General features: G+C 46.0%; 2 protein-coding genes and 1 pseudogene across 2 annotated transcripts; 1 reads left to right on the top strand and 2 right to left on the bottom strand.

Moving 5' to 3' along the window:
- Positions 1-31,127: 31,127 nt before the first annotated feature.
- LOC133923411 (thaumatin-like protein 1b) lies at positions 31,128-32,616 on the top strand. The gene is made up of 2 exons (XM_062368722.1): positions 31,128-31,439; positions 31,700-32,616. Exons 1-2 carry the CDS (start codon positions 31,352-31,354, stop codon positions 32,416-32,418), a joined length of 807 nt encoding a protein of 268 aa, XP_062224706.1. The 5' UTR covers positions 31,128-31,351; the 3' UTR covers positions 32,419-32,616.
- Positions 32,617-34,206: 1,590 nt separating this feature from the next.
- On the bottom strand, positions 34,207-40,509 carry LOC133923782 (pullulanase 1, chloroplastic-like; annotated as a pseudogene).
- A 12,204-nt stretch (positions 40,510-52,713) lies between these two features.
- On the bottom strand, positions 52,714-55,291 carry LOC133923890 (phospholipid-transporting ATPase 1-like). The gene is made up of 5 exons (XM_062369179.1): positions 55,147-55,291; positions 54,823-54,894; positions 53,281-53,471; positions 53,138-53,204; positions 52,714-53,046 (listed from the first exon to the last, which is right to left on the bottom strand). Exons 3-5 carry the CDS (start codon positions 53,436-53,438, stop codon positions 52,927-52,929), a joined length of 345 nt encoding a protein of 114 aa, XP_062225163.1. The 5' UTR covers positions 53,439-53,471; positions 54,823-54,894; positions 55,147-55,291; the 3' UTR covers positions 52,714-52,926.
- Positions 55,292-72,089: the final 16,798 nt, after the last annotated feature.

The following is a 72,089-nucleotide window of genomic DNA, read 5'->3' as shown; positions in this document are numbered from 1 at the left end:
AGAGAGGAGGCTCAAGCTTGGAGAAGAAGTGGAGAAGAAGGAGAACCAAATGTGTTGATCGTAAGAAAGATCTGTCCCCTAGCTTAATATCCAAGGGTCTATATTAATAGTGCCATTCAAGGTGTAAATGTACAAGGATGCCCTAATAGAGATAGCGATGCAAACTATCCCTGTACCACAGGGACCTGTGGCCGGTCGAATCTCACAGCATGGGTCCAGGTAGGGTACATTTCCCCCTAGTCAGACGATATTATCAACTATGGCAATACAGTGGTGCAAGTGGCCTTAAGGCGTGGTACTCAGCTAGTCGCTTATTGCGGTGCCGCACTATCCAAGGTGTCAGTCCGGCCACCACCAATGAGGGAATGTAATGATGGCTTCCACTTGCATCAGTATTAAATGTCGGTCACTTCCTTGCAAGCAAAGGATGGCTGGCAGGCCCCCCTCTGGTTGATCTTTCCCCAAGGCCTGATGACTCACCCCGCAGGCTTCAGGGAGCATGCCCAGACCCCGGAGGATTGGGGCTCCAAAGAGTTCCAGAGCCTGGAGATCCGAAAGGCCTCTGGGAACCCATGGTCCATAGGAGTAGGCTAGCAGGGCCTGGGGCATCGGGGGTCCTTAATGATGACCTCAAATAGCCTCGATGTCGTAGAGGTATGAAACCCTATGGCTGGTCGAAGGCAATAGCCTTGATGTTGTAGAGTTACTAAACCCTTCGGCAGGTCAAAGGCGATAGCTTAGATGCCGTAGAGGAACGATATCCTCTGGCAAGTCCTTGGTGATAGCCTTGATGCCGTAGAGACACTAAAATCTCTGACATGTTGAAGGCATAGCCCCAATGTCACAGAGGTATGAAACCATCTGGTAACTTGAAGGAGCTGGCCGAGTACCAAAGAGGTCGCACTCAACGCCACTAAGCTCCACTGAAACAATTGCACCCTCCAGCCGCTAGCGGCCACATGATGCAAGGGGAGTCAGAGATTTGAAGGACTTGGCCCAAACCCTGCACAAATTGTGGAATGTCACTAAAACCTGTCAAAAATTCATTATTTACAAAAACGATTACAGGAACAATGCAGCCAGGCTCCGGAAGGTCTCACCTACGGAGCTCAGCGGCCGCCAAAGTTGAGGGGTCATGGACCGCCTCCCTGAGCCTTGCATCAGCTTCACCACCGGTAGAATGTCTCCGTATTCTGGATGATCTCACCTCCGGAGCCTAGCGGCCACCAGAGATGAGGGGGTTGCAGACCACCTCCCTCCGGATGGCCTCACCTTCGGAGCCTAGCAGCCACCAAAGCTGAGGGGGGTCATGGACTTCCTCCCTCAGCCTCGCCATCGGCTTCACCTCCAGCAAACTCCTGCCGGGCTTCGGATGGTCTCACCTCTAGAGCATAGCGTCTACCAGAGCTGAGGGGTCACAGACCACCTCCCTCCAAATGGTCTCACCTCCAGAGCCTAGCAACCGCTAGAGCTGAGGGGGTCATGGATCGCCTTCATTGGCCTCACCATCAGCTTCACCTTTGGCAAAATGCTGCTGGGCTTCGGATGGTCTCACCTCTGGAGCCTAGTGGTCGCTGGAGCTGAGGGGGTCATAGACTGCCTCCCTTCGAATGGTCTCACCTCTGGAGCCTAGCGGCCGCTAGAGCTGATGGGGTTGCGGACCGCCTCCCTCAGGATCATCATTGGCTTCACCTCCGACAAAATGCCGTCGGGCTCCGGATGGTCTCACCTCCAGAGCATAGCGGCCGCCGGAGCTGAGAGGGTCATGGACCGCCTCCCTTAGCCTCGCCTTTGGCTTCACCTCCGGCAAAAAGCCATCGAGCTTCAGATGGTCTCACCTCCAGAGCCTAGCAGCCGCTGGAGCTGAGGGAGTCATGGACTACCTCCCTCAGCCTCTCCATTAGCTTCACCTCTGGCAAACTACCGTCGGGATTCGGATGGTCTCACCTCTAGAGCCTAGTGGCCGCCAAAGCTGATGGGGTCGCGGACTGCATCCCTCAGCCTTTCCATCGGCTTCACCTCTGGTAGAATGCCACTAGGCTCTAGATGGTCTCACCTCCAGAGCCTAGCGACTGCAGGAGCTAAGGGGGTTGCGGACAACCTCCCTCATCCTCACCATCAGCTTCACCTCTAGCAAACTGCCACCAAACTCTGGATGGTATCACCTCCAGAGCCTAGCGTTCATCGTAGCTGAGGGGGTTGCGGACCACGGATCGCCTCCCTTAGCCTAGCCATCGACTTCACCTCCGAAAAACTTCCGTCGATCTCTGGATGGTCTCACCTCCGAAGCCTAGTGGCCGCTGGAGCTGAGGAGGTCACGAACCACCTCCCTCAGCCTCACCATCGACTTCACCTCTGGTAAACTACCGCCGGGCTTCAGATTGTCTCACCTCCAGAGCCTAGTGGACACCGGAGCTTAGGGGATCGCGGACCGCTTCCCTTAGCCTCGCCATCAGCTTCACCTCTGGCATACTGCCGCCAGGATCTCAATGGTCTCACCTCCAGAGCCTAGTGATTGCTGGAGCTAAGGGGCCTTAGCCTCTCCATCGACATCACATCCTCCAACTATCGCCAGGCTCCGGATAGATTGCTTTGAGTTAGAAATCTGGAACAAATTTTGAGAAGAGTCTGTACCGACATCGCATAAAAGAAATGTTATATCATGCTAACGTAGCTGCAACAGGAGCTAAGGGAGTAGCGGACTACCTCCCTCAGCCTTAATCGGTGGCTTCGCCTATATCCACCACCGCTAGGCTCCAAAATTATCTCGCCTCCATCAAAGAATTCGTCTCTCGGCCCAACTGTTGACCACAGCTCCTCCACTAAGGGCATCAGTGTCCTAACCCTCTGAACTTCAATGGCACCTGCCTCGGTCGTGTTAAGGCCTAAAAACTGTGTGGAGCTTCGTCGCTCTAATCACACCTAAGACACTAAAAGCATACCTTCAATCACACTCTCCGGCTGCCAACAACCGCAATATGCTAGGGGGCTGGGGAAGGTGAAGCACTGGGGCTTAGGTGCACACAAAAAACATGTCTGGATACATGCTCGAAGGATTTCCATACACTTCGGCCGTAGAAAAAACACTAAGCGGGTCCAAGGATTTAGTTATATTAATAAAATTACATCCGAAAGATGCTTACATGCCTTCCTGAGTACCTAGTATCCTGACTACTTGGGACAAAAAAACACTAACAAAGGATGGGGAAGAAAACTACAAGCCCTAACAGCGGCGCATGAAGCGGTGTATGCACTTCATCTGCGGCCTACCGTTGCAGAAGTTGATGCGGTAGCCAACCCTTGAGCTGTCTGAAGATGAGGAAGAGTGGGAAGGATCCTCCATGGCCTTCTCCCCCTTCTCCTTGGCCTCCTCCTTCTCCACCTTGGCTACCTCCTTCTTCGTTGCTACCTTCTCCTCCTCATCGATCTCCTTCTCTAGGAGATCCCAGTCAACCTCCTCTTCATCGTTGGAGATATCAATAATCTCGACTAGAGCGACCGCTCAGACTGGAGATCGAGATAGAGCGGCGGAGGATGGTCCTCTCTGGAAGAATGGAAACATGATGATCACCAGCTCCCACCCTACAAGTAGGAACACGAGACGGCTCAGCCGCGGAGGCGCCACTACAAGCGGAACCGGCACCTGCATCAAAGGTGACCCCTCCCCTGTCGAACCAGTCGAGATCATTGACATCTCTGATGATGAGGAGGAAGAGGACGCCATAATCAAGCCAAGGAGAATCGCTCACTTACACAGCAGTGAAGGATCAACTGGGTGAACCCCAGCTTCTATAGCCGGGCCAGTCGCTAACGGGTGCTGGCAAGAGGAAGTAGAATTGCCACGGGCGTCGCTTCACAACCCTCCCAGATATTACTCAGGAGGCCCGTGGCCACATCCCGGTCAACTGCGCACCACATGGTAACCTCCTGCGGTAATACCCTAGTTTTTTGCATATACATCGCGTCGCAGTCGTGTCGCATTTATGGCTCAAGCCCCTTTCACGCGTGCAAGGGCAGTTGGTGCAAGACCCCAGGAAAATCGGCACATTACCCCGTTAGACGCACTACCGTTATCGCGCGTCGTTGAGTACTTGTGCTAAAAAATGAGGAGAATATCTTGCCTCCACACATGATCTCCACTATGACGGTTCAAGTGGCGAAAAAGACTCGCCATCAGAGGAGCTGAAGGGCTTGCTTGGGCCGCTGTAGGGCTCCAGACGACCCCCGATGCCTACATCGACTATGCCTCCGGCCTCAACATGGGTTTTGGAGCGCGTTGCCTCCGTCAGAACCTCGATGGCCTTTAGCTCCATGGCTACTACACCTCCGGCCTTAGCATAGGCTCCAGAGCACGTAGAACCTGGAAAACCTCCACGGCCTTCAGACATCGACTTCACCTCCAGTGACCGAGCTCCGGACGACCTCGCCCCTATCGAACCTCACCGCAGCAGGCCACTGAGAGAGTCATAGACTCCCTCCCTCAGCGTCTCCGTCAGCCACACCACCTTAAGGGTCCAATGACGATCACACCTCTAGCCACCACCGTCGGGCTCTGGACTGCATCATCCCCGTCAAGCCCCAGAGGAACCACACAATTTCCTTTGGATTACACCGTCTCCATCAAGCTTCGTCACCGTCACTTACGATCACCATTGAGAGGCTCTCCAATGGCGAGAGTCTGTTTTAGGATATCTTGGCTATGAGGCTGGGCTGGAGATAATTCCTTCTACATCCACTCACCCCTTCGTACCTCGGGGCCAGCAGATGAGGGAGTACTGTTGGGGGAAATACCCCAGCCCATAGGCATTACTAGGGGGTCACCATCAAGCGTTTCACTAGAGCCCCAGGGCTCTGGAATCTATACAAAGACTAAGGCTTCCGATGGCCGTGAAGCTCCTTAGGACATTGCCTCTCGAGACAGGCGAAGCAACTAGCCTCCGGAGAGAATACTAGCAAAAGGAGAACACCCACTGCAATTGGTCTGATACTAAGTGACCGGCAGTTAATGCCGGTGCAAGTGGTGGCCACCTTGACATTCGGAACAGCATGGCGCCGTAATAGACGACCGACTGAGTACCGCGCCCTTAGGGCCACTTGTGCCACTGTATTGCCATAGTAGATAATATCTTCTATCTAGGGGTAAAAGTATTCGACCTAGACCCATGTTGTGTGATTTGACCGGATGTAGGTCCGTGTGGTAGAACGATAACTTTTATCACTATCTCTATAAGGGCATACTTGTATACTTACGCCCGATATGGTACTATAAATACAGACCTGTGGCCATCGGGCCTGGGGACTGATCTTTCATGATCAACACATTTGGTTTTCCTTCCTCTCCACTTCTTTTCTAAGCTTGAGACACCCTTGTGGGTGAGCTCTCGCCGCACTTTGTTCGTGGAAGACATTTTCTTTCACCAACAGTGGCGAGGTGGCGGTAGCGTCGCCAGAGCCGCAGGTAAATGAGTCGGCGGTGGGCGGGGACGCAAATAACAGAGTGGTTAGGATGCAGCGGTTGGTGGTGGCAGATTTGGTGGCTGGAGCCGCCGGAGATGATTAAAGCAAGGCGGTGCTAGATTTGAAGAAGTAGAGAAAGGAGCAGCTCAACCAAAGGTTGAAAAAAGGTTCTGCAGTGTTGGGTTTGGGTCCAATGGCTAGGATCAGTCAGCTGAGATTTTTTAGATTTGAATCAAACTTTTGTAGAGGTAGTCCATGTTCCATTTGTCGCGATATCCGTCGGGTGTCGTTACAGCCTTTCTCCATTTTGTTTTAGATAAGTTTCTGGATGTTACACCCTTAATTGTAAAATGTGAAATTATTATTTTTGGATGTTACAATTTTTTTTGTTTGTTGCACTTGTTGAGAAAAAAAAATGTTGCACATACTGAGACGTGCTGTTTTTTTTTTGGGTAGGGCCTGCAATAAATTGTTGCGCATATCTGATTTGTTACGCTTGTTGTTTTGATTTGTTACGGTATGTCTTTTAATTTGTTGCAGTAGGTCTTTGGATGTGTTTCTATTATTGTTTTGATTTGCTACGGCATGTCTTTCGGTTTGCTGCAGTAGGTCTTTCGATTAGGGGTGGCAGTGGCGGATCTGTAGTAAAGCCACTGGGTCACCAGACCCCAGTGCCTTTCCTTCCAGCAGGAGTGAGCCACAGCAGTCAACCACTCGTGACCCCAGTAAACGTGACTCTGTGCCCCCCAGTCCAGCTGTGTACGCGAGACAACGAGAAGGCCGGACGGCCAGGACAACCCAAAGCTAGAAACTCATGTATTTGGACTGGTTGTTTGTTAGCTCAAATCCACTAATCCAGCCCAAATACATGGACCATGGGTCCACCGTCCATGCCCACAAGTCACAAATATTATCCTTTGGCCTTGCCCTTGCCGACCTCACTTGCCCTTTGGTCTTCTCATTTTCTTGACAACACGAAGTTGCAAAGCACGCATCGCTGCCGTCGGCCTGCCGCTAAGCAAACTGCAAATAGCGATTGCAAGGGACTGCAATGATTTCTTCTCCAATTTGAAGATTCGTTCCGATCACATTGAGCCATCGAAGTCTGCATTAGTCTTGGTGACCTGGTATGTGGTATGCGTGATTTTTTTTCCTGAGCTCCATAGATAATTAGGTTTAGGGATTTATGGAAATTAATGGATTATGATTGAATGATTGTGAGCATATTGTGTGCCATGTGCAGTGAGCATAATGGAACGATTTTTGAAAAGAAAAACACCATCAACAGCATGCAATGATGAAGGGAATTCATGTAGCGATGGAGATGGTGCATCAAACGTCAATGCTACTGCTGGTGCTCGACCTTCTCAGTCCTGGATTATGTTACCAAAAGAGGTAAATCTAGATGAACTTCCCTATGATCCAGCTGATAGGAAGAGAATAATACAATACCCAAGCATGAAGCTACAAGATGAGATAAGATGAAGGTATTTAATTAGAGGTCCATACAGACCACACCTTGATTTTAAGTACCCACAAAAGCAAATAGCAGGCAAGTTACGGTGGTTCAATCCTGAATGGTTCAAACAATATGATTGGTTGGAATATAATGACAAGGTGGATAAATCTTTTTGTTTATTCTGCTACTTCTTTAGAGATTGTATTGAGGGGCAGAGAGGAAACGATGCATTTGTAATAGAAGGCTTTTCTGGGTGCAACAAGAAGGATAGACTAGATTATCATGCTGGTGGGTGTACTAGTTTTCATAATACGGCAGTGAAAAGATGCAATAATTTGTTGAGACGAGAACAATCAATTGTTGCCGCTCTCTACAAGCAAACTGATATCGCCAAAGAGGAGCATCTTACTCGATTGAGTACTTTAATAAATGCTACCAGATATTTTCTACATCAAGGATTAGCTTTCCGTGGCCATGATGAGACAGAAGAGTCTAATAACAGAGGGAATTTTCTTGAGTTGGTAAAGCTTTTGGCAGTGCAAAACGAAAAAAAATAAAGAAGGTAGTGCTAAGAAATGCTCTTGGAAATTGACAAATGGTGGCTCCATCCATTCGAAAGGACATTGCTCAGTGTTTTGCACATGTGACAATGATCTCATTTATTATTCATATTTTACAAAAATAATTAAAACTAATCTTTATTGTTTTCTATTAATTGTACAGGTCATAGTGAATTTTATCATTGAAGAAATTGGTGGTGATGTCTTCTGTTTGTTAGTTGATGAGTCCGCTGATATTCCGTGGCTGTGGTTTTGAGGTACGTCGACAAGTGCGGAATACTAAAAGAAAGACTTATTGGCATTGTTCATGTGAAAGAAACTTCTACTTCATGTCTCATATTTGGAATTGATTATTTATTTACTAAATATGGCTTGAGCTTGAAACAAATAAGAGGCCAAAGGTATGATGGAGCAAGCAACATGAGAGGTGAGTTCAATGGTTTGAGAGCTTTAACCATGAGAGAAAATAACTCAGCATATAATATCCATTGTTTTGCTCATTAACTTCAACTAGTCATAGTTGCAGTAGCTAAAAAGAATGATGATATTAGTGACTTCTTTGACATGATATCACTTCTTCTTAATGTTGTTGGAGCATCTTGCAAACGAAAAGATATGATACGAGAAAGTCAACAAGAGAGGGTAAAGAAAGGCATTAGTAGTGGACAAATTTGTAGTGGAACAGGTTTAAATCAAGAGCAATCTCTTCAAAGAGCTGGAGACACTCGGTGGTGTTCTCACTATAAAACTCTCAAGAGTATTAACAGTTTGTTTCCTATTGTTATTGAAGTGCTCCAATATGTTGAAACAGATGGTCCAAATGATGGAAAGAGATGGCAAGCCCGTGGTCTCCTAGATTACCTCAAGGATTTCAATTTCGCTTTTCATTTGCACTTGATGTTGCTAATATTGGGCCATGCAAATGCTCTCTCACTTTGTTTACAAAGGAAAGACCAGGATATACTAGAGGCTATGTCAGAGGTAAAGTCAACTAAGCAGAAACTTTAACAAAGACCATCTCCAACCATATTCCCTTCATTTCGTTCCCTTCCTGATTCCCTTCCCCGTTCCTATTCCCTTTATTTTCTCTAATCTCCAACAGCTTCCCTTCGAGGGGAATCGCGAAGGGAAAGGAGAGAGAATCCCATCCTAAAGGGAATAACCTTGAGAATCCCTTCGTGACGGGAACCGTGAAGGAAAACCGTTGGAACGCTGAAGGGAACGGAAATCCCTTCACGACGGGATTTTCGTCTCCGAAGGGAAACCGTTGGGCGTAGTCTTGCATATGATGATTGGGAGTCTTTATTGGAGGGTGTATACTCTTTTTGTGAAGAGCATAATATCTCAAAGTTGGATATGGGAGAACAATATATTGACCGTCATAAGCCAAGGCAAAAAAACAAATCGGACTAATTATTAACATTATAAATGGGATTGCTTGAACCCTGTTATTGATTTGCAACTTAGTGAGTTCAATGATCGTTTCACTTAAGCAACTTCTAATTTTCTTACACATATGGCAGCTTTCAGTCCCAAGGATTGTTTTGATGCTTTCGAATTCGAGAGCTTGATGAAATTGGCTAAATGTTATCCAGATGATTTTAGTGAAGTTCAATTGAAGGATCTTGCTCACGAGCTTCATATTTATATAGACAATGTACAAGCAGATGAAAGATTTGCAAAACTGAACACTATTATTGAACTGGCTAAGTTGATGTTGATACAAATAAATATCTTGTTTTTCCATTGGTTTATCAACTTCTGAAGCTTGTACTTGTTTTGCCGGTTGCCATTGCATCAGTAGAAAGGTGTTTCTCAGCTATGAAAATTATGAAGACTATACTACGGAATCACATTGGTGACCAATTTATGGATGATGCTATTATTTGCTTTGTGGAGCCAACCCTTCTTGCAAGTATTCCAAATAACACCGTGATCGGTCTCTTTCAAAAGCTCAAAGATTGTAAAGAACGATTATGAGGTAACACACTAGTAAGTAGAACATTTTTAAAGTTTGATGTTGTTGTATGTTTTTGCTAGTCCTACATGTCAACTATAAAATATTGTGTTGATCATTATTTCCAATTTACTTCAAATTTCCTCTTATGTATGCACGGTGACCCCATGGACCTATTTTTCTGAATCCGCCCTCGAGGGGTGGGCACATAGGACTGTAGATCTGTTATTTGTGTTGCAACAGTCGGATTTTGGATGATGTCGTGGGAAACAAAACATAATGTTGCAGTAAGAGCTTTTCGATTTGCATCAGAGGGTAGCGAGAAGCCGAGAACTCCAATCGGATCAGACATCCAGACTGCTAGTATTGCACATAATTTTAACACATGCCAAGGTTAATTTTATTAGCCAAAGAATTTCAGATTTGTGTTTCTCTCTGATACAGATTTCATTTCGATTTGGCATGGAGGGGATTCCAGTTGTTCTTTAATTGGGTTTGTGGTCTAACACTACAGTAACTTAGCCAATTCAGCAAATGTGAAGTTTTATGCTCATCTAAAAAAACAGAGAAAGAGGGTATTTATGTCCTTACCCAACAATGGAATGATAGCATCCTATGTGAAAAAAAGAAATATAAGATCTTTCAGTCGATAGAACTTTGCATGGAACCGTAGAGCTGCATATACATCCGGTTCACCTAAAAACAAGCTGATGAAAAAAGACGAGCACTTCATATGTAGGAACCCTTTTAAATTATGACACCTGATAAAGAAAGAAATCAGTTGATTTGTCGTGTGCTCCATGTCATGAGATTGAGTGGTTCACAAAATATTTTTTGGTTGTCCTATTGGTTCATTTTATTAGCTTGGGAAAATCATACACCCTAGGGAGTAGGGACAATATTATTGGCCGGTTCTTGTAGTGTCATCCTCAATCGTACGTATGTCACCTCCCAACTTTTTTTAAGTACAATATGCACACACTACACCTAAACCTACACCTACTAGGAAAAACACCATTGGTGCGCACCTAAGTTCGCTCAAAACTCTAACGCGGACGGGTGGGGCATTGCCAGTGTGCCACTTCCCAACTGTGAGTGTTCTTTGATACAAATGTTGACACGAGATGGAAAAGTTGAGAGATGACAAGCTGGGACAGAACTAAGGAGGATCTTTCATATGTCACCATCGAATGCTATGCAACACTGCCCGTTGGTCTCACCCTTTTTCCGCCGCTGCCAAGCACCTTTTTCAGCTCGTGTCGGATGGCCAGATGCGTTTAGAATGTCAAAAAGGTATTTAATCAGTAAAGCTGGAGTTCATCGAGATTCTAATTATACCGCGTTGACATTGCAATTAGCCAAGCACATTTTGGGAAAAAAATAGTCACATACACTAAAATTGTGATGAAGGACCTGTTTAAAACACGCATGAATTCCTTGGATCCTTGGATTTCCCATGTTCCAAGCATGACCTAACTCAGTTTTATAGAAATTTAAGGAAAAATTTTAGATATTTTTAATATAATACTTTATTATTAACCCCATACTTCGAGCTTGTGGTGCTTTCCATGTGGAACAAACGTAGTAATAAGGTAGTCGCTCTAGGGACCCTGAGTCACGCCAGACAGGCAAGCATGGCATAGCCTGATACATAGCGTGACTTGGCCCCTTTTTCTTCATCCTCCCTCTCATTTCTCCTTTTCCCAGGCTGAGCCTCATGCTCTCACAGTCAATCCCTCTAGGATCCAAAGAAACCAACATAAAAATGAATGTATGGTTATAATACTATAAAAATCACACATATTAGACATCTTATCTCTCATGTTTCTATCTGAGATAACTTATCTCAGACGATCTGTGTTAGAAGCCGTCTGGCCTGCCTAGAGCCGTCTAAGATAAGCAAGTATTCTACTCGGTTCCAACAAAGAGTCATTTGAAATAATATCATAGATGAATCGAGGGCTAAGCTTATCCCACAAGGTTCCACTCTACTTCACCCATCTGAAATAAATGCGCTTCGTCTCCTTCTCAGACTCCATTATTTCATTGGCCAGCCACCCTCTCTCCTCCAATAAAAACCCCATCGGTATTCCCCATTTCTCCTCGCCCTTTGCCTCCGCCCGCTCCGATCGCCATGGACACGCCTCCTCTGCTGCCGCCAGTCATCACTCCGCCCTCTCCTCCGCATGTGCACCAAGCGTGGTCGCCAATTAGTTGGCCTTCATCGGATGAGGAAGAGGAGGAGGCAATGGCGATCTCCTTCAAGGAGACCATCTCCGACCTCTCTCCTTCGATGAGGAAGAGACCGGCAGTGACAACAACAACGACCTCTGGTGGGATGACACTGCCACCACCGGGCTCCTAGGAGGAGATGATGAGGAGGAAGAGTAAGAGGAAGAGGAGGGCCATGTCGTCGAGGAGGAGGAGGAGGTCAGCAGTAGAGCTGTCAAAAAAGCTCAAAGCTCGCAAGCTACTCGAGTTTGACTCGTTATAGGCTCGATTCGAGCTTGGCTCCATCTCAAAATGAGCCAAACTAGAGCTTGGGCCAAGGCTTGTGAGCCTCACAAGATCGAACTCGATAAGGATCGAGTTAATGAATATTACAATTTTTCTCATGTATCTCCAAGGCCCAAGGAGACGTTGCAAGGACGGGAAGATTGGGGTCATCCTCAAGCCTATCTAAATGACAACGTCATAACAAACAACCAAGACGACAAGACCTACTCGAGGTTTCTCCTGTTATCGAGCTTAGACGAGCTGAACTCGAGCTTGACTCGAGCCCACCCCCAAGCTCAGTCACCATCGTAGGCTCATTCGAGCTCGGCTCGATCTTTTATCGAGCTCGAGCCTGACAGGGCAAGCTCACTTGAGCTCGGCTCGTTGACAGTCCTAGTCGGCAGTGACGATGATGAGGTGGTTGGCGCTGACACCGACTTCGATGATGATGACAACGATAGTGGTGCCATCAGCATCTTTATCGCCATAAACCACACTACCACCCTCAGCAGCCCGGCAACGAAAAAGCATAAGCATAGTGTTAGTATGGAGGTCATGTATGCATGCTAGTTTAAATTTAACAATTTGGATTTAACATCCTTTTACAATCCGGATGGGGTTTTATGTATAATCCGTGTCTTCTTCTGCACTAATAATCTTCCTTTTATGTGAAAAGATCAGTTACCCTTAGTTGCCCATTGACGAAAAGGCATAGATAGGCTGTGTTGGTGTTAGTAACTGATTTTTCTTTTATGTAAATTAATAAAAGATTAATTAACTTCTTAACATTTTCTTGTGTTTAAATTCTCATCCATATGTTTATGCTTTTATGAATTTAAAGACAAGAACAAATTGCCTTTGCATTGCTATTTGACCACTCTTCCTGTGCGAGACAGAATGCTCAGTTTCAATTGTCTCTCTGGTAACCACTCTTAAATATGTTAAATACACAGAATTGATAAAAAACTACAATTAAGGTTAAAATAAATATATGATTTCAATTGCTAAGTGAGTGTACGATTTACATTTATCGTTTACAGGTTAAAAGTAACATATCCTGGGTTCCTGGAATGAAGCACACACTAGGTCGTTGGTGGTAGTGTTGGGTCATTGACATGAGGTTGTTAGTTGAAGTCCCTGGTGGTGAGAACATGCTGAGATGATGCTTGGTGACCTAGGGATCGTAAATTTTTATGATTTTTTCATCTTTTTTAGACTCTGGAATCAAGCATGACATATGGTTTAGAATCTATTATTGCTGACGGACCCAGCTTAGAATCGTCTGATATAACAATTTATCTTAGATAATTTTTTACCCATTTGAGATAACCGTTATCACTATGCTATAACTTTGACAGCTCGCGTGTCTGTGTGTGGTACTGTTAGTCTAGGTGCATAACTAAGGTAGTTATTCTTTCAAAAAAAACTAAGGTATATTTTTCCACAATTTCTGCCCCTAAAAACACTGTAAAGTTTTTGGCCTAAAAATGCGTTGAAACTCTTGATGTCGCATGCAAACCCAAGTTTTAGCCGGAAGTAAAAAAAGAAAAAGAAAAAGGAGCCAAATTTGTGTACTGGGATTGTGACCGAAGGTGACATCAATCAATACGAGTTTCTTCTGGCAGGTCATTTGCAAAGAATCGAAGAGTTTCATACGCTAACCTTTCCAGGCTGCGTACGTCCTCCTTATCCCCTTTATCAGTTCACCTGCCATTTGACTCCTGCAGAGACAAGTTTCAGAAATCTAGTTTTGTCATTTTTTTTATACGACCGTCTAATTTTATTGAATTAATTTTGTTGACAGGGCCATAAGCACAGCTGGGACGGCCCAATGCGGTTTGGGAGGTTTGGGAGGAAAGGTATTATGTGAGTTTTTTTTATATTTTTTCAATTAAAAATTTAAATAAATATATTCCTCGTGGAAAAAATTACAAAACTAGATACCTGCAGCCCCCTGAGAGGGCTGCAACCTCTGAGAGGACGGTTAGGCCTGCTAACCGCCCCCTGGGAGAGCGGAGCTAACCGCCCCCTCAGAGGGCGGCAAAGGGATGCCCGCCCGAGCCCGCACCTTACCGCCCCCTCAGAGGGCGGGTACGGCTCCTTGCCACCCTCTCAGGGGGGCGGTAAGGGGGGCTGCCTGCCCGCGCCCGCCGGCCTTCACCCTTACTCCTTCCTCTATAAAAGGCCCTAAAAATAGGTAAAATTCACATTTTATTCCGAAAAAAGAAAAAACTCTGAAGATGGAGGAAAGGAGAGGAGAGGAGAGGAAGAGAGCCTGGCGAAGCCCTGCTGCATTTGATCCGCAGATTTGAAGGTCACTTTCCAGTAAGTTCTTCTATACTTTTATTGTTGTTAATTAGTACAGTAGTAGTATATGATATAGCTTTTAGACATGTATGACCTAGGGTTTAGAAAATACTATATTTAGTAGAAAATTATCAATTTTACTTAGGACATGGTAGGATAGCAGTGAAATATAGATTATTATTTGTAGTATGTTAGTTTTGAATATGTAAATTTTATATAGTAATAATTGTAGGGTTATATTGTGTGACATAGGAGCTAGAACTGTATGATAATAGGCGGATCTAGCATGTAGCGTTTAGAAAATGGTAGCATACTGTGAATATTAATTCTGACATGGTAGAATAGCTATTAAATATAGATTGTAGAGAGTAATATTGTAGGTAAGTTTGGGTAGGGCTATTATTGAAAACCTATTGTTATGTATGAATTAGTGTCGGTAAATTTTTTTCTCCGATACTGAGAAATATAGTTCGTCGGTCTTAACATTGGTTATATTTGCGGATGTTTCCAGGGATGGCAGATAAATTAATTTTTCAGATATATTATGGTGAGGGTGAAATTAGGTACGGTCCTAACAGTGTAGATCTGTCTGGATTTCACCATGTCATGAAGGGTCTTAGTAGAGCTAATGAGAGGACCATTGTGGGTGTGTGCAAATAGCTCATGCAGTTTTTCCAACATCCGTAGCAACATGAGCTGAAGCTGAAAGCTGTTCTCATCCGTGCTAGTCATGGATACTTTGGGGAGCTTGTTCCGATCGAAGTCACATCAACTTGGAGGCAGTATATAGATATATCTTGTGAACGTGACCTGCCTCTGGTTTTGTTAGCTGAGACATACCTAAAAGATCAAACGGAGGTGAACTCTGCGGAAGCAGTAGCGGGACCAAGTGAGGCAGTGGAAGATGAATCAGACCAGGTTAATGTCGGGACCAGGGCAGATGTTGGAGATATTCCAGAGATGCAACCGATGGGTGTAGCCGATGAAGGGGAGCATATCCCTAGCATCATTGAAGAGATGGAGTTGGAGGATCAAGAGTTGGAGGAAGGCCTTGCCGATGGGGATTCATCTGACGAGGAGGGTAATGCTCTAGTGCCTGCAGAGTGGAGAGATCATGAATTTTCAAAGATGGTGGTTAGCGAGGTTGATCGGACACCGTGGTAGTAACATGAGAACAACGTGTCTCAGGGTGCTATGTACCCTACAAAAGAGGCAGTTATTGATGTAGTTAAATTCTGGTGGTTGTCTCTTCGGAGGCAGTTCAAGGTTGTTAAATCCAGTAAAAGAGAGTATGATGTGAAGTGTTTGGTGCCTCAATATCCTTGGCGGGTGCACGCATTCAGAGGGAAATGGGTAGACTACTGGCAATGCTCAATAGTCAAGGAACATAATTGTCACATTGAGGACATAGAGTTCGCCCATCGGAACCTATCATCTGCTTTTATTGCTAATGTTATGTACGAGGAGATTGTGGACAACCTAAGGTATGAGCCATGATCAATAATCCGTGCTATTGAGCAAATGTTCCAGTACACAATAAACTATGCGAAGGCATGGAGGGCGAAACAGAAGGCTATTGAGATGAGGTTCGGAACATATGAAGATTCATATCATAGTGTACCTCGGCAATTAGCCACAATTTGTGGAAGGAACCCAGACAGCTACTATGATATCAAGTATTACCCCTTGACTGATGCGGAGTACAGCGGGAAACGAGTATTGCAGCGTGCTTTCTTTGCATTCGCTGCAACCATCAAAGTATTTCGGTATTGTCGACCCATCATATGCCTGGATGGAACATTCCTGACTGGGAAGTACAAAGGACATATATTGTCTGCAATTGGGGTCGACGGTAACAACCAAGTCCTGCCACTGGGGTTTGCTTTCGCAGAGAGTGAGAACAGGGACAGCTGGTATTGGTTCCTTGAGCGGGTGAAACATGCTATTGTTCTTGATAGACCAGATGTGTGTCTAATTCATGATAGACATGCAGTGTTGTTGCAGGCTTTGCTTGATATGCAACATGGTAGTGTTCAACGGTGTTGGAGGGTTAACTCCTGTCGCAGGGATCCTGAGGGACCCTTTTTTAGAGATTCGGCCGGGGGGATGATCCTGAATATGTTCGCCGGAGGAATAAATGGGTATAAATGCGATGGCCGGTGGGGTGGAATGATCTAGTGTGGAACGAAGTAAATGCACTGAGGTTTAGACAGGTTCGGGCCGCACGGAGGCATAACACCCTACTCCTGTATGGATACTATAAATGCCTTGGGAATGTCCCTCAAGGATGTTGCTGGTTACAAGAATGTTTGTCTATCCTAGAGCCTGGGGCTCCTTGTTCTTCGGTCTGTGTGTATCTGTTGGCTTTGGGTGCTCTTGGGCTTCTCTTCTCTTCTCTACCCACTTCCTCTGGGATTTTCCTACTTCTGAGAGATTGTCTAACTTGTCGAGCTTGTTCAGCTTATTCTGATATTCTTAGCCTGTCCGAGCTTGTCTTTGTCCGTCCTGCCAGCCGCTTTAAATACCCGCGAGTCCCAAGGCACCATAAATGGAAAGGGCGTCATCATAGCATCTGCGCGAAGTGACCTGGGGGTGGAAAATGCGCCCCACGCTCGGTCATCCGTCACCATAAATGCACTGGCAACGGGCGCCATGGAGAGGGCCCACCGGGCAGCCGCAGAGCGGCTTGGCGTGCCCGCCCCGTCTTGTTCTCCTGCCATAGCAGCGCGGCAGACGGAACTCCTCAGCCCTCATGATGTTATCCCGAGACGTGCCAGATGGCACAGGATGGGACCCGTGCATTTAATGACCCCACGCCCTTTTGCCAGAATGTGGCAGGAACTGACACCGAGCGTGGCGGGAGTAGTTGGAGGTGACAGGCCACACGTGCTCTTAAACGCGGCCTCAAGCCTTTGACTGGCTGACACCTCATCAGTGAGCCCCTGTGGGGGCTACTTGTCAGGGGGCTTCCTGGGTCGTCGGGGAACCGAGTGCTCAGGGGTCACTGTTCACCTCCCCGAGCACTCTCTCCCGAGAATGCCCTTCCTTGGTCCTCGGGGAACTGAGTGCTCAGGGGCTACTGTTCACCTCCCTGAGCACTCTCTCCCGGGCACGCTTGTACGGATCCTCGGGGGAACGAGTGCTCGGGGGCCGCTGCACGCAGCCCCGAGCACTCTCTCCCGGAACTTCCTTCAGTGGGTCCTCGAGATACTCGGGTGCCCAGGGGGCCACCGCTTGTGGCCCCGGGCACACTTCTCCCGGTACTTGGCTTTCCTGGTCGTCGGGGGACTTGGGTACTCGGGGGTCACCGTATACCTCCTCGAGCACTTTCTTCCCGACACTTAGACTTCGCAGATCATCGGGGAACTTGGGTACTCGGGGACCACTGACTGTGGCCCCGAGCGCCCTCTCCCAGGACTTAATCTTTTTTGCCTCGCGGAGGAGACCCCGCGGAATGGCGCCACGTGGCGGATTGCTGGCCTGGCCTCAGGATTCGGGGACCCCCGGTTCCTGATTCACCATATGGGTGCGAACTTCTACAGACTATTTAAAAACAAAGAGTTGATGAAGCTTTTCAAAAAGTTGTGCAGTCAAAACCAGCAACGGAAGTTCAATGGCCTATGGGCAAGACTGGACGAACTAACTCTAAAACAGACAGCGAAGGCTGCACCAACTGGTGATGAACCGATAGCTCTTGGACCTCTCATAACAGATACTCCGCAGATAGTAAGGAGGTCAAGGTCAGCTATTAGGAGCTTTTCACAGTGGACTCTTACGTATTCAAACGCGTGTAATCTTTATGGTCCACTTAGCATGTCATAACTGCATTTCTTATTCCAATGTGATGGCATGCTAGTTGCATTTCTTAATCCGACATGACCACACGCTACATTCTATCGTCCTCACCAATGTATGAACCGTTCACGACAGACCTACAAAAGTATATCTTACAAAGCTACTTATACATGAAGTGACTGCTTGCTTACTCTGTTGGGAGTGTAACTTTAATCACGAAGTGACTACACTACTGAACTTTAACCATGACATGACAACACATGTCTCCTTGCGCATGCTTTAGACAAGAAGTGACAACTCCAGGTAGCTTTTACCACACAATAAATGACAACATAGGTACCAATAAACATGGAATCTCTGTCCATCATCAATGACACAACTTTCCCATTCTTCAAGATGGAATCCAATGCTCCTGCCCACCCTCTGAGTCCTTCCACTCACTCCTTTCTTCAAGAGCTAATCGAATGCTCCTGCCTTCCCCCACCATAAATAGCCGAACCTCCATACGTTGATGCACCACTCATTCTCAGATCTCTCAAGTGCAATGTCTTCCTCAGCTCCACCAAGCCCACCAAAGAAACATTGGGGGATTTTCATCCCTCAAGGTATCGAACCACCGATGTGCTTCTGTGGTGACCGTTGCAGGCTCCGCGAGTCACAGGACATCTCATACACCTATGGGTTGCGCTTCTTCATGTGTGCCAACTACGAATATGACAAGCCTCAACATGGAACATATGAGTATCCACAGGTATAGCAACAAATATCAGCCACATCTTTGCCGATTTCGCACCCCGTTTTACTAACCGCTCATCTTGTTCTATTTCTTCAGTCCCCTCCACTGCTCTGTGATTTTATTCAATGGCTCGACAATTAGCAAAATGAGGAACAGAAGTAGTGGGTCGACATGGACATGAGGTGGAGGAGGGAAGCTTACACACGTTGGGAGTATGAGCAACAGCAAGAGGAACTTCGCCTAAAGCGGGAGGAAGAAGAACGCATGAGGAAGGAGGCACACGACCATACCGTGGCTCAAGATTGGGAGGCTGAGAGGGCAAGGAAGCGAGAGAGAGCCCACCGTGCTAAGATGGCAAGTCCCCAATGCCCTCCAAAAAAGAAAATATCCTAGATGCACTCAATATAGAGTATCTAATGTAACCCAACATACTTCCACTACCTAAGGCATGTTATGATTAGGAGCGGCGCACTAATAAATAGGTCTTAGTGCGAACTGTACATGCCACCTTCTTTTCCTTGTCGTGTCGTCGTGGTTACAGTCTCATGTAATGTTTTCCACCGTATGTTTAATATTATGTTTGTCACTGTTGGTAGATGAACACCGAAAGCGGGGATCCTCAGGGACCCCCTTTGAGATTCGGCCGGAGGGCTGATTCTAGATTTACCTCGTACATGGGTTTAATGCGAATGTATGAGATCTAGGCGGCTCGGGCAGATCGTGATCTTCTTCTCTTTCGTCGCCACCGGCCTGGTGCCGCCATTCTCGATGTTTCTTCTGCAAGTGCTGGACACCGTCGGCGTCCAGCTGGCCCATCTGAGTCCAAACTCAGTGGTCATCCTGGCGGTCTTCGCTCACCTCTGCGAGATGTTCGTGGGGGTGCCACTGTCGGTCGCACTCTTTCGCCATTTCTTCATCCTTCGAGCGACGGGGAAGAAGAAGGGGTCGAACTAGGTAGAGGTCGTGGGCTGCTACAACTTCTGCCTGCGGGAGGGACTCGGCGATGCCTACATCCCGCAGGTGTTGCGCGGCAAGTGGGACGACTGGCGTCGGGACTGGGTTTATGTCGACGTCAGTCCCCACAACCGCCTCTTACTGCCCCGATCGCCGGCGGAGCCCAACAAGCCGATCTGGGAAGCTGCCCCCGCGGAGGATGCTCGCCTGCGCCCGGTGTTGAACCGCATTGAAGACCTACGCCAGGCGGGGCTTACCTCGCTCATGGTGGTTGCTAACTTCTGGTGCCGCTGTCTGGCCCCCCTGAGGGAACGCGCCCGCTTCGCCTGGATGTACACCGGGCCTCGCGAGTTGACGAGGACCTGCATAGGCGAGGACGGGGACCTCGGTGAGGGGGCCCTGGCGACACTGCTAAAGGTGGTGACCGGAGACGATGACCTCGCCCGGGCGGTCCTGCCACGCGAAGAGCTAGCGCTTTGCGCAGACACGGGTCGGGCGGCTCTGCAATAGTCGATGCCGGCCTTTGACGCCTAGGGGCTGGTTGACCGCTCGGGGCGCCGAGACCCCAGCCGCCTGGGGCGCTGAGACCCCGGGACTCTGCACATCCCCAGGGCGGACGATAATGGAGGGTGAGGCACCGTCGCCGACTCGGGGTGATAAGGGGAAGCATCCCTGAGCGTATATCCCTCAACCGTCCTCATCCTCGTCACCGTCACCTCCGCGATCACGGTCGGTGGCAGGCGGCCGAAGTGGCCAGTGTTCGGGAGCAGACTCCGGGGCGGAGGCTGGGACTAGCTCATGGCAACCCGGGGGCCAGAGCTCGGCCGACGGCGCGACGGCTGGCGGCCAAACTGGCCAGTCTCCTGGGGCAGGCTCCGGGGCGGCCACTGGGACCAGCCCTCAATGGCCTGAGGGCCGGAGCCCTCCCCCGAAAAGGAGGAGGCCAGAGCCCGTGCCTGAGCCCAGGCCACAGGACCCAGAGTTTCGGATCCCGCAGTCCTGATGGTGGTACCACGGGCCCAAAACCACGTAAGCCCCTTTTTCTTTCTCGAGCACATTTTGCCCGGATTTTGGCTGGAGGTTAACCTATTTTCTTTTAGGTCGTCCCAGGACTCTATAGGAGGCCAGAAGTCCTCAGAGCAGCTGAGGCCATCCCCTGTCCCTGAGCCGAGCGCCCCGGCGGGCTCCGAGTCGAGGGCCCCAGCCAGCTCTGAGTCAAGGGCCCCGGTCGGTCCTATCCCGAGCCCTCCGAGGGAGGAGCAACCGGCCGTAGGGGAGGTTGTTGCGACAAGGGTGGCACCAGCGCGGCCACCATCGGGGTCCCTGAGCGCCTTTGCTGAGAGGACTCACAGGGAACCCAGCCCCCAGCCATCCCCTGGCCAGGCCCCGGAACCCCTCCCTGAGGTGCTGGGAAGCACCCGGGAGGTCATCAGGCGGCTCGAGGCGGCCGTTGCGGCAGAGCGGGCTGAGCTCGAAAAAGAGCGCGTCGCCCTAGTCGACGAGAGGGGCCGGCTGGAGGAGGTTCGCAAGCTACTGGAGACCCGCGTGGCCTCGGCTCGCTTGGCACTGGAGGAGGCCCGCGACGAAGCCGTTGCCATGCAGGAGAAAGCCGACCGCTTGGAGCGGCTCGTGGCGGAGCGTGACCAAGCATCGAGGAGGTGCGCCGGCGAGCTGGCTGCTCGCGAGGATCAACTTGACCGGCGTGAGCGGCAAATTGCCTCACAGGAGGAGGCAGCCAGCAAGAGGGAGGAAGCCGTGTGGTCTGCACAGGGGGACCTCTGCCGCCAGAATGACGATCTTGAGCGCGGCTGTGCCGATGTCCTCCGCTGGGAGGAGCAGGTTGCACTGCGTGAGACTGATGTTGACTTGGCATCGTCAGCGCTGGCTGCCCGGGAGGAGCAGGTCGCACGATGTGAGGCGAGTGCTGATTTGGCGTCATCAGCACTTGTCGCCCGGGAGGAGCATGTCGCCATCCAGGAGGCCGACCTAGCCGCCTGAGAGCAGGCCATCAAGGTCCGGGCCGAGCAACTGGAGAAGTCCCGGATCGAGGTGGCTGCCTGACTCGAGGAGGCACGGGCAGCGAAGGGTGTCCCTGCCATCACCGCCGACAGTAGCAGTCTCAAGGCTCAGCTGAAGAACACCGAGGAGGAGCTTGATGCCGTCCTTCAAGAGCGTACGAATGTGAAGCTGATGATGTAGGACATCCTTCGGCGGGCGCGGGACTCCGTGGAGGCAGCCAGGCTCGGGCTTGTGTTTGTGGGGTGACCAGGGGCTGGAAACGAAAACAATAGGCCACCTCGCCCTGGTGTTCTCAGAGATTGCCCGGCGCCTCAACGCTCTCCCTGCCGCTGTCCAGGAGCTGGCGACCCGGGAAGGGCGTGCGCTGGCCCAAAGTGTGGCCGAGCATGTTCTCGCCTGCTATCGCAGCTGACACACTGCCTTCCCGCTGGAGCCAGCTCGGCAGGGAGTGATTGAGGCAGAGGAAGCCGCCGCCCGGGCGGCCGTCCGCGACATCGCCACAGAGGTGGCGGAATCTTTTGTGCAGGAGCCGGACCCGAGCAGTGACAGCAGCAGCGAAGCGTGCCTTCCTCAGCCTGTAAAAAGTTAGGGTTTTTGTTCTTGTTTGAATGTTGTAAATATGGGAGTGATTCCCTTCTTAATGGTTCCTTTCAATGTAACAGAAGCCATCCTTGGAATCGAACTTCGTTCTGTACTTGTTCTTTATGTTGTTTGTTTTTCCTTGATGTCCCGAGAGTCGCTGGCCGGGCCGAGCCCGGCAGTCTTACTCAGAGAGGTTAGGTTGCCCCGGCCACTCATGTTCGAGCAGCGGGACCACCCCAGCGTCCAGCCCCTGAGCCCTCGCGAGTGCGCGGCTGCCGAGTCAAAGAGACACAGACACAAACTTCTTTGTTCGGGAGGCGAATCCACCTGGCACGGTAAATGCCACGACCAGTGAATGCTTTTCGCCCTGCGACCTCTCAAAAAAATGGACCAGAGATGCGTGTGGGCAGAAATGCAACCTAGAGTTCCAACGGTTTGGTGGTGTCTGGGGTAGGACTGACCAGGCCGAGCACCGACAGCCCGCCCCTAGGGTCTAGGCGGTCCCGACCACTCATGTTTGAGCTGTAGGATTACCCGAGAACCCCAGAGGCTCGGTAGTGCTCGGGGTACTACCAAGCCGGCCGGGCACCACGGCCACCATAAAGGACCTAGGTTAGCCATCGCCGCATGTACGGTACACCGATTACTGTTTGTTTTTGTCATTCCGAAAAAGTGAACACGAGGGCGGGGTTTTGCGCGCAAGGAGACTGCCTTGCCGAACAGATTAGCATACGAGAGCCCCGAGGATAACTCGGGAACAATAGTTTATTGCGTATGTATGAAAGGAAATTCATATGACTTTAGTAACTCACCGAGTAGTTGTCAACCTTCCGGCCGACTAGTCCAGGAAAGGGTAGATGCCCTAAGCTCGGGGCGCCCGGGAACATGGGTTCCCTCGTGCAAAGCACCTAAGCCCCCAGGGCATCCTTTTAGCACCCGAGCATTGGAAACCCGGTAATGGAACCAGGGCCTAGGCGGTCCCGACCACTCATGTCTGAGCGGTAGGATTACCCGAGGACCCCAGATGCTCGAGAAGCGCCCTGGGCACTGAGGCCCTTGTGGTCGGGCCGCTTGGTTCTCGAGCATTTATCTGTAAGCTTGGAAAATAGGCAAAGATTCTTTGCTTGGTGCGCTCTGTCAGTGAGGTACTTATTATAGACTGCTCTCATTTTTGACCTGAGACTTCTCAAATGCCTGGACCGGCGAAGTGTACAGGCAGGGACATGACCAAGAGGTCCAATGGTTCGATGGTGCCTGGGGTAGGACTGACCAGGCTGAGCACTGATAACCCGCCCCTGGGGTCTAGGCGGTCCTGACTACTCATGTTCGAGCGGTGGGATTACCCGAGAACCCTGGAGACTCGGTAGTGCTCAAGGTACTGCCATGCAGCCGGGCACCACAGCCTACCACAACAGACTTAAGTTAGCAATCACTGCTCGTGGTGCATACCGACCAGGATCCCTTTTTATCGGCGGGAAAAATGAGATAGCGTGTTTTTCTCACACAAATCAAGCATCTCACCAAGCAGATTAAACATATGGACTCCAGAGGAAAAAAACTCGGAATAAGAGTGATATGAGCATATATTGATGATTTATATAGAAGTGATGAAAATAAATAGCAAGTGCTAACTTACATGGTTGGTGGAAGCCCCCGGCCAATTTGGACAGGGGGGAAGGCCCTTGTCCTGATTGGCCTGAGCACAGACAGCCCACCTATGGATAAAACTTGCGTAAATGCTCGATGTTCCACGTGTTTGGGAGAGGTTGCCCGTCCTTTGTGGCCAGCTGAAACGAGCCTTGCCGCGGGGCACCGGCCACGATGAAGGGGCCTTCCCACATGGGGGAGAGTTTATTCTTTCCTTCGCGTGTCTGGGCGCGTCGGAGAACTAGATCCCCAACCTCGAGTGACCGGGCGCGGACATGGCGCTGATGGTAGTGCCTCAGGTTCTACTGATATCTGGCAGCTCGGACGGCGGCTCGTCGTCGACGCTCCTCCAGGTGCTCGACGTCATCGCGTCTTCGTTGTTCCTGTTTGCCTTCTGAGTAAGCATTCACCCGAGGGGAGCCGAGTGTGAGCCCAGAGGGGAGGACCGTCTCGGTGCCGTAGACGAGGAAGAAAGGCGTCTCCCCGGTGGCCCAGCTTGGCGTGGTCTGGTTGGCCCATAAAACAGCAGGCAGCTCATCGATCCACCATTTCCCATGCTTTTCTAGCACGTTGTAGGTCCGGGTTTTGAGCCCCTTCAGTATCTTGGCATTTGCGTGCTCGACTTGCCCGTTGCTCCGAGGATTAGCGACAGAGGCGAAGCAAAGCTTGATCCCAAGGTCCTCGTATTCCCTGAATAGGGCACTTGTGAACTGGATGCCATTATCGTTGATGATCCTGTTCGGGACGCCGAAGCGACTTGTGATACCATGGATGAATTGGATCACCGTGTTCTTGGTAACCTTGACGACTGGGACCGCCTCTGGCCACTTGGTGAATTTGTCGATGGCGACGTAGATGTACTCATAGCCTTCCCCCAGACTGCGAAGGGCCAAGACAGGGGGATAGTATGAAGATCCTGAGCTGGCTGGTGAATTTGCTTTGTGTAGAACTGGCACGCCCTGCAGCGCCGAACCAGCTCGGAAGCGTCCTGGAGGGCTGTTGGCCACTAGAAGCCTTGCTGAAAGGCCTTCCCAACCAGCGTGCGGAATGATGCATGGCCACCACACTCGCTCTCGTGGATCTCAGTGCGGAGCTCACTGCCTTCTGCCCGGGTGATGCATTTCAGGAGGACACCGTCCGTGCCGCGCCGGTAGAGATCCCCATCTACTATGGCATAGCGTTTGGACTACCGTGCAATCCTCTCTGCAGAGGCATCATCCCCGGGAAGGATGTTTTCTTTCAAGTACCCTCGAATCTCATCGATCCACGAGGATTCTTGAGAACTACTGGCAGCGCTGTGCGCTCACCGAGCGGCGGCACCCTGACGGGACCTCCCACTGAGGGTGCGGCCTGAGTTCCTCCAACTAGGCTCGAGGGTTCCCCTTCATCCTGGTCGGCAGGCAAGATGGATGGCCGTGTGAGCCTTTCTTCAAAGGTTTCGACCGGGACGAGCGCCCAGGCGGAGGCCAGGCGGGAGAGGTCATCTGCCAGAGCGTTGTTGCGGTGAGGTATATACCGCAGCTCCAGGACGTCGAAGTGCCACTCCAGCCTCCTGACTTCCGCCACGTACGCCACCGTCTGCGGGTCTGCGCACTGGTACTCCTTTGATACTTGGTTGACTACCAGCTGGTAATCACCCTTGACAAGCAATCGCCGGATCCCGAGACCCACCGCTTCTCGGAGGCCAGTGATGAGGCCGTTGTATTCTGCCATATTGTTTGTAGCTCAGAAATGCAGCTGCAAGACATACTAGAGTACTTCACCCGTTGGAGAGGTGAGCACCACTCCAGCCCCTGCGCCTTTCAGCATGAGGGAGCCGTCAAAGTGCATGACCCAGTACCCGGGCACGTCTTGCCCGAGGTATGCGGACAATTCTTCATTGTCAATCTCGGGGACCAGCGTCCACTCTCCCACGAAGTCAACTCCCTGGTCGGGAGGGGCCCCGAGAACTGTAGGCTGCTCGGGGATGACCGTGAGCTCAGACCCAGCACCTTGCCCCGAGCACTCGTCATGCTCCACCACCAGTACCATGCTCACGACCTGAGGAGTGGCCGAGACGTAGAGCAATAAAGGTTCGCCCTCGGAGGAGGCCACCAGTACGGGCGGTGAGGTGAGATACTTCTTCAAGTCTTGGAACGCCTGCTCGGCCTCCGGTGTCCAGTCAAAACGACCGATTTTCTTCAACAATTTGAAGAGCGGGAGCCCTCGCTCCCCGAGCTTGGAGATGAAGCGCCCCAAGGCCGCCATGCACCCAGCGAGGCACTGGACCTCTTTGAGCCGAGCTGGGGGACGCATCTGCTCGATGGCCCGGATCTTCTTGGGATTGGCCTCAATTACCCGACTGGAAACCAAGAAACCGAGGAGCTTGCCCGCGGGTACACTGAAGACACACTTCTTGGGGTTGAGCTTCAGGCAGGTGGTGCGGAGACTATCGAAAGTCTCGACCAAATCTTCCAGCAGGGTGGCCTGATCTCGGGACTTGACCATGAGGTCGTCGATATAAGCTTCGACGTTGCCACCAACCTACGTGTTAAGGGTAATGCGCACAGCCCACTGGAATGAGGATCCAGCATTGCGCAAACCAAAAGGCATTGACACATAGCAATAAGGCCCCACCGGGGAAATAAAAGATGTTTTTTCTTCGTCTTGCTTGGCCATGCGAATTTGGTGATAACCTGAATTTGCATCTAGAAAACACCAAAGATCACACCCCGCGGTGGAATCGACTATCTGGTCTATGCGGGGTAAAGGAAAAGGATCTTTTGGACAAGCCTTGTTAAGGTCGGTGTAGTCGACACACATCCACAGCTTGCCGTTAGCCTTCGGGACGACGACTGGGTTTGCTAGCCACTCCGGGTGAAGGACCTCTCGGATGAAGCTGGTGTCGAGGAGCTTGCTGACTTGCTCTCGGATGAACTCCTGGCGCTCGAGCGCCTACCGGTGGATCTTCTGCCTCACCGGCCGTGCGTCTAGGCGCACAGCAAGGTGGTGCTTGATCACCTCCCTAGGGATCCCGGGCATATCTGACGGCTGCCATGCAAACACGTCAACGTTAGCCCGGAGGAACGCGACGAGCTCGCTTTCCTATTTGTCACCCAGGTCACCACCGATTCGGATGACCTGGGATGAGTCTTCGCTCACCACGACCTCCTTCGTGGGGATGGAGGCGTCAGCGGCGAGTCGGGGTTTGGATGAAGAGGGTCCCGGGCCCCTTGGGTATCCTTCGACCTCAGCCTGAGCAGAGACCAAGGCTGAGTATAACTGCTCGGCGTAGGAGACGGCGCTGCCGGTCTCGGTGGGCACAGAGATGGGGCCGGCAGGGCACGGCATCTTGACCATGAGGTAGGCGTAGTGTGTCACCACCATGAACCGGGCAAGCGCTGGGCGCCCGAGGATTGCGTTGTAGGGGAGAGGGACTTCCGTGACATCGAAGACGACGTTCTCCATCCGGAAGTTGTCCCGGCTCCCGAAGGTGACGGGCAGCTCGACTTGCCTGAGGGGTAGTGTGTGTCCCGGCGTTACCCCATAAAAGGGGAAGGACAGCTTTAGGCGCCTTGAAGGCACCTGCAGCTTCTTGAATGCCTCCTGGTACAGAAGATTCAGGCCTGCGCCCCCGTCGATCAGCACTCGGCTGACCTTCACATTGCAGATGGTGGGGGACACTGCCAGAGGTAGTCGCTCCACCCCTACAGTACTCGTGGGGTGGTCCGCTTGACTGAAGGTGATCGAGGTCTCCGACCACTTGAGGGGCCTTATGGCTGCAGCGCCCGAGGTTGCCGAGCACACCTCACGCCGCATTTTCTTGATGCAACGGCAAGAGGAGGGCGTGTACACGCCTCCATCGATGAAGGCGACGGTGTGCTCAGGCTCTTGAAACCCGAGCTCTTGATTTTCGGGGGCGGCTTTGTCGTCGCCACCCCTGCGGCGCTACTCGCGCTCCTTCTGGCGCCGCTCCACGAGACCCTTGACCGACCGGCACTCAGTGAGGTCGTGCCAGTCGGTTTAGTGGATTTCACACCATTTTCCCGGCTCGGGCCTCGCGGGAGCGGGCTTTTTGTCGATAACCGCCCGGCATGCTGGCCTGCAGGCAGCGCCCTCCGCCAGCCAGCACGACAAGGGCAGCATCGCGCTTCTTCCTCTTTTTCTTTTCTCACTTGTCAGAGCGGGAAGGACCTGCTTTGTTGGCAGCAGGTTGCTCAGGGCGCGGGACATGCCACGCCCGAGCCTCCGCCGCCTTGGCGCACTTGTCGGCCAATGCGAAGAGCTCCGCGGTGGTCTCGACTTCATGCGTGCCTAGCTTCTCGAGCATCCGCTCATCGCGGACGCCCTACCGGAAGGCGACAATGATGGCATGGGGGGTGATCCGCGAAATGGTGTTGCGGACCTAGCTGAAATGCTGTATGAATAGCCTCAGCGTCTCCCCCTCCTACAGTTTAACAGCATGGAGGTCACACTCCAGGCCGGGGCGCGCGAAAGTTCCCTGAAAATTAGTCATAAATTGGTGGCACAGATCATCCCAGGAGCAAATAGATCCTGGGGGTAAGTTCATAAGCCAAGAGGAGGCAGAGCCCCTCAAGGCCACGTGGAAGTAGTTGGCCATCACCTTTTCATTCCCGCCCGCCACTTGGACGGCGGTGGTGTAGATTTGGAGGAACTTAACGGGGTCGATGGACCCGTCGTACTTCTCCGGTAGTTCTGGCCGGAACTTCGTGGGCCAGTTGACCCGGCGGAGCTCGCTGGTGAATGCATGGCAGCCCGTGCCATATCCCACGGTGCCAGCAGTGCCCTTGGGGGGTGAACGCCGCCGCGCCGGGGAACCCTGACGGTCGCGGGCCGGCATAGAAGAAGCTTGGTCCTCTGCCCCGGCCTCGCACCGGGACTCCCGGTGGCGCTCGAGAGTGACGTGCGCATCCTCGATAGCCCTCCGCTCATTGAGGTGCAAGCGGAGGTCCTGAGCTCCTGTTGTGACCAGGGGGCAGCACTCCGTTTGGAGCCACCCCCCCCCCCCCGACCGGTTCTTCCACCACCTGAATATGGTCCGGCTCTTGTTGCACCGCGGTGGGAGGAGGCACGGGAACTTTCGGCAAGTACTTGCCGGTGAGCCGTGCCCACCAAAGCAGCCACCTCCTGTAGCCAACGGCCCTCCGGTGTTTCCCCCGCTGCTTGGACAGGTGAGTGCCTAAGGAGTGCTTGTGTCGCAAGCAAAGCACTCCTAGGGCTGGCGTCACCGAAGGTGAGTCTACGCCGTAACGGCGCCTGGCGCTGTCCGGACATCGATCTTATAGTAGGGACGTTTGCCACTTGGTGAGGGTTTGGCGGCCCGCCTGTGGCGGCGGCGGCCCTGCTAGGCCCAGCACCATTGTCCCCGATGTAGGGAGGCGCCGTACGGGCCGACTACTATTGCTGCTGAGGACAGCAAGAGCTGGGGCCTCCTGGGCCACGTGTTCCACTTCTTCGCTCAAGTTTGAGCCAGTGCGCTGAAGACGATGTTGTGGGACCCGTAGCATTAAATGTCCCAATGCCTTCCTGCCAGGCGGTGGTAGGAACTGATGTACTCAGTACGACAGGCGTGGGGGCAGTGGTTGGAAGTGATAGGCCACGCTCCCTCTTAAATGCAGCATCGGGCCTCCCACCGATTGACACCTCACCGTTGAGCCCTTGTGGGGTCCACCGGCAAGGGGCTTCTCAGGTCCTCGGGGAACTCTGGGTACTCGGGGACCAACTGTTCATGGCCCCGAGCACCCCTCCCGGAACTGGCTCTTCTTGGGTCCTCGGGGAACTCCGGGTACTCGGGGGCCAACTGTTCATGGCCCGGAGCACCCCTCCCGGAACTGCCTCTTCTCGGGTCCTCGGGGAACTCCGGGTACTCGGGGGGCCAACTGTTCATGGTCCTGAGCACCCCTCTCAGAACTTCTTCTTCTCGTGTCCTCGGGGAACTTCGGGTACTCGGGGGCCAACTGTTCATGGCCCCAAGCACCCCTCCCGGAACTGCCTTTTCTCGGCCCTCAGCGGGATGGTCCCCGAGGGATGGCGCCACGTGGCATTGTGCTGTCCTGGCCTCGGGACTCAGGAACCCCTGGTTCCCAGATCACCGACAGTCGCCGTTCGTAACCTCATACCCGCGTAATATGCTACGAGTGCTTCACTTATACAATTTGTTCACAAATATTGATTTTTTTATTCTCCGACAATTACGTAACCTAGTCCAAATTCTCGCTTCCTCAATATACCGTTTTCACTCCTCTTCAATCTTGTTAATTCCAAATTTTGTAAATTTCTTATTTTAAATTTTGATGAAAACACAAAATTTACAATTTTCGGCAAAAAATGCCATTACCGCCCCCTTAGAGGGCGGCTAGGCTGCTAACCGCCCTCCCAGACCCTACCCGCCTCTTGAGAGGGCGGTTAGCACCCTTGCCACTCTCTGAGGGGGCGATTAGGCCACCCGCCCTCCCAGGGGGCGGTTAGCAGGCTTAATCGTCTTCTCAGAGGGTTGCAGCCCTCTCAGAGACCTGCAGGCGCCTAATTTTGCAAGTTTTTTTCACGAGGAATCTATTTATTTAAATTTTTAATCAAAATATATATATAAAAAAACTCGGTATTATGTCATTACGTGGGCTATATTGCGAACTTAGGCTCAAATGGTGCTATTCTGACCCAACTAATGGTTATATACATGTATTGTGCGAATCAAATCACAGGTTTTTCGCCAAAAAAAAAGTATGTCCCAAAGTGATGCAAATCTTCGCCAATCATGAGTGACAACAACCGTATTTGTTGTTGTTGAGAAGTCTATCATTTTATTTGTTACGGTGAATGTTTATTTTGAAAACTTTCTACCTCTTAGTCTATAACTACAACTTTGTAATAATAAATGACTACATGTATCCATGCTGGGATATTTGTTTTTCCATTATCCAGAAAGGAGAGTACCGAATCGAAAAGAGGCAGACCTACCGATCGAGTATATAGTATGTCGGTGCAAGTGAACTGATGCCTGATAGTACGTACGTACGTGATGCCAATTACTTCTGGGTCGCCTTTTTTCTGTTGCAACAGCTAGATGGTCATGGCCCTTGCGAAGCGTGAGGAACCAAAATAAATTCGCCGAAAAGGCAACCCCTTTTTCTCGATCTGTTTCCTTTTTCCTTTTCCTCTCCTCCACGCATCATCATCTATCCGCCTATCTATCTAGTATCTGCCTAGCTACCTACAACCACCTAGGGCTCATGTACTTTCTTGCTTAATTATTGATTTACACTTCCTTGCTTAATTGTCGATTTACTTGCTATATGTATACATATAAATATAGGAGGTGTTGCTTGTGCTCGGGACTTGTAACTTGTGAGATCTAGGGTTCTTGTGCTTAATTGCTCTCTGCCATGGCAGTCGCTCGCCTTCTTCTCGGACGCCATTTCGCCGCCGGCAATGGAGCTGTCATTCTCGTGATTCTCCGGCTTCTCTTCGGAGGTGTGGAGTTCTTCTTTCGATCCGCACAAGTTTTTGCTCATTGTTATGTGTTCGTCCATGTTTTCACTTTGTTTAATTCGACATTGTCGCAAAGAACATGATTTCATAATTAATTAGCTCGGGTCCGTGCATGAAACTCGATTAAGATTGAGTTTTCTTCAGCTTGCTTTTCTGTACGTTTAATCCTTGCATGTTTTCATACCGCATGCATGCATGTGAATATACGTACGTCTCGTAAATGTGCTGCGATGGATCTGCAGCTCTGGGCGCGGAGGGCGCGTCGTCGTTCAGCTTCACCAATGCCTGCCAGCACCCGGTGTGGGTGGGCGCTCTCCATGGCGCCAGCTCGCCGCCGCTCGCGCTCTCCGGCTTCTACCTTCCGCCATCTTCCACGTCCCGCCTCGCCGCCCCGTCCTCTGGGAGCTGGTCCGGCACGTTCTGGGCGCGCACGGGCTGCGCGGTCGACTCCGCCACCGGCCGCTTCTCCTGCGCCACGGCCGACTGTGGCACGGGCGACGTCGCCTGCGACGGCCGCGGGCCGGCGGCCCCGGTCTCGCTCGTCGAGGTCACGCTCGCCGCGCCCGGCAGCGGCGGCCAGGACTTCTACGACGTCAGCCTCGTCGACGGGTTCAACGTGCCGGTGCGCGTGGCGCCCTCGGGCGGCGGCGGGGACTGCCTCCCCGCGGCGTGCGCGGGCGACGTGAACGCGATGTGCCCCTCGGACCTCCGCGTCGTGGCCGCGTCCGGCGGTGGCAGCGGCGTCATCGCGTGCCAGAGCGCGTGCAACGCGTACGGCACTGCGCGCTACTGCTGCACCGGCCAGTACGGTACGCCGGCGGCGTGCGGGCCGACCAACTACTCGCAGGTCTTCAAGAGCGCCTGCCCGGCGGCGTACAGCTACGCCTACGACGACGCAAGCAGCACCTTCACATGCTCCGGCGCCTCCAGCTATGACGTCACCTTCTGCCCTGGGACTTGATGCCGTGATAATCTTGTGAAGGAGATGGTCACAAGCGGATGAGATTATGATTCTTGGTGGTTCCTTAAATATTTTGTTTTTAATAAAGAGTAGTGAGAGATACAGTATAATCCGTTTGGAAGAAGGAATCTCGTAGGAGTTTTGTAGGAAACGCCATCTCCAGACTAGATGTTTCCTGCAAAATTCCTACAGAAATAACCTGTGGTGCTTCAACCATAATATGATTCACAAGGTAGCACACACATGAATTTATATATTTAATATATTCAAATATTCATGAAAAGAAGGTGGTTCGACCATACCATGAAATGCAATTTATTCATTTGTACCTTTGGCATCTTGGAAGATGCTACACTTCCATCATCTATTTATTTATTTATTTTGCAAACCATACAATATAATAAAACATACAATATGTTTTTCAGTTTCGATAATCAGCACTATATATATGACAAAACCAAACCTTGCCGATTTGGGCACTTTATTTTTTATATATATAAACTAGCCAAGACAGCCTCTTATTCTTCTATCTATTTCTTTAGCTATATGCTACAATGCAAGGGTCTTCTCTCTTAATCTTCATTCAGATTTCTTTGAAGCCAAAATGCAATTGTTCGCGAAAGGCATCTGATCCTGGGTTCAATGAACACCGCTGTTGTTCTTCTGGGCATGGTGAATTGGCCAGTGGCGGCCTGGTATGAAGACTGCCTGACTAAAGCATCTGATGAACTCACCTGAAACAATTCATAATAGCCGTCAGATATTCACATTATCTCTCAGTTGGCCAGTTCTACCACACCAGATTGATGATTCGTTGGTTTTTATGAGACCGAAACTCTGAACTACAAAGTTACATCTTTCCTCATAAATCAGGGTTATTCCATAGAGAATGTGCAGATTGAACGACATGTTCAGCATTGACAGAGACTTACAAAAGATGTGTAAAGTTTAATCCAAGAATGCAAGCACTGCCAAACATAGGACAAAGACAAAATGTTTTTTCATTGAATCCCTAAGTACAATAGTAAATGTGAAGCACTGGACTCAAAGGTACAATGCTTAACCAACGATGCTGCCCGAACTGGATATTGTTGACAGAATGATCGGTGCAACTAAAACAAGAGAAACATTTAGTTACCTGCACAGGATGCAATTCAAGCCCCATTGATGCAAGAGCAGGGATTTCTATAGATACTTCGTATGGACATACATTGAAGACAGTAACGGTATGACAGAAGCTGCAGAAGGTGATATGCCATTAGCTACTGTAGATAACATCAAAAGATTTTTTACCAGATATGGAAGTGCAGAGAACAAAAGACTGCAACTGATTTTCAATTTTTCAACTGATACAAAATTGTATGTTGCACAATACAGCAATCTAATTACACTAACGCTACTTAGTTCTTGTCTAATTGAGCCATCCCATGTCCACCAATTCGTGCATCATCAATGCTCATGGCAATAACTCCTGGGACTAAGGAGGGCTCTGTGTTGTGAAAGTGAACCCTTTGCTGAAACAAGATAGGGATACAATCGGTTATGAAGAAACCGCAAGAGATCAAATATCTCACTAACAAAACGTTTGAGTTTTCTTGTCCCAGTTGCTTGCTGCTAGTTCTTTGCTGAACATATGGTGCAGAGTTGCAACCAAAATGTTGCAGGAGGATTGTTTTTTACACTAGGTTTCAGCCAATCATTCATTTCCAACTACAAGCTGTTAGTTAACATATATTTGTATCCCAGTGCCAATAAAATAGCTCCCGTGGTGCATAACATTGATAAGTTTTACTTGATACATAGATAAATATTTCCGGAAATGCAGTTATGCTTGTGCCTTGTGTCATGAGCAGAAGCATCGTTGATCTGAAATGTACAGAAACAGTGGTACATTTGAGTAAATGGTTTGTAGCAGAATTTAATGAAGTGAAACAGAAAAAAATTGTCCTCCTATGCACAGAAAGCATACAAATGAGAAAACATGTTATGCTACTCCTGTGAGCATTGATACTTTAACAAGGATAACTTATTTTGTAAAGTTCAAAACTATACTGTTTCTATTGGGGACGAAGTATAGACAACTGGTGATCCATCAAAAGTGCAAATTTCTGATCCCTTCTTAGCTTCCCCAGTATGAGATATTAGTACATAGTCCCTCAGATTACCAGATAGTCCGATCTGCAAACGAAACATAAATCAATACGAGGACATGCTCATTTTTCCAGTACAGCTCCTGCATGGCAAACTTGACAAGCACAAATTAATTATTACACCCCAGGCACATAGGAAGAAAGCTCCACAATAGGTCCACCGCGACAACTCATATGCTGACTATTTAAACTGTCTCTTTTGCTGCAAGAGTATCTTCCAGAATTGTAGTGGTGAATGTCCATTACAACTTACAGCAATAGCTACTCCTACTCAGTAGTACAATTTTGTGTTGAGATAAAGAGTGCCTTTTTATTTCTCTTTCACCTTGAAATTTGGCATCCGCCGACGATTTGCTTCATACTAATTACAGCTGACCTAGTTGCACACATTTGTCTAAATTAGTAACTGATTAATTCCATTCATCTTTCTCTTTTTATCCCCATCCATAGTGTTAACAATTCTACTTGACTATCGTAACGAGGAACTCCAATTGTGACCAATACACTGTTTTCGTGAATTGTATCCAAGTGATTGCTAAGCTGTAAATTGCTTAGATTTTTTAACAGAGATGCATAAGACATATTTAACAATGTATTCTATGATGAAACCAAATGTTCATGACCACCTGAATAATGCTCACCATGCAACAGATAGTCAAAAACAGTAAAATATGTTGCAAATATGGATAACATTGATTCACTAATTTTCTAATGGGCATCCACTAACAATAGCTATTCATATATTCTTTGCAACAAGGCAAAACAAGTCAACAGAATGCATTTCCCAATAAATTGGTAGATAGGACAATAACAAGTTGAAATTCAACCAGTGTGCAAAAACTTTTTAGAAGGAAATGAATATTGATAGACAACCTGTATGTGGTCAGCATATGTACCAAGTGCTAGCCTGGTATCTGTTTCGTTACCCTGGTAATATCCATTTGGCTACACAAAAGGACATAAACCAAATCATAAACACATTTAAATTTTTGGAGCTAATCTAGAAAGATTTCAAATATGATTAAGTAAAATGTATCACAGCTCCAATTGAGAGCCCAAGGTATAGAAGATTTTCAGTTCCCAACGAGGACACATAAGATAGTAGTTAGTTAACTAGTTCAGCCAATCTCTAAAATACCCTTTACCTGATGGATGCATCTTCAAGCCATGAGACAAAACTGGCAAAGACTAACACAAAGCTTATAACTGGATAAAGTTGTATAATACATGGTACAAATGCCTAATGACAGAACATCAATTCATAGGCAGGTGGCTACAGCCAAATCATTGATAAGTGGAAAATGGAGATCTTTCAAGTTTCAGAAAATGACATTACTATGAGATTTGCACAACTTCTGGAGTCAAGATTGACCACTAACTTAAGGAATACCATTTAGGATCCATGTCAAGTGGATCTAGTTGTGAGATTGTGAATTATTCCTCAAGTCAACTAATGTACCTCAGAACAAATTTAGATCCAAATAATGTATTTAAGAAAACCATGCCATTAACTGCAATGGTCTTTAGAAAATAAGAAGCAAGCAGCTTGTTACTAAAAGGTAACACACTAACAGTCATTTCCAGGAAAGTAGCAGTACAAAGGGCATCAAGATTACCTCTAAGAACAGACCAGTAGAAAAGCCTTGCTGTAGCGGATTACTAAATGGATTACCCCCATTAATAGCATCACGGATTCTATCATTGAAACTGCGAATATCGTAGTATTGTATATTATTACACCGTATAGAAAAATGGAAAGTACATGCCCAACAAACACCAACAGGAAACTTCAAACACTGGCTATTTACTAGAACAAAATTGCAATCTGGTGTTCTTTTTTTATGTTGGAGCAAAGTTCTAGCAAGATATGAGTGTCGAGACTTTAAATTTCCTTCAATTTTACTTGTTGATAGTAAAAAAGAATTATAGGTTGAAGATTTGTTCTGTATGTTCAATAAGAACAACTAGTTAATTTAAAAGTAAATATCTTCGAGGAAATGTTGCAGGTAGTTGCTGAAAGGCGCTCAGTTCACATGGTGAGTTGGTTCAAATTCAGACTTCCCTGCCAATCCCTGTGCCACTCATATTAAGTTGCAATGCATTTATTCCACGTTTATTTTGTGCAACTTCACCAAAGTCCAATCCTTCACCATACCTGTCGCGATGTCAATGTCCTTATCAGTTCAGATACATAGATAATGCATGCTGGTACAATGAAAACTGGTTGCTTTGAAAATGAGCAATCTCAGCCCTTACAAGTATATCTTTGAACCATTGTTCATCCGTTGTAAGGCTTTGCAGAGCAGATTTTGCTCTCATCTGTATTCATCAACCAAGAGGGTTCTCAAGCACAAAGTGGGACACACTTAATTACCAAAAAAAAAGAAGGCGTTTGCATGTGTCCTGAAGCTCATCCAAAGCCTCATCCATGTCCTCGTGCAGTGTTATAGCCAGTAGCACCTGCTCACGAACTACACCATTCTCCTCGTGCATGGTTGACTTCACCTTGAAGTCCCTAATCCCACGCTCCCGACGGGGAAAGTAGTCGTAGGAAGTCGCTCTCGAGGTGCTCCTATTGCGCTCACAGACGCGAGCCAGTGCCTGCCTCGCTGCGTTTCGAATCCCTGTTTTGAAGCTTGCACGGACTGTCATTGCCTTGTGAATTCCCACGATCTCATAATTGTCGTTGCCTTCTGGAGAACCGTAGATGCACACATTAACAGTCCACTCCTCACGTCCTGGACGAGGCTGACAAAGACTGTACGCTGGCGCCTTGGTGTACCCCAAATGCTGCAACATCTCACCAGCATCATCGGCGCCTTCCCTGCATCCAATCCCTCAGAGTGGTACAACTTCTTGCCTTCATGTTGGGGAACAGTGACGACACGGTTGGGTACAGCTGAAGTGTTAGGTGCAAAGGTGGCAAGGGCGCGGGGAGAAATGTAGCCGTTGGTGGCCTTGCGAGCAGTCTACCTGGTACGGGCTATCTACAGGTTGAAAACAGGAGAGTGTTAATATTTTCAATAAAACAATAGAAAGAAGCACAAGGGTAAACAAAATTTTGCAAATATAGTTTTCATAATTTAAACCCTTAACACGCAACCATTTCTAAATAGGCTTGTGTCCTACGGTCGATATGGGTTTGATACCATTTCTGTCACACCCGATTTTAAAACTAAATCGAATGTAAACTACATGTATGCCAGGATCAAATTACATACACGTAGTGACGTCATAAGTGAGTAGCAGACACAATATCCATTATTACAACGTATTTTATTACATCAATAACTCAAGGGTCTAAAAGAAGATAACAAAACAACGTAAAATAAACTTAGCGCGGCGCCCAACTCCACAGGTAGTCGACCGAAAAGTCGTCTGCCTAGGACCCAGCTCTATCTTTTAGAAAGTCCTCGTAGTTTTCACCTTCTAAGCAGCAACAAGATTATTAAGGAGAGAGTAAGCGTGAGTATATAGAATACTCAGCAAGTGTGGAAAAATTATAACATGTGGGCCAAAAGTCAAGATAAGCTTAACTCAAAAGTTTATTGGTATAAACACTATTTTATTAGTAAAATGGTTATAAATGCAACCTACTTCTATGTGAATGATTTCTTTAAGACAAGAGCCAAGGTTCCAACCACCTTGCTCTACAACCGAGGTTCCAACCACCTCTAAACAAAACTAACTGAAATCACAGTTCCCACCACCGTGATCCACCAAATCCAACCCAAAACCAACCCAGAAAACACCCAAGAATCACCCGACTAATCATATTAGGAGTCCATGCCACTCATAACTATGAGCACGGCTGATATATCAGTTTTCACTCTGCAGAGGTCGTACGCTTCACCCACAAGATGTGTCCTCCTTTTTGCCCATATCGATCAAACACTTACACACTTCTGATGTGTGCGGTTAGGATTTCACCGCAAAGCCTTTCCAATGCCTCTCTCAACAAGTGTTGACCCGCTGAGGTTTCACTGCCGTACATAAGTGGAGTACAACCTCCACCCCAGAAACCCCCTCTTGCACCTTACGGTTTCAGAAAGTACACCCTTTTGTCCTTGTACCACCAAGTGATCTTCACAATGTTGAGAAAAAAACGAATTACTGAGCTAGGCATGTAAATGCACAGAAGCCTCCTTGAGAGTGACAGTCCACTCTGCTATCATGGGCACTGCAGTTAAAAATTAACAGGAAACGGAGAGCTAAAGTTTCTATAAATGAACATGCTTAAATCCCATCAAATACAGACACATAGCAGAGTTCACCTGAAATCACGAATATGCAATTGATATATGCTTATGTCAGAGAAGGAATCAGGCTTTGGCTTTTCATCCGCCAATTTGTCCGAGGAAGGTGGCTTCAATGTTTCACTATTAATGTCAACCAACCAAGTCCGTGTGCCATTTGCAAAAAGCCTGGTCAAAATGACAAAACATTAATGTCTTCCACTTTCTCTATGTATCATTAAGAACTAATAAAAATGCATGTAGCCTCTAGCATTCGGATCATCAGCTAAACTTTTTTCAACTTGTGATGTGGCTTGATGATACACCGTGACTTCATACAGATAGTACCGGTTCTCCCAGTGTCTTGGTCCAGTAACACTCCAAACACCATTTGACTCATTGAGTTGGACTGTCTCCAGTAAAGTCCCCTCTGGACCATCATAGAAGCATACACTCAAATCCTGCAGCAATATTGAAGACATTTTTTCATACAAGTGGGGAAAAAAAGGGGACTAGTGATAATACCTAAGAGACCAGACACCTTTCAGAATCCAGACCTGTGCTGTAGGAGCCCGAAGGTACAGGCTCGTGGCTTCCTCACTGAAAACTGCACCAAGCGGTCCAGTATAGGCAAACATGTCATCCAATACACCAGGTAGTCGCAATCCGGTAACATCTTGGCTTTTCCCGTGAGCTGCTTGTAACAGTAGATATTATCCTCATGAAACTTTTAGCAAAAGCTCTTTAAGCAAAGGCAGCCTAGTGTAAAGATTACTGTCAAATGAAGCAACGGCAAGTTGGCATTTCACAAGACTGACAACATCAACGGAGCTGGGAATTATGAAGGCTCTATAAGAGCTGATAAAAGGGAACTTTTGGGACACCTGAAGCATGTGAAATGGTACTCAAACATTAGAATACTATTTTTTCATAAAGTACAAAGATGGGCAAACAAAATATGCACTGCAGCACAAAAGATGATTGCAAGAGATCAGTGATACTCGTACAGTGGCTGGAAGCGCAGCATGTTCTGGCTGCAGATCAACTTTGAAATCATAACCTACCAAATCAGCAAGAATTTGTGACATGCAATAGGCTGGCACTATCATAACCAATTGTCGAAAAGAGTTTCAAAGGCGCCCATCGATTGCGCCTGCCTTCAATAACCCCATCCGGCATGCTCATGGTCGTGCTTCTGCTTCCATATAAGCAGAGGGACGTTTCTTGATCACTGACATCGCAGGCAATCAAGGACCTGGTCACCCAGTAAGCCCTCGCATTTGACAAGAACCCCTGCAGAGTGGCATCACTATTAGGTTAAGGACGGCTCAAAAACACAGCTTAAAACAAACGAAAGATTTTGAAAATTTCAAGACAGTGGTCAGTGAACTTAAGGTGCCCGTTTCACTGTGGGCCTGATCAAGCAGCACCCCACCCTGGTGCAGTTCGTGTTGTAATGTGATGATTTGCACACCAGTCTTCAAAACGCAACCATTTAAATTGTAATAATTCCTATAACTTAGTAAAACTATAATTTAATGAAGATACTATTCAAGACGAATATGCCCAATCTAAATTCACGAAGTTAGAAAACTCACTTCCTAAAATGTCATTATTTTTTACAATAGTTCTATATCAGGAAGCTCACTGCCAGGTGGGCCCAACAGGATCCGGGGGCTGTTTATGCAGCGCCTCAAGAACCCCATGGGGGTAATGCGAAAAACAATGGAGGGAAGATCAGCCTGCACCGTGTGACTGACATGCGGGATCCACGCCCATACCGTGGAGGGCAGTATTGTAATTTGTTCGCAACCGAGTGTTGGTTTGGCTCTCCAAACTACCGTTTCCTCCTTTTTCTTGTGCCTTGTTTTTTTACTCTTTTTTTTACCATTTTTTCTCTTGCATGTTAACAAGTTTGGGTCACCTCTTCTTCTTTTTCCTCTTTTTTCTGACTTTCTGCTTCTTTTCAGTTTTATTGCTTTTGATTCTTGGCATTTTATAATATGCCACGTCTGTTGTTGCAAGAGATCACAGACTTTCTACCTCTTTTCGCGGGCTTTTCTTGCTGCAAGTGAGCTAGGAAAGAAAAATGAGCTTTTTTTGTATGTCATGCCGTGTGGTTTTGAGTCACCGGGGGTTTTATGCTGCCAAGAGGTAATTAATTGCATCAACCACTAGAAATATGTAAACACATATGTCACAGTAAGAATATCTTTGATAATATAGATAGCTACCATCTATAAGAGTTATATATATTATCAATAGATAATATTATAGACAAACCTACCTAATAATTTAAATGTAACATTATCTATAAAATTAATATAAGGTCACATGCACTATACTATCAGATCAATTTGTATATGTTATCAGTAGATAATATTATAGACAAACCTTCCTAATGATTTAAATGTAACATTATCTATAAAATTAATATAAGATCACATGCACTATACTGTCAGATCAATGAATTAAATGAGTATACTTTCTAATAGTTAGTACTCTTAACTTTTATCTCTACTTGTTGCTCTCGTCTCCGTACAGACAAAAATCTAATATAGACCGTTTAAGGTTATCTGACATGCATGATTAGAGATGTTATAAGTTTCTTAACTTTTTATTTTACTCATAACTCTTTTCCATTCATGGCTATCTTGGACATATTGTTTAGAAACAAACATAACTTATACCAACTTACTCCATTTCAACTATTCATCGTGGTTTTACAAAACAATGTACTCCATGTCTGGGACAAAACTTGAGCTAGGGCGGAGTCTATTTCATTCATCTCATTTTGCACAGTAAAATTGAGCTTGCGCGGCTACGCGCCTGCACTAACACAGAAAGTGAAAGTGGAAGAAGTGACACAAATGATTTTCTAGGACCTATGTCTGGAACGGTGACGTTTTAAGAGGGGGTAAATTAGGACACTTAAAAATTAATGGCTTCAAAAACTTCACAAGATAAATCTATCTCAATTTCTATCTAAATATGCTCTAGATTTATCTAGTGCGTCTACTCTACCGCTCAAAAGGATTGCAACCTACTCTAGCAAGGTAAATTGCAAGTATGTAAATGCAGAAACATAAATAAGGTACAGAGACAAACTCAACACAAATGATTTTTATCCCGTAGTATTGGTGGCACACAAGCTACCCCTAGTCCATGTTGGAGCTTCACAAAGAATATGCTCCCGGTCGTCAAGTCTTTTTCGGTCACGGCTCTTGAGCTACCAAGTCACCAGAACAAGGCCTTAAGCACGATGAGTCACAAAGCCACCAAGACGAGGTCTCACCACTAACCTCTTTTCCGGTCACTTGTGCGCCGTCTTCACTTCGAAGCTTTAGTCATGTCACGTCCCAAAATCCATAATTACATAATTAAGCATAAATATGTTTCTTAAGCATTTTTGTTTAATTTTGTGTGATTTTGTTTTGTAACTATAAAGCAATTTGTTTAAAATTATTTGGATAAGAGAAGGAAATTTGGGAGAGAAAAGAATAGAATTTGTAGTTAAAAGGACATTTTTCTCTTATACGACATTCTTATATACTCTAAGACTGAAGAAGAACATTCTGAGCATCTCCGTGTTGTTCTTGGCCGACTTTGAGATCACCAACTCTATGCCAAGTTCAGCAAATGCGAGTTTTGGCTCAAGGAGGTCGCTTTTTTGGGTCATGTCTTATCAGAAAACGGTGTTGCAGTTGACTCGAGCAAGGTGCAGGATGTGCTCAGTTGGGTTCAGCCCAAGAATGTCATCGACTTTCGAAGTTTTCTTGGACTTGCGGGTTACTACCGCCGGTTCATCGAAAATTTCTCCAAAATTGCCAAGCCAATGACTGAGCTATTGAAGCAGGGAAGTGTATTCGAGTGGTCAAGTGAATGTGAGTCAGCTTTTCAGACCTTGAAGAAGCTACTCACGACTGCTCCCGTTCTTGCTCAACCTGATGTGGGCAAGAGCTTCGACGTCTATTGCGATGATTCCCGTATAGGCCTCGGATGTGTCCTTATGCAAGAGGGCAGAGTTGTCGCTTATGCCTCCCGCCAAATGAAGCGCCACGATGAGAACTACCCAACACATGACTTAGAGCTTACCGCAGTGGTGCATGCTCTGAAGATCTGGTGCCATTACCTAATGGGCAACTTGTGCCATATCTACACAGATCATAAAAGTCTCAAATATATCTTCACTCAGGCGGATTTGAATATGAGGCAGCGAAGGTGGCTCGATTTGATCAAAGACTATGAGCTGGAAGTTCATTATCACCCCGATAAGGCGAATGTGGTAGCTGATGCTTTGAGCCGAAGGGCTCATTGTCATTTTCTTAGAGTTAAGCCCGGGAATGCCACACTTTGTGATGATTTTCGCCGGCTTGGACTTGAAATGGTTTTGGATGGTTTTCTCACCAAACTAGAGATCAGATCCACTCTCCTAGATGATATCAAGGCAGCTTAGAAGGGTGATAAGGGCATAGCCAGAATTCGGGAGAAAATAAAAATCGGCAAGGCCATGTGCTTTTCTGAAGATGACCAGGGTATTCTATGGTTCAGGAACCGTTTAGTGGTTCTGAAGGTTGAGGCACTAAGGAAGAAGATACTGGATGAGGCTCATGACTCGTTGCTATCCATTCATCCAGGGAGCACGAAAATGTATTAAGACCTCAAGCCACGGTTTTTTGGGGACTCGCATGAAGCGAGAAATCGCTCGATATGTTGCTGAGTGTGATGTTTGCCGAAGAGTGAAGGCCGAGCATCTCAAGCCAGCCGGTACACTTCAACCTTTACCTATTCCCTCCTGGAAGTGGGAGGAGATCGACATGAATTTCATTACTGGATTGCCGAAGACCTCGCATGGCTATGACTCGATTTGGGTCATTGTGGATCAATTAACGAAGTCCGCTCACTTCTTGCCCGTCAAGACCATATTTTCGGCCAAGCAGTATGCAGAGCTATACCTCACTTGGATTGTTTGCCTCCATGGGATTCTGAACAAATCATTTCTGATCGAGGCACTCAGTTCACTTCTCATTTCTGAAGGAGCCTTCATGAAGCTATGGAGACTGAGCTCTTCCATAGCACCGCGTATCATCCTCAAACCTACAGTCAAACTGAGAGGGTGAATCATATTCTGGAGGACATGCTCCAGGCTTGTGTTCTCACTTATGGGAAGAGGTGGGACATTTGCTTGCCATTTGCCGAGTTCTCATATAACAATAGCCTCCAAACGAGCATTAAAATGTCACCATTTGAAGCTCTATATGGCCGACGATGCCGAACGTCGTTGAATTGGTCCGAATCCGGCGAAAGGCCTTTTCTAGGCCCGAATTTGGTCAAAGAGGCCGAAGAGCATATTCTAGCTATTCAAAAGTGTCTTCTCACGGCACAATCACGGCAGACGAGCTATGCAAATTGCCGTCGCCGAGACCTCGAGTTCGCAATTGAAGATTATGTGTATCTCAAGGTTTCGCCTCTCAAAGGCGTCCGACGTTTCCAAGTTCGAGGCAAGCTAGCGCCTCGCTATGTGGGACCTTTTCAAATTGTTGGCCGGCGTGGAGATGTAGCCTATCAATTGGACTTGCTACCATCTCTCTCCGCCATGCATAATATGTTCCACGTGTCGCAACTGAAGAAGTGCCTCCGAGTTCCAACCGAGGTCGTTGATGTTGCACCTCAAGAGTTGCAGCCGGATCTTACATATTGTGAGCGACCGATCCGGATATTGGATGTAGCGGAACGCAAAACTCGGCATCATTCCATAAAATTCATCAAAGTCCAATGGAGCAACCACACCAAAGATGAGGCAACTTGGGAGCATGAGGATAAAATCCGCTCCGAGTATCCCGAGCTTTTTAAGAGCTTATAAGCGTTGTGTAAATTTTGCACAATTGGGATCTCTTGCATGTCTATGCTCATCACTATGTTGAATAAAAGTATTACATTAGGTTCAGTAACTCACCGCATGATATCTCTCACAGCGTGGTTCCTAGACTCATCGTCCTCTCCCCGACTCGTACCGAATCTCGGGATGAGATTCTTCTTAAGGGGGAGGTTTGTCACGTCCCAAAATCCATAATTATATAATTAAGCATAAATATGCTTCTTAAGAATTATATTTAATTTTGTGTGATTTTATTTTGTAACTATAAAGCAATTCGTTTAAAATCATTTGGATAAGAGAAGAAAATTTGAGAGAGAAAAGAATAGAATTCGCAGTTAAAAAGGACCTTTTTCTCTTATATGTGGGACCCACTGGCCGGTCCCACACCTTACCTCTCTCTCCCTCTCACTTGGCTGCCCCCACTAGCAGCCCCACCGTGCCCACCTGCTCCCACTCTTTCTCTCCTGTGCTCAACCGAGCTAGCAAGGGCAGCAGCTCCCTCTCACTCCCCTCTCAAGCTCTCTCTCCCTTTCTCCCAAAAATCCGACCTCAAGAGAAGGATTTGAGGTATGCATATGGTACTCACGCAATCCTTAGCTCATAAGCTTCGCATCCATCCAATTCGCTTTCCCACAAGATTCAAGCCGATTTTGGTGTCTTTTGGTGTTTAAGGTTGAAACGTGAGGAACACCGGATTTCTTCGTCTTCGGGCGATTTCCTCCATTTTCTCCATCACCCGATAGTCACCCAACTCTACAATCATCTTGGGTAAGTCCCTTAGGCTTCCCACGGTGTGAATTCAAGTTTTAGTTGGTCGATTTCGAGTTAGAGTGGAGTTCTTGAGTTCTTGGGGTTTTGGAGCAATTTGGGGAATTTTGATGAAATTGAGTTAGGAATTGAGTTGCTAGGTTGATGAGGGTGTTTTAGACTCTATAAACTCTCCCAAATATATTCTCCTTTGGCTTGGACAGGCTCCAAAATCAAACCGGCCAATTTTTGCCCTCAAAACGGCTGTTCCGGAGCAACCTGGAGTATATGGTCCGGGCGACCCCAGCCAAAAATGACAAAGAACTCCCTCCAGGAGGATCACTCGGAGACTCCGGTACCCGGAGTATCCAGATTAACCTAGAGTATCCGGGTTGTCCTAGCCGAAGATGACAAAGGACCCCATCCCGAAGGGTCACCCGAAGACTCCGGAACCCGGAGTGTTCGGCCCAACCCGGATAATCCAGATTTGCTGTTCGTCAGATTTTTTCCTTTGTGTTGATAGCTTGTAAAATTCATAGCTAATTCATGTGAGCTCCAAAAATTATAAAACTAATTTTGTTGGCTTCATAACAACCTCCTCTACCTGTTAAAAATGTCCCTAGCCATTAAATAGTTAGTTATATGTCTGAGATTAATTAATTAGGTTGAGGCTTCATTAATTCACCATTAATTCTTTACAAGTCCAAAATTATTGAAGCCAATTTTCTAGTCTCCTTATGCCTTGTTCTAACTAGTAAAAATATTTTCATGCTTTATATGGTACATTTTATAGAAATTCATCATATCAATATTGTAGCATGTATTATTGCATTTCACTTATACTCATCATTGCATGCACTTTTCTTTAGTGAACAAGGAGCCGGAGCGTGATACGACTGTGGTTGAAGACGACTCTAATCTTCCGTATTTCTGTGAGTGTTGCTTCGGTAATTATAGGCAGCCACCTGAGCAGTAAGGCAAGCAACTAAGCATATTGCACATTTGTTCAATTGAATGAAGTCTAAAATTGATGAACTATGGTTATGTATGTTTGCATGTGTTGTGTCAAGATCGGGTATAATGGGTAGATCCTATGTTGAATGCATTACTTCTACCTTGAATTATTGTTTATCCTTTCCTTGTCGCCTTGAGTATGTTGTTGATGTCTAGATTACGAGTTAAATCGAAATGCTTAGCAATGCAGAGGTCATCCGGTAGAAGTCGAGCGGTGAATTGTTTCATCGTTCACGAGCATAGGCGTTATTTACTTTCGTAATGATCACAATGTTGGATATGGGTTGATGATGGTTGGATGAGTGGTGAGTATGAGAAGAGATGTGGGCGGTGCTAGGGGTGTTATCTACTCTGGAGGAAAGTCCTGGGGGTAGGCCAGGAGAGGATCCCAGACACTGTAGACCGCTTGCGTCGTTTAAGCACTGATCGTCGGTGTAGTCGGCTTTAGCTTATCTTACTCGCCACATGCCGATCTAATAGTAAGGCGAGCTGAATACCTCTGTAGCTGTGATCATTTGGGCATGAACATCGACGGTGTTAGCAAGTGAGCTTGTAAGAGGTGCTAGTTTACTCCGGGAGTAGTTCTAGTACCTCCGCGCTGAGCGATGCATGATCCAAATGGTTGGAGCTTATTGGGAAAGGTTGACATGAGTACCCCTTGTATGGACCTGTGTGGTCATGCAAGCCGTATGATCCTCAAGTCGTGTGGGTCTAGGAGTATCCCTCTGCAGGGTGTAAAAACATTTTGAAATGCCGCGCTCTCGGTCATGAGCATGCTTCTGTCCATCTGCATCGGTTGTAGAGTTTTCGCTTGTGGTTGATGGTTAGATATGTGGGAGATGGTTGAGTTGGTCTTTGTTACTTGTATGTTCATAATGGTTCCAATTAGTTATGTTCAGTTGGTTTTTACAGGGTAGAATTATGTTTTGTTGGTTAAGTTAGTTGCTCACACCTATATATCTAGGTTGCTTCCCATTTATGTTTAACTTAACCATGTGGCTTTTTTTTGCTAATGGCTCAATGCATAATCTTTGGAGTAGAGCTATGTATATGTACTCTATATGTTTTAAGTCTTACGAGTACCTTCGTACTCATGCCTGCGTTTTCAGGTGCTGCTAGTGAGGAAGAACCGGTGTTTGTCTACTTCGTGCCTGCCGATCAGGATGGTGGGCAAGAGTAGTGCATCCTACTCTCGGAGTTCGTGCTTTTGGGTGGAGCCTAAGGGCATCCCACTCTCTTTTGTTGTATAGGTTTATGTTTCCGCTGCGCAGATGTTGTTACCTTTTGATGTAAATTATTGGAAATGGTTACATGCTTAAGAACTTGTAATATAACTTTAATTACCTGCTCTTTCTTAAGCTATGTTGTGATGCTAAATATTGGAAGGCATGTGTTCCGATCTTAAGCACAGAACACGTGCCTGGACTATTGGGATGATATTCTATTTAATCATCGAGGTTGTGATTATGAATAATGATCCTACTGGTGATTAATTAGAATATTATTTGGATGATTCCTCACAAGTCACAAAAACAAGAGCCTCCACGTCCCCGCACACTAAGTTGGAGGCTCAACAAGTTACCGGCGAGTCACAAAGACTCCAAGACATTGGTGTACCTCTTGGTACATGGTTGGATCACTCCTTGATCCACTCTCTAGATTGCAGCACCTAGCAACATCTCTCTAGGTATATAAGTACTAATCACTCTCTAATGGTGTACTTAATTGTCTTAGATGAATACTTTAAGCACTTTGATGGCTTGGATGTCTTCTAAAGTGTATATAGACTTCTCTGGACTCTAGCACCTTCAAATGGCCGAGTGGGTGGGTATTTATAGCCTAAAACTCGCTAACTAGTTGTTGCTCCAACAGCTCAACTTTACTGTGAACACCGGATGATCCAGTGAAATAGTAGTATAAGCATCAGACCATCCGATGTGTGCAACCTCAGAAACTAGCCGTTAGAACCCACTCAGAACCACTTATGAACACCAGATGGTTTGGTGTATACTTCATCTCTATCACCAGACTATTCGGTGTGTAAGCCTGACCGAACCAACTTCTTCACTGTTCAACTGTCTAGTGTATTGATCTTCTGATCACTGGACCTTTTGGTGTGTATAGCTTCATCTTTTCAGAATTTTTCACACACTCTGTTAAATGCTCTGGTGTAAACCTCTAGTGCACACAACATTGATCATCGGACCATCCGGTATCTTGATCTTGCTTCACTCTTCAATTCTGGAAACGCCTCTATAGCAAATACTCTGGTGTGCACTGTCTTTTCATCACCATACCCTCCGGTGTATTGATCTTCAGTCATCGACAGTTGCAGAGTTTCTGTTAAATGCTTGGGTGTACATTGATTCTGATCACCGAATCTTCCGGTGAGTTCAATCTCATTTCAGCTCAGTTTTCCATTCTTCTGGAAAATGCTTTGGTGTGTAGACTTGGGGTATCACAGGACTACCCAGTGTTGTCATTTTCCTTGGGACTTTTCCAATTAAATCAAACTTTATCCTGGCTTCGGTGGCCTTTTGATGTATTGCATCCATGAGACCTACTAACATATATTCTTGACAAATATGTTAGTACCAATGATTATGTTGTCATTAATCACCAAAATAATAATCATGGTCTAATAGGGCCATTTTCGCTACAACCTACCACTAACAAAATACCCAGAGACGGTTGCGAAACAGACATGTCTGTAACATGATCGGTCGTCTGGGTGTGCTAGAACTCACAGAAAGAGTTTAGAAAATCTCATCTGTGATATTTTTATAGATGGTTTCTTATAAGATTCGTCTGTGTCTATATGATAGACGCTGACGGATTTTCTGAAAACCCATCTATAGTTAAAGATCTGGGTACTGTTTAAATTTGACTCATCGCTCTTCGCTTCCCACTACCCCCATTGACACAAACCGCTCGTCTCCCTCACTAAAGCGACGAGAAGTTCATCTCCCTCGCTCTCCTTGTTACCATCTGACCCCTTTCTGCAACGGTTTTTTAGGGTTTGTTTCGTGAGGGAGGCTCGAGATCTAGGCTCTGAATCCCCTTTTCTTGCACTGAGTTGAGTAGGGTTTGTATCACGATTTTGTTAGGATTTGATTCAAACTGTGTACTGAGTGTAATATTATTGTCGTTGTGCGTCCCAGATCTGCATAGAATATGTCTTTGTTCACTACTATCAAGCACTAGGAGGATGGGGTTGTTCCTATGGCTACTTCCACGATCAGAATGCTTGGCATCGATTTTGGTCATGTGGAACATGTGTTCTTCGCTACTGTGAAGGGCACCATCGTGGACCTAGTTTATGCTGTGAATCACATTCTATTATCTTTCATTCATGATGAAAATTTCTCTATTGGTTTTTTCATAATGAAGACAATTTTGTGAACTGCAAGACTGATTTGATATATCATCTCTTATTTTACAAGGGCAAGAGATTCGAAAGTAATATTGTTTTGGTTTGGCGCATGATTGAGTTAGTCAAGATGGAGCATGATCCGGATGACAGCAAGATCATGTATGAAGACAATACTTTTGCTAAGATTGTGGTGAAACGCAGGTGTACTGCTGAAGCTCAATCTTCGAAAACCAAGTGATATAATTATGGATTATATATAGGTTTATATAGGTTTATATTCTAAACAATTTTGTTGCTGAGATTGTGTATAAGACAATGTGTTCTTATGTGTTATATATATGTGTGTGTGTGTTTATGTATTATATATCTATGTGATATTATTATGTATATGCTTGTGATATCCTTATTTATATGATGTATATTATTGTATGATGTATGCTATATGATAAGGGCCGCCAGGAAGTAAAATGGTTTCTCACGGGGAAAGGGTCACATAGGCGGTTTTTCAAAAAAAAAATCCATCTATGACCCTTTATACAGACGAGTTTTAACAAAATCCGTTTGTGACCCTTAATATGTATATACGGGTTTTCAGAAAATTCGTCTATGCATATTACGAAACTGACATATATGTAGCTATATTATAGATATATGATTTATTTACAGTCGTCTGTGTGTAGCTCTATTACAGACAGAGTTGTAACCGTTTGTAATAAGTTTGATATCAAGACACTTTTACATACACGAATCTCATAACCGTATATGATAGAATTTAAAATTCATATGATAACCCACTTTGAAGTAGTACTATGTAACAATAAGTGGCTCCATTCGCTCGACCGCTCGTGCTCTTCTACTCCTAGACCCCAATTGGCGGCGGGAAAGCACTCGACGTGCAGTGATGGCACAACGAGCAGTCGAGTTAGGGGATCGACGTGGGCTACTCGCTACTGGGCTTTTCTTTTTCTTTCCTCCATAGGCCCCTTTTCGGAGTGCACTAGAGGCTAGTGCGGGCCGGGCGGCCAGCTCAACATTGCCTTCTTCCTGGACGTCGCCTTCTTCGTAGAGACCTATTCTCTCTCTAGTGGTGGATCCACCCTTGTCATATTGTAGAGCTTGAATGAGAAATCTGAACCTTTGGGACAACTCCGTCATCTTCAACAAGTCAGCATGGTCGTGTAGGGACTAAATGGCGATGACATCAGATTTTTTTGGTCCCGATAAGGAAAAAATAGCATAACTAGACACACATTTGTAGTTGGTGAGGAGATGGAGGTCTAAAATGAAAAATATACAAATCCCCAATCCTGCCTAAAATCCGTGACACAGCAATTTCTTGCGCAGGCATTTCATCTTTTCTCTTCCATTCATTTGGTTTTAGACAAAAAAAAAAAAAAACCGAAAGAACTGACGCACGGGCAGGCAACACCTTACTTTTTGTGGGCTGGGCCTTCCCTCCCCCTCCCTCATTACTCATTAGTGTAGATGGGCATGTTAGGTTTTTTGCCGGATAGACCTTCCGACCATTCATCGGGGGCATTTCCATCAAAAGAATGGTGAGGTAAGTAGCTTTGGGACAAGACACCCTTCACCACCTTGTGCAAGCGATGAAAGCAAACTTTACTTGTCCCCCCTCCTTCCTCACGTGTCTATGTAGCTAGCTATGTTTCAATGGAAAATTTCCAAATAAAAAAGTTTCAATTTCGAGGAGCTTCAATCAAAAGTTCCATTTGAAAAGTTTAATTATAAAATTTGAGGGGAGAAAAAAGGTACCCTAGTATTTGGAACCCTAGGGCTTGACGGCTCCTTCCCTCTCATCGGCGGCGGCAGCAATGCGACATGAACTTTTTGCCTTTTTCTCCGTTGGCATGGCTCCTCGTCTGTCGCCAAGTGCATGGTGGTATGACTCCCAGTCCAGCACGATGTGTTGCGGCTCCTCCATAGTGAGGTGCATGACAGGCTACGTGGTAGTCAGACGACATCTGCGGCAACAACAGGAGGCAAGGTGGCAGGAAAATGTGTTGATCAAGGAGATTGAGGAAAGGGAGAGTAGAGGGAAGAAATTTGAGAGCATGTTCCGTTTGGTTGGACTGTAGCTTTTTCCAAAAGCTGCTTCTGTCTAAGACAATCTCCAACCATATTCTTTTCATCGTTCCTTCCCGATTCCCTTCCCCGTTCTCATTCTTTTTATTTTCTCTCATCTCCAACAGCTTCGCTTCGAGGGGAATCACGAAGGGAAAGGAGAGAGAATCTTGTCCTGAAGGGAATGACTCTGGGAATCCTGTCGTGAAGGGAACCGTGAAAGAAAATCGTTGAAGCGCTGAAGCGAACAAAAATTCCTTTACGATGGGATTTTCGTCTCCGAAGAGAAACCGTTAAGCGTAGCCTAATAGTCCTAAGAGAAGCTGTTTTTTTAAAAGCTACTACTGTAAAAGATGTGTCGGTTTGGCAACCATGTCCTGTTAATGGCTTTTGAGTTAAATAGAGTAGCAATATCTGTAATACCCCTAGCTATTTGAAATGAATGTATTTATTTCTGTAAATTGTTTTAGTGATTGTTATTAATATTTAGTGACTGTTATAGTTTTATTGAAAATTTAATTTTCAGAAACATGCGTGAGTCCCGAAATAGATTGTGATCATTGCATTGGTTAAAAAAATATAAAAGGATGATAAGAAACATTACATGTCATCTGTTCTCTCATGAAGTCATGATCATCAAAGTATTAATAATACTATCACGAAAAAACATTCATATCGCTCTCTTCATGTCCTGATGTACTAGGTTGAGATGACATGCTTTATCATCATTGGGCATGTAATCTTCATCTTGATCATATCTCTCAAACAGGTCATCTCTCAAAGCACTATCCTTTGGATAGTTGGCATGTGGACCAGTTTCTGAATTTGTACAGTTAACTCCTGTATGATTTCCTTTCATATAAATTTTGTCTGGTGGATAGACAGAATGGGAGCAAGGGAGCAAAGCAGAAAGAAACATTGCTCACTGCAGAAAGAATTGCCTAATATACACACAACAAAACGAACCAAAGATGGTATAAATCTATCCTATTCCAATGAACAAAAGGATCATTGTGTCACCCCCTACCCCTAAGCTCTAGCCAGTGTATTCATCTGAACTTCTGGATCAGTTGCATCATGGAAATCTTGTGACTTCTCCATTTCTCTTGCAATCTGAATGTCACTGGGGGTCAAGTACTCCCTGAAGGCCTTTGCGGAAAAATGAGGAATCATTCCGACTACGGTAAGGGATGTCGACAAGAATGACAACAACAATAGTAGGGACAACAATGTATATTACCGAGTATAGCACACTGTTCCACTCAGATATTGCTGTTGTCAGGGTGAAACCAGTGTAAAGTACATACCTGCAATGGTTAACAAGGTTACATTTGTTCCTTAATACAGATTGAAACAAGTTAGTAATGATGGGAGTGAGCTTACCAGAAAAGCACAAAGACAAAAGTAGCATTTCTGTAGAAGTTATGTAGGATCATGTAATCCATCCTCTGGTAGTTCCAAAAATCTGAATCGCCCCATGGCAAAATCTGAGGCCATAGCAGCTTGCCTTCCCTATTGTCCACTGATGCCAATGCCAACATCGACCATTTGAATCATGGATACATCATTTGCACCTAAAGACGGTACTTCTTTTCAGATTTTGATAAAGATACTCCACATATTCGGATTTAAAATCTACAATACTAGAGATTCAACACTAGAGTGCAGTGCAATCATATCACCACTCCGGATCAAGCTTCAACAAAAGAAAGTTTGCATAGTACACAGGGAATCAGACATGCCTGAGAAGAGAAAACAGCCATGCTAGAATCAAACGAGCATACACCACTTGCTCGTCAGCATCACATGTACTTCCTGACTAATCAAAGGATCTGCCTTTCTAATCAAACTGATCCGGAAGAATGATGCAACAAAACTTTGCAAAATTCATATCCAGCAATGGCAATCATGTTCGCTTCTGTAGAATTCATTAACCATGGTGGTGACAATTCATTTTCTGTTACCAACACATAGAGCACAACTAGCATAGAAACATGGGAACTCAATAAAAAAGATAAATATTACAATGCTTGATAGTTCAATAAAACTACCACGGATGTTGATGGATATGAACACAAAAAATGACACTTTCTCCAAGAAAGGGCAACAATCCATCCAAAGTTTTAGCATTAGAACTTGGGACCGGGATCCAAATCGTTATGACCATTGGCAGAGCTTCTCATAGGCCAAAGGTGTCCATTGCCCTTCCCTCCTCTCAAAACTTCTTAAGTTATCACTCATTTCCATCACTTGATTACTAACAAAAATTTCAAAAATACCTAAGTTTCAATTTGGCCCCCTCAATCTTTCCCTTCAAGCTCTGCCACTAGTTATGACCAGGGTTCAAAATTTGGGTGGCTGTTTTTTTTTTCACCCACATGCGAAATCACCGAAATTCGGATGAAATTTCAAAAAATTCGGACAAAACGACCCAACCAAAATTCATAATTTTCGGCCAAAGTTTGACCGAAATTTCTGAAATTTCGGCTGAAACTTAGGACGTGCTGCAACAATTGAACATATTTGGACAAAAAAGGTAAATAATTGACTGGTGAGTAGTGTTCGTTCAGGAGTCAACAAAGTTGGGTGAAATATGGCCAAAACTCTTAAAAAGTTGAGAAAAAATTGAACCAAGTTTGTATTACAGTAGAAATTAAGATGTACATTTTTACAGCTGCCTGTTCCTTCTCCTGCCAACCCCCACAGCTGAATAGTGTGCTCTAACGAGTTGTTTCATGGAATCACAAACTCACCAGTCACCAGTTATACTCTACTCATGTACAATAGACTGTTGAAAACAAGCGTAAGCATAAGCTTAAGCATGCCCGGATAGTATCATGAGATGCATATCCGGATAGTTGATCCAGCATTTCAGAACACAATTTCCCGAATCCTGCCTGATTAAAGCACAACCAAGAACAATACCTGCTCTTTTAACAATTCTGCTTGTTACTCCTCTAGATGCGTGACCTGTGATCCCAGCTCAGAGAGATAAGCCTACATATGGGACCAAACAAAAGCATCAAATTAGCTGCTGAAATCATCAAACGTGCATTGAAAAATAGCTAAAAAATCTGCCCGATGCATCAAATTCTCCGCATCTAAACAATTCGTTCAGACGAAGGTACACACTGTGACTAGATGCTAGTTCTGTTGGCTCAACGATTCAACGGCTAATTCAGCTGCTAGCTTGGGGAACAAACGAGGCCACGACCACGACATTCAGAAAAGAGAGACCAATGAACTCACCTCTTCTACGGCCGCGCGACGAGCACGCTGCCGCGCTAGCTGGCGGGATCTTCACAATCGGCGGACGCGGGGTCGACGGGCGGTGGGGTGGCCCTCGCGGCCGGGTGAGGAACAAAGAGGATAAGGTGTAGGAATTTTTTTTTTTATGAAAGTGAGCTATATATCTGGGGAGTTAGCGTTAAATTTAGAATTGGTTTGGGCTGCTGTATCAATTGGATCGAGTCTATTTAAATTAGATCAATTTTTTTTTTATGAAAATAGGCTAATTTCGGTCTAGCTAAAATTCGCAAAATTTCACCACTTTTTTCCCTGGTTATGACTTAGTTTTAAGTTTGAACTAAATCCTTGAAATTCCAAGAGCAACCTCTCTTCTGAACAAGCAGCAAGGATCAAGTTCACTATCCCAAGATGAAAGGCAGCAGGTGAAAGCACACAGACCAAATTCCGTATCCTTTGATTCAAGCGCAGGGAAATATTCTACGTTTAGGCAGGCAGGGAAATATTCTACGTTTAGGCAGGCAGGGAAATATTCTACGTTTAGGCAGGCAGGCCTTCAGCGCCTACACATGCCCTATCCTTTGATTGAAGCTACGAAATTCCCCAAATGTGTCCTACCAAGATGCACCGTATCAAAAGAGAGGCTCCATCCCTAAGTTACAATGATATGATAAGCATTTACATCTATAACAACATTTACGTCTTAATTGGTTACCGCCGAGCCCTATGGAGGCAACCAAAATTGAACCATGGATGGATTGCTAGGGCAACAATGCGCAGATTGATACGAACAAGGGGAATTCATCCAAGCAAGAGAGGATTTCTTACCAGCACAAAGGCGAAACCAATTCACACCATGATGGATCTAACTCTCAGCGCCACCAGACCGAGAGAGGAGTGGAGGAGCGACAGGTGAAGGATCCAGGGGGCTTGTTGTCAACGTGTGAAGGAAACTGATGACGTCCTAATAGGGGATGAATTAGAATACTTAAAATCATTGGTCCTAAAACTTTCACAAGATAAGACTATCTCAATTTTTATCTAAATATCCTCTAAACTTATCTAGTATATCTATTTTACCGTAAGAGAATTACAAAGTAAATTGCAAGTAAGTAAATATAGAAACGTAAATAATATACAGAGACAAACTCGGCACGAGAGATTTTTATCCCGTGGTATCGGTGGCACACAAGCCACCCTAAGTCCACGTTAGAGCTCCACAAAAGATATGCTCCGGTCGCCAAGTCTCTTCCGGTCACGGCTTTTGAGATACCAAATCACCAAGACAAGACCTCAAGGACGATGAGCCACCAAGGCGAGGTCGCACCAGTAACATCTCTTCTGGTCACTTGTACGCCGTTTTCACTTTGGAGCTTTAGTCACAAAGACAAGGGCATCCGCGTCCCTGCACAATCCTCTTGTCGCCGCTCCACACCAAGTCGGAGGGTCAACAAGTTACCGACGAGTTACAAAGACTCCAAGACGTCGGTGTACCTCTCGGTACACTTTTGGATCACTCCTTGATCCACACTATAGGTTGCATCACCTAGCAACTCTTCTCTCTAAACCTCTAAGCACTAATCACTCACTAATGGTATGTTTAATCGTCTTGGATGAACACTTTATGCTCTTGGATGGCTTGGATATCTTGTTAGGTGTACAAGGGTTTCTCTGGACTCCAGCAACTTTAAATGAATGAGTGGAATGGTATTTATAGCCTCAACTCCGCGGACTAGCCGTTAACCCAACGGCACACATATTCTATGAACACCGAATGATCCAGCGTTAACATATTCTGTGACTATCCCATGATTACACTTGTGCCTTCTCATCTTTGACAGCCACTCTGTGTAAATTTCTTTGGCGTTCATTGTCTTCATCACCAGACCTTTTGGTGTGTTGAACTTCTCCACACACTGGTCTGCCAGCTGTTAGTAGCCATTGCAAAATGATCCGGTGTTCCTCCACATAGTATCACCGGACAATTCGGTGAGTTATAGTCTCTGCATCGTCATACAAGTCACAAAATGCTCCGGTGTGATATCCATCTTATCACTAGATCATCCGGTGCCTTATAATCCATTTCCTCTGAAAATACCAAGCTTTCATTAAATAGTCTGGTGATAACTCCTTTAATTCATCGGACAATCCGGTCCGTTCAACTTATATTTTCTCCAGAAAAGCAGACCTTCTGTTAAATAGTCCGATGTATGCGTCCTTCAGATCACCGGACAATCCGGTGCATGTAATTTCAAATTTCTCTGAAAAATGACTCTTCTGTTAAATGCTTCGGTGCAAAATTCCTCCCATCACCGGACAATCCGGTGAAGTCATTTCTCCTGGGACGTTTTCCAATTCAACCAAACTTTGTCCCGGCTTCAGTGGCTTCTTCATGTATTGCATCCATAAGACTTACTAACATATATTCTTGACAAACATGTTAGTCTCAATGACTATATTATCATTAATCACTAAAATCACAATCATAGCCTAATAGGATCATTTTCACTACAATCTCCCTCTTTTTGGTGATTGATGACAACACAACCAAAGCAAGAGGCAAATGATACCAATTTAGACCAATTAAAAGAATACATGTTTCAAAAGTTCATAAGGTCATACCCCTTTGCTTGGATGTATGGTAAGAACAAATTATGATACTAATTGTAAGTCAATCATGTTCTTACCAATTTATATCTCCTGTTTTTGCTACAATCTCCCCTCTTTTTATATCTCCCTCGATCAACCCATGCAAGAGCTTCTTCATCTCCTTTGTCAACTCAAGATGCATCCCTCTTTGTTAACAATCTATTCAAGATAGTTCTTGCTTCTTATTTTTTTCTCAAAATTCTCCCACTTTATCAACAATCTCAAAAAGGCTACAAACACATGTTGAACTCAAGGGAAAGCTTTAGAGCATTTAGGAGAGAGTTTCATAAAATATGATCCATAAGAATAATACTACTTAAGATATGAGGTAGTGATACCAATTGAAAGAATATGAGGCATTAATACCAATTACAAAAGACAAACAAGGATCACAAATCATAGAACTCATACGATATAATCTAAACTCCCCCTATATGTGTGCATTCATATGATGAGAGTAAAACATATGCACAACTAGACAATATAACAAGATAGAAAGTTTAAGATATATCATGCATGGAGGTAGCTTAAATGTAAAAAATGAATTGACAATGATACTAATTGAATCTTTTAAGTATTGCATACCTCCAGAGACTTGTTGATCATTTCATGAGACTACAAAAGATACACTTGAAACACATGGTAGTCTTAAAATCATAACCTATAAGATATACTCCCCTAAAAGTGTGCATACAAATGTTGAATACTTGTAAGAGATATGCACTTGTTATTGATAACAATAGGAAATTTATCCTATGGATTGGTTCATGGCACATAAGGAATACTAATTGAAGAGCTAGTGATTACCAATTGAAGGACTAGTTTCATGAAAAAAATCTACAACTAATAAACCATATAGGTTGCTCATATGAGAGAGAGAAAAAACAAGCAACCTACCATATGAAAACCTACACTAGGCATTACAATGAATTGAATTAAGTACATGCAATCCTAGGCAATGCAAAGATATCAATTGAAAACATTTTATATTTAGTACCTTTCACCTATGGATGGGGATTTGGGTATATGATGATCATGATTTTCATCAATGTGCCCAATCTTGTACACTTGGCTTTTTGCTTGAATTTTCACTTAATCTTGTGTGCCAAGTCTCCAAATCCCCGAAGACATGTGGACTTTAAGTCTTCTTTGGAACCCAAACTGATTGGGGCCCTTTCATGTTGATGATGACTTCCTTGAGCACCTAAATAGGTTGGTTCCACCTCCGATCCTTTCTTCCAACCATGTATGCAACCACTTTACCATTGTTCTTCTTCTTGAGCTTGTCGTGGTTGCTCTCCTCTGGTAAATCAGGTGGCATATTATGTGGTGTTAACTTGGACAGATTTGATGTTGACTCCTTCTCCTCTGGAAGGTTTCACATCCTGGCTTATGTAACTGATAAAAAATCTAACAAGAAATGGGCAATGGGCATCATGTATGGCCCTACGCAGGAAGAAGAAAAAGACCAGTTCCTCCTTGAACTGTCTAGCATTTGTCAGTCTAACATTCTTCCCCTGCTTGTTGGTGGGGATTTCAACATCCTAAGGTTTAGCACTGAAAAAAACAAAAGATTTCAAGAAAACAGAACCACTGATATATTTAATGCCATTATAAATTCATATGAGCTTATGGAATTGTTTATGTCTGGTGGAAAGTATACTTGGAGTAATAACAGAACGAACCCAACTATGAAAAAATTGGATAGGGTGCTCATGAGTAAAAACTGGGAACAAATGTTTCCCCTTACAACTCTTAAAAAGATTCCTAGATATACTTCTGACTACAAACCACTTGTCTTAAACACGGGTGATGAACCAATCAGACAACCAAAACCTTTTTGTTTTGAATTGTCTTGGCTCTCTCAACCTGATTTCAGACCTAAGATTGCTGAGATCTGGGGTAAACAGGTGACAGCTAAATCTAGCCTGGATGTCTGGTCAATCAAAGAGAAAAGGATTAATTTTTTTTTGAGAGGGTGGGGAAATAACCTTAGAGGGAAGGCTAGAAGTAAGAAGAAAAGCCTCAGTGATAAATTGCTCGCCCTTGAAAATCTGGAAGAAGATGACATTCTAAATGAGACTCAGCGAAGAAGAAAAAGTGAGATCCAACTGGAGATGATGCACATGTTGGAAGAGGAGGAAATTTACTGGAATAAAAGATCAAACTCGAAATGGCTCCTAAAAGGGGACAATAACACCGAGTTTTTTCATAGAATTGCAAACGGCAAAAAAAAGAGAGAGGAAGAACACTATTTTTTGCCTCCAGCAGGATGATAGGATTATTGAGGGTGATGATAATCTGCTCCATCATGCTACTCAGTATTACAAAAAACTCTTTGGTCCCGGGGATGAACCTCTCTTCCATCTGGATGCAAATTGCTGGGACAGTGAGGAAAAAATAACTGCTGCTGAAAATACAGCCTTAACCACTCCTTTCACTATGAAGGAAGTTAGAAATGTTGTCTTCTCTATGGAGAAAAACACTGCCCCAGGACCTCACCACTTACCTATAGAGTTCTACCAGCAATGCTGGGAAATCATTGGGCTAGATCTCATGAATATGTTCCATGATTTCTATGAGCATAAGTTAGAAATCTGCAGATTAAATTATGGGACCATTACTCTCTTACCGAAGCTTAAAGAGGCTAATAAAATACAACAATACAAACCTATTTGCCTCCTAAATGTCAGCTACAAGATTTTTGAAAAATATATGCACAGGCTGATTGATCGTTGTCAGAATGCCTTTATAAAAGATAGGAATATAATGGAGGGGATTATGTGCCTTCATGAAACTTTGCATGACACTAGAACAAAAAAGAAGGATGGCTTAGTCTTGAAATTAGATTTTGAAAAGGTCTATAATAAAGTTAGTTGGGACTTCCTCTTCAAGTGCCTTGAGCAAAGGGGTTTCAGTGAAAAATGGTGCCAATGGATAAGAGCAGTTGTAACTCGAGAAACCCTTAGTGTCAAAATTAATGGGAGAACTGGGCCCTACCTTCAAAGCAAAAAAGGGGTCAGGCAAAGGGACCCTTTATCTCCCTTCCTGTTCAACATCGTTGCTGATACCCTAGCAAAAATGATGACCTTGGCCAAACAAAACCAGCTTATCAAAGGTCTGATGCCAGAGTATATCGAGAATGGTGTGGCCATTCTCCAATATGCTGATGACACAATAATTCTCTTAAAAGATAATAAAGATATGGCTATCAACTTGAAACTGCTCCTTTATATTTATGAAGCCATGTCTGGCCTCAAAATCAATTTCCAAAAAAGTGAAGTTCTAATGATAGGTCATGATGAGGAGGAAAAAAAGCAATTGTATGCTGAGATGTTTAATTGTGCTACTGGTAACTGGCCTATTAAATACCTAGGGGTCTCTATAGCTAGTAGCAGGCTCCTGGTGGCACACTGGCTGCCTTTGGATGAAAAACTTGTGAAGAGGTTAGATGGCTGGTAGGGCAGTTCTCTGTCCCTTGGTGGCAGAACTACTTTGGTCAACTCCAGTCTCAGCAGTGTTCCCATCTACCATATATCCATGTATCTTCTCCCTAAAACCACTCATGATAAAATGGATAAAACTAGGAAGAAGTTCTTCTAGCAAGGGGGGTGACTTAAAAAAGATACCACTTGGTCAAGTGGGACAAAGTGTGCAGCCCCAAAAGCAAAGGGGGTCTGGGGATACAGAACCTCAGGAAGCTTAACATCAGTCTGTTGTGCAAATGGTGGTGGAAACTAGAAGATGAAAAGGGTATGTGGCAACAGATTGTGGAAAAAAAGTACATCCAAGGAAAATGCGTATCCCAGTTAAAACCAAACGCTAAAAATTCCCCTGTGTGGAATGATTTACTAAGGTCAAGAATTTCTACTTGGCCGGTAGAAAAATGAGGATTGCAAATGGAGAAAAAACTGATTTCTGGAGGGATGCTTGGTGTGGGGAGGTGTCTCTCAGTAACAAGCTTAGGCGTCTCTTTGAGATCTGTAATGAACAAAATTTAACTGTAGCGACTGCTGCTTCCAAACACTAGAACTTCTCTTATAGAAGATGGATAAATGAAGAGCTTCAGTGCCAATTGAGAAGATTGAAAGATATGCTTTTGACTTGTGCTCTGTCTTTGGAGAGAGACAAACCAATTTGGAATTGGGGGAATGCTGGGAAGTTTTCTGTGAACTCTATGTACAATCATCTATGTAGATCCTAGACTGGTTTGAATCATAAAATAATCTGGAAAGCTAAAATTCCCTTGAAAATCAAAATTTTCATGTGGTTGATACATCAAAATACCATCCTTACTAAAGATAACCTTATCAGAAGGAAATGGAAAGGGGACCCCAGGTGTATGTTCTGTTGTGAACCCGAGAGCATTGACCACCTGTTTTTTACATGTACCATGGCTAAATATGTCTAGAGTTTGGTGGGCTTAGTCATTGGGGCTAACTGCCGACCACAAAACATTGATCAGTACTTTTGCTGGGTAAACCACTTCCTCCTTGAAGGGGGAACCTTTTATATGATTGGTTTAGCGGCCATTATTTGGGCCATTTGGAGAATGAGGAATAGAATGGTATTCGATAAAAAACCAGTTAAAACTCCTACTAAGATTGTGTGTTGTGCGTGTTCTTTCCTTCAATACTGGGCATGTCTCCTTGATGGTCAACACAAAGACACGCTGGTGGCTGGAGCGTAGGCGCTGCAGGAGACGACGCTACTCTTCCACCCCAAGAAGCAAAATGATGATACTTCAACCGGTGCAATCGTCGAGATCGTCTAGCGGGTGTTTAGATGTATGCCGGTCTTTTATAACTACGGTCAGGTGTGCTGTCACCTAGGGTGTATTAACGTATATCAATAGCAATAGGTGCGGTGATAGACGCCTGGTTGGTTGTTCTGATGTGCCTATTAGTTGGACTCTGTGGCAGTATTTGCTAGGGGGCAGTCCTCAGTACTGTTTTTGGTGCTCAAATTTGGCCGTTAGTGAGTTTTGCTGTAAATATTTTGAGCCGGTACGTAAAATTGGTTGTAATTTTGTTGCCTTTGAGTAATGAAATTCGAGAATAACCCGTTGTGGAAAAAACTGTAGACACCCTTAGACAATTGCATTGCGTGAGGGAAATAACGATCTTCAAGTACACCAACGTAGCCTTGTCTTTTTTTTTATTACCGAGTCCCTTTTACTCGAGATCCTCTCGGAGGTCATTTTAAAGAGACATGTTTGCCCGGGTTTAAACCTGGATCGATCAAATCACGCGCAAACGTCTTGTCAGTAAGCCGTTAGCTCGTATGCAATGTAACCTCGTCTTCCCTAACCGATGCAACACAGCTGATGATTTCCCTCGGCAACAAGTATTCTAACACGCAAAGCACCGAAACTTGGGAGTTCGGCGATGACGCGCACAAGACAGCTAACTCGACGATCACCAACACGATGAACTTCCTTCGGTGAAGATCGAAAGCATGCAGATTAGAGCAAGCTGGTGGCCTGTTGGTCTTCACGGTGATGTGCACGTAAGCTTCTTGCGGTGGATGTTGACGAAAACGAAATGGTAGATATTCGATAATTGGCTAGGGAAGGATTCGGCTGTACTCTATAGCCAAACTAATCGGTCCTCGGTGGAATCGCCAAAATATACTAGCGGACTGGCGTGCTTAAGCCTCACTGTTTTTTTTACAGAACATGATAAAAGAAGACTAAAAATATTAGATTCATTAATTTTGATATCTCAATATTTATTTTTAAATTTATTAATATTTAACATAGTCATTTAATTATGGAAAAAACTGTATTATTTTTATGAATGCACATAATTTTAATATGTAGACGACAGTAGTACGAACCTAACAAAATTTGTTTCATATTTTTTTTGAGTTTTAGATATTTTTTTTGCATTTTAGATTATTTCAATCGATTTATCAATATAACTATTATACCTTTCGCTATTTTTCTAGAATTTTAAAAAAATTATATTATACATATAAATATATGGATACGTATATTCATACATATATGTATATATACACATATACATATATGTATACATATATATATATATATATATCTGTATCCGTATATATATACATGTACACATACGGAGGACCTATATGAACAGTAGCTACAGTGTTTGAACCCTAGAATCGCTTCAGTTCTTAGAGCTTTAACATATGGTATTGATTAGCACAGAAATATAGATACTCGTGTCAACACATGATCACTTCGTGTGTAATCCTCAGCACCGCGTGCAAAGCGTACATCAACAGAGATAACTATTACGTTTTTGCGGTAACGAGCTATCGATTTACGAGCAAACCGGCAAAGTATAACTAACCCAGTGAACAGCACTAGAAAGCTCAGTTTGGTTTTATGACGATAGATCTTCATCAGCAAATCGTATCTGGGAGGGATCTGTCAAGGCACGGTCAGCCGGCGGCTTATTCTTGATCATCGAGATCAAAAACTAGTAGTAGGAGGAGGAAAAAGAAGAGATGGAACTACAGAAGCTAGGTAAAAAAAAAAGACGCAATTGTATTGTTGATCGATTATGTGTCGCTTCAATCGGCCGCTACCCTTTCTGTTATATAGGGCGGCTGGTCTGTGCCTGTACATCGATCAGGAACCCTCCGACCGAGTTGTATCAATCCATCCAACGAAGAGAACGTACTGCACTCGGTCACGTAAACGAAACGGCCTCTATCTCCAATTCTCCACCGATTCACACCTCCCCTTTCCTTTTTCTTTCGTGGCTTATCTTGCTTCACATCCAACGGCTGTAGGCCTTGATCACTAGAAGAAACGGCGGAGCAACACCCCTTGGCCCTGCGCGCGCGAGCAGCCTGAGACAAACCCTGGCCAGGCGTTTTGCCGGCATGATCCAGTGTGGCGCCGTTAACTCAGTTCATTGAATAGCTGTGCGTCGAGAAAATCCGTAGAGAGCCCATGAAATTTTTTTAATATTACTTTTTCCAGATATTACAAAATAATATCAAAAATAAAAAAATTACAAAAATAATACCTATTTTTGTCCAATAGTTTAGCGAAAACAAGTTTTCGCCATACTATACGGCGAAAACACTATTTTCGTCAAATCGTATGACAAAAATAGGTGACGTGTCCGTAACGGTAGCTTCGAGACTATTTTTGTCAAAATCCATATAAAGCCCATCAGCCTCCAACGAAATCAGCCAGCCACTTAATTAACTAATCATCGGACGAACTTCCAAGCCGATCTCCCCGCCAAAATCTCTATCTCTCTCTTTTACTTTTCCCTTTGCTGATCGATGCATCAATCACTTGATTAACAACTTTAACTAATTAACTAAATTAATCAGCATATGTCCATCTAATTACTCCTTTGCCAGCCGAATTAAAAATATCTACCCTTAAACATGAACCTGATTGACACTAACCAAGCTGACCATAACTAATGTACCGAATTAAATAATTTGGCTAAGCACCCAATTACTAACCGAATTAAACTAACAAGAAATCAATAATTTGGTTAATAACCCAATTACTAACCGAATTAAGCTAATTAAAATTTGATGATTCGGCTATCAACAATAAACTATGAAATGCTATCTTTTTGCTATCAACAATTGTGTGTTAGGATTGATTCTTGAGCTCAATATAAAGATAAGATTGGTCGGTTTCTTGAACTGGTATCGACAACTCATAAGTCATAGTGTCCGATATCCATTTTCATCAGATATCACACTTCCTATTCCATTTTTTGTTTCCCAGATTTTTTTCTGTTTCCAACCTAACAAATATCCGAGAATATCCACTCCGGCATCTTTTCATTTCCCTTTTCTCCTGGACGGACGTGAACTTTCCACTGTGTTTCCACCCCTATTCATTCCATACAAAAAGAAGAAAACTCTCCTCGCTCTATATAACAAAAAGCAAGATCTTCCTTTTGCTCTACAAAGAAAAGTAAAATCCTATATATTTTCTGGGATGTGGTTTTCCTAAACAATTCTTGTCCTCTACGGAAACATTCTGTTTTGTGCTCTAAGAATATATGTATACATATTGGGAGGGGAAAGCAAAATGAACTAATGCCTCCGTCCATCTGACTGGATTGTATCTAATCCGTGCCTGCCCAAGAAACTCCCATTGTATAACTGAATTACAAAACAGAGATGAAAAGTATATACATATAACATATCCCGAGGTAAATTAATTGCCTACTTAGGAGATCTAAAAATATTTGCCTGCTTAGGAAGTTTCTATGTGTATCACTCGGATAGGTCAAAAATACTCGGATACTACTGGTGAAGAACTCATGTTTTATCAACATCTAATGGCTCAAAAACACAAAGCCAGATCAAGGAAAAGAGCCAGAGATCCAACTGGTGAAGGTGCATCAAAGCTTTCATCAGCTGTGCCATCACTAGGCTGCCAATGCACGGCACTAGGAAGGAAGGCTTCTAGTGACACACCTGCAGCCTGTGGAAAATATTGTGAAATGCCCACTTGCCAACGAGCCATCCATGTCCAATCAAGAAAAGGTTTCAAGTAAACGGACTGAGGAAAGGTTAATAATGGCTATAAAGTTTCATTCGGAAGGAATATGTGGCTAGAAGAGACTCTTAAAAACCTAATTTCCTGACTTGTTTAACCTGTGTGCTGATCTAGAAGCTGTAGTCTCTAATTTCTAGGGTTACAATGAGTGGGAGATTCAATTTAAAAGTAGCCTAATGACAAATGATCAGATCCAATGAGAGGAGCTGTCACACAAGCTGCAGAATGTCCACCTGAATGAGAATGAGGATGAAATTGTTTGGGCTCTGGATAAATCAAGGAGATTTACCACCAAATCTTCATATAGATTCCTAATTTTTGAAGGGGTGTCATGCAAGGGGACAAAGACACTCTGGGTCTGTAAGATTCCACTGAGAATTAAAGTTTCCTTGTGACAGATGCTTCACAACAAACTCCCAGTGGCACTTCCCTCAAAAAGAGGGGTTGGAAAGGAGATAGGAATTGCTGCCGGTGTAATAGACCTGAAGATGTTAACCATATTTTCTTTGGTTGTTTGTTGGCACAATTCACTAGGAGTGCTTTGCAGGATACCTTTAACTGGAATGAGTTCCCCACTTCGATAGCTGACTTATGAGCAAGCTGGCTTCCGAAGAAATTCAAAACCTCTCAAAAACTTGGTCTATTTCTTTTTGTAGGGATTGCTTGGGCTTTGTGGCGGGCACGGAACACCATGGCGATCAAGAAGAAATTCCCTAACAAGCCAGCAGAAGTGTTGACTCTCGCTATATCATTCGTGCAGAAATGGAGTATCCTTCTATAAGAAAATGACAGAGTTAAGGTGGGAGATGCCTCAGATCAGGTTAGGGAGTGGCTGCGAAGGTTTACTCCCGCTGAGAGGCCCGCTATTGATGTCTGTGAGCCCTGAACTGGTGGCCTACCTTTCCTGTGTAACGAGTTGCCTTGCATTTGATCACTGGTGACTTTAGCTGATGATGAGGCACTCTGTATATTTGATATCGCAGTCTATTGGAACCAAGGTACCGAACAAGGAAAGCCTTCGCCTTGAGGGAAGGTCGAAGGCTCCTGGGTGTGACATGTGTTTAGAGGGTGAATAATCTTAATTTCTCTGTCATCTCAGGTACAGTATGACCCTATTTATAGCTTGTACTCATCCACTCTACGCTAGAATTTACAGTTTCACCTCCTCAACTGTCACATTCTTGGAATATTCGGGGGCATTATGGTACTATCAAGTACATTTGCATAATTACAACTGTACCCTGAGCGACTATGTGGGCTTCGATGTCCATTGGGCGCCTTCGGCCAGTCTCGTGACTGCGTCGCGGGTCTCTCTCCGGCCTCCAATCGAAGGTTCGCCACGACCTTCGCTCCTGCTCTCCGGCGCCGTGGGTCGACCTTCGGCCGCCAGAGCCTTCGCCTGCAAGGGTGGGTGAGGTCAGTGATCAACCTTCGGCCTCCAACCGAAGGCTCGCTGTAGCCTTCGCCTACACGGGCGGGGGTAGTCGCAGATCAACCTTCAGCCTCCGATCGAAGGTCTGCCATAGCCTTCTCCTGCATTTCCTAAAATACAACTGTAACATCCATCAGTGCTCAGCCACCAGCGGACTTCGACTTGCCATCCGAAGGGGTACGGGAGATCATCCCCCAGCAGTAGCCCCCTATAGGTAAGGTTCATCTTCGAGGGGCCGAGCCTGTAAATCGGAAGATATAGTTCAACGTCGTCCCCTTCGGCCCGTCTAACTTTTTTGTACATTGCCCCCTCAACTGTTAATTTGCACTAAATTTATTTTATGCTGGTATGACCATCCTGCCCCTGTATAACTATTGTATCAAGGACATTAAATGTCTTCGCTGCATACCAAAACATCTTTTAAGGCTACAGTTCAACTTCCGACACGTCTCGTTTTAACCGTCGCTCCCCCCTTTTCACCGCTATAAATATGCATCACGCTGTAGTTCATTTTTTATCGCATGAACTCGCTTAAGCTGTAGCTCTCATACGAAGTGTCTCACATTCTCTTCGCTTCCGAAGTCTCTCGCCATCTCTCAGCTTCCGCAGCTCAGTGCGATAGCGCCGAAGGTCAGGTCAAACCGCCTGAAGACTTACTGGATTGGACAGTCCAAGGTAGATGATGAGGTGTTAGTCAGGCTCGTAAAGGAAGGCTTGATCAACGACGTGTCGAAGGTTAGGCTCCCAGGGAGCCATGAGATGCCAGAGCCCGCAGATGATGAAGCTATTGTCTTCGTCGACTACTTCCGTGTGGGTCTCCGCTTTCCCTATGACGAGATGGTCACGAAGGTTTTGAAACTATTTGAAGTCTACTTACATCAACTCACGCCCAATGCTATTGTACGGCTTGGCCTGTTCGCTTGGGCTGCTCGATCCAAAGGAGCGAAGGTGTCAGCCAGGGCCTTCACCGCTGCCCACTGGCTCCACCACCAGCCGAAGCCGGTATTCACCCATAGTGTGTAGAGCGAAGCCCATTATGGATGTTTAAACTTTACTTACTGCACTGGCCTGACCACGCCAGCCATTGTATATAAAAATAAGTGGACGAAGGACTGGACACAGTGGTGGTTTTACCACAAGGTAGACCAACAAGATTTTCTTGTTTCCAAATGTGAAGAAGTGAAGGGGAACTGCGCCCCGGATGTGCAATAGGAGGCCTCTCAATGGCCGGCACTTGAAGCCTTCGCCAGGTGTGCGAAGTACCTGTCCACTCGGGATCTTGTAGAAGAATTCATTGCAGCCGGAGTATGGCCCCTTAGCCAGGCCTGGAGCATCCCGGCGTTCGGAGACAAGGGGCCAGAGGGGCTCTGCCATCCCCACCCTACTCTGCAAGGCTTCACAGGTATTTTTTACGTTCATGGTTGCACCTTCGCTATCATTTGCTTACCCTTCTTGCTCTTTGCTAGACCTAACAGTGGCCGAAGTCGAGGCCAGGGCCATGATGCTGCTTGGGAAGTTCATGTGGGGCGAAGCCCAACTATGCGCTGAGCAGGGTCTCGGCCGAAGGCTCAACCGAATTTTGGAGTTCAGAGGTCTTGCCTATAGGGACAGACCAAAGGCGAACGCGCCCTTGATAGGTCAAGGTGGAGAGGGCTCCACGACCGCCGACATCGATGGAGAACCCCCCGCTGGTGGCTAGAGGAAACGAAGACATCCAGACCCTTCGCCTCAAGGAGGTAGGAAGAAGAAAGCCCTCGCCCTTAGGAAGAGGCCTCGCGAGGTGGCCTTCGATGACGTTCGTGAAGAATTGACTCCCGAGGGTTCAGTAGCCCTCCGGGCTGTACCCCTCTGACAAGAGCCACTGGAGGGCACACAGGGGCTTCGCTCCTCCTCACCGAAATCGTCCTTTTGCACGCACGTGGATCTTCCCACGCTAATCCTTAGAGATGACGAGGAGCCATCGGATCAGGGGAAGCTGAGGTCAAAGGGGCCGAGAATATTGAGGCGGTAGCCAACTCGTCATCCTCCTCTTCGTCCTCGAGTTCATCCTTTGACAAGTCGTCCGGTGGCCACAGAGCCACAAATACGGAGGAGGAGTCTACGCCACCTATGCCCCGCTATGGCGGGAAGGGACTCATGAGTCACGGTGGTTTAATCGATGCGAAGGCTATCGAAGCCGAGGCGTTCAAAATTTCGTCATTTGAACCAAGCTCGGGGGAGGTTAGTGATGCCAAGAAAAATTTTAGCACCTTCGTCCTGCCCGAGCTTGAGATTTCCCTCGTGTGGAAGCCCGCCGTCAAACTCATCGATTCTTCGGACGTGGCCATTGCGAAGGTATCTGCATATGTTTTATTATGTTTATTTATTTTTTACGTTGCTGCATTGTTTATTTTGTTACTCGTTCTCATACCCGTGCACCGTCGCAGGCCATGCTTATTTCGCGCGCTCAGCACAAAACAGGCGGAAAATTTTGAAGCCAGCGCAAGGAATGCGGAGGCGCAGAGGGACATGTTCCAGGCCCGGTCGAAAAAAGCCGAAGCCCAAAAATGTGAATTCACGTGCCGAGCGAGGGAAGCTGAGGCACGCTTGCAACAGCTTGAAAAGGAAATGAGCTCCCTCCGCTCAGGCAAGCAGAGCGCCGAGGAAGAGGTCACGTGCCTCTAGCAAAATCTAAAGGCATCCGAAGCGCAAGTTTTGGAGCTACAAGCACTCTGCACCGCTGAAATAGCTAAAGTGTAGCGGCTGCATGAAGAACTAGGCGAGGTGAAGGTGTTATCCGAAGATGCCCTTAATTTGCTTGGAGAGCTAGAGCCGAAGGCCGTCATAGCCTGCGAAGCCATCAGCAATACCTATGAAGGGATTGGTGCTTCGGCCGTGCCTCCAATGCTTGATATTGTCAGGCTGGGTGGGCTTATAGGATGGATTAACGAAACCAGCGGAAGCCTTCTACCCACGGCTCAGTTATACGGCGACTTCTGCGCCATGGTCTTAGCTCGGAGTATAGTACATTCAATTGAAATGACCAGTTATGACCATCATGTTGCACTTTAAAAACACACCTTCTGCTATCTAATGGATATGTCTACCTCGGCCGTGTCGAGGGCGTTGAAGGCCACCACGTGGTCATTTACCACTAATTATTGGTGTAGACACGGCCACGAGCTCACCCTCCGGGAAGCGGAGATCAACCGCCAGCGAGTACATTTTTTTGTATAATTAATTTTCTCAGACGTCTACGTATTGATCAAACCTTTCTGTTGCAGGCGAAGGCGAGGGACGACCCTTCGGCTAAAGCAACGACCACAGCGGCCAAAGAGACCGGGAAGGTGTGACGAAAAAGCACGAAGCGTCGCACTGGGCCTTGAAATTTTGTTATTGACTGAGGCATTGTAATATGTATATTATTTTTGTTTGTTGTTAAATGTTTTTGACTATCTTCGCTCCCTGCGCAGGTCCTCCCCTCGGACACTGCCCATGTAGTCGAAGACGATGTTCCCATTACTATGATGCAGGATAATTTTTTTGTGTCTTGGTCTTGTTGGGACTCCTTCCGCTGCCGCCATCTAGATATCGATTTCGAAAGGTATTGGAGGGCGAAGTGTAGGGCTTATGAAGCAATGAATGCCAAATCCAAAGTGTTTTGGAAATCTTTTAGCCCTTTGGTTTTAGGTACCCATAGGGCTGAACGCGAGTCCTGTCGGATTGCGCGCGGAGACGTCGAACCTCCGCATATTCTCATCGACACGAAAACCGAGCCGAAGGACGACAACGGCGGCCTGCAGCCTCACCAGTTTTAATTTTGTTACCGCCGGGACCCTCTTCGCAAATAGTGCGACATACCGAAGGTGGGAGCACTCTGCATGTATCTTCGCCCACTTCATCTTCTTACGTTGGATCCCCATTGGACCCAATGTTGACTTTTCATGCTAGTCAAGGCATAGCCTTTCAATTTGGCTTTAGCCGATGGTATAACGATTTTGTTGATCCTGATATTGTGGAATAAAAGATGTTTGAGACAATTACTTATTTTGTTATTATACTTGTGCTTATCGAGTTGTATCTTTGGCGGCATCGCGCGCGAAGTGTATTCTCAACAACGCCGTCTTGCCCTACTATAAAGCCTTAGGGACGCTTGGCAACAACACAAGCGAAACATCACTCGGGAAATGCCGTCCCCCCCCCCCTCCGACTTTAGAGCCGTAGGGACCTTCAGCAGCGACACAAGTGAAGCATTATTTTGAGAACACCATCCCCCCTGACTTTTTAGCCATAGGGACCTTCGGCAGCAATGCAAACGAAGCATTATTTCTAAGAATGCCGTCCCCCTGACTTTTTAGCCGTAGG

This window comes from Phragmites australis, chromosome 7 (genome assembly GCF_958298935.1).
Source record: "Phragmites australis chromosome 7, lpPhrAust1.1, whole genome shotgun sequence".
Classification (NCBI taxonomy): domain Eukaryota; kingdom Viridiplantae; phylum Streptophyta; class Magnoliopsida; order Poales; family Poaceae; genus Phragmites; species Phragmites australis.
Note: the sequence above shows the minus strand (reverse complement) of the source record. Positions and strands in the feature narration are given on the sequence as shown.

What these genes read in the sequence shown, in the direction of transcription:
- LOC133923890 (XM_062369179.1), bottom strand. Translation starts at nt 53,438, where the DNA reads ATGTTGGCATTGGCATCAGTGGACAATAGGGAAGGCAAGCTGCTATGG. An exon ending in TTTGTCTTTGTGCTTTTCTG is followed by an intron (nt 53,205 to 53,280) that starts GTAAGCTCACTC and finishes TAACCATTGCAG; the next exon opens with GTATGTACTTTACACTGGTT. An exon ending in GGAACAGTGTGCTATACTCG is followed by an intron (nt 53,047 to 53,137) that starts GTAATATACATT and finishes TTTTCCGCAAAG; the next exon opens with GCCTTCAGGGAGTACTTGAC.
- LOC133923411 (XM_062368722.1), top strand. Translation starts at nt 31,352, where the DNA reads ATGGCAGTCGCTCGCCTTCTTCTCGGACGCCATTTCGCCGCCGGCAAT. An exon ending in TCTCCGGCTTCTCTTCGGAG is followed by an intron (nt 31,440 to 31,699) that starts GTGTGGAGTTCT and finishes ATGGATCTGCAG; the next exon opens with CTCTGGGCGCGGAGGGCGCG.